Raw genomic sequence first — 72089 nt, 5'->3', positions numbered from 1 at the left:
ATGACCCACTACACTACCTTAAACCCTGAAACACCACCCCCAGCACGACTCCCTACACTACCGGAACACCACTGCACTGCCCCAAACCCTGAAACATCATCCCAAGCAAGACCCCGTACACTGCCCGAACACTACTGCCCTAAACCCTGAAACATCAGCCCCAGCAAGACACCCTACACTGCCCGAACACCACTGCACTGCCCCTAACCCTGAATCACCAGCCCCAGCAAGACCCCCTACACTGCCCGAACACCACTGCACTGCCCTAAACCCTGAAACACCAGCCCCTGCACGACCCCCTACCCTTCCCGAACACCACTGCACTGCCCTAAACCCTGAAACACGAGCCCCTGCACGACCCCCTACAATGCCCGGACACCACTGCACTGCCCTAAACCCTGAAATACCAGCCCCAGCACGACCCCCTGCACTGCCAGAACACCACTGCACTGCCCTAAACCCTGAAACACGAGCCCCAGCACGACTCCCTACACTGCCCGAACACCACTGCACTGCCCTAAACCCTGAAACACCATGCCCAGCACGATCCCCTACACTGCTGCAACACCGCTGCACTGCCCTAAATCTTGAAACACCACCCCCAGCACGACCCCCTACACTGCCCGAACACCACTGCACTGCCCTAAACCCTGAAACATCATCCCAAGAAAGCCCCCGTACACTGCCCGAACACCACTGCCCTAAACCCTGAAACACCAGCCCAGCACGATCCCTACACTGCCCGAACACCATTGCACTGCCATAAACCCTGAGACACCACCCCCTGCACGACCCCCTACACTGCCCGAACACCACTGCACTGCCCTAAACCCTGAAACACCAGCCCCTACACAACCCCCTACACTGCCTGAACACCACTGCACTGCCCATAACCCTGAAACACCAGCCCCTGCACGACCCCTACACTGCCCGAACACCACTGCACTGCCCTAAAACCTGAAACACCAGCCCCTGCACGACCCCCTACACTGCCCGGACACCAGTGCACTGCCCTAAACCCTGAAACACCAGCCCCAGCACGACCTCTACACTGCCTGAACACCACTGCACTGCCCTAAACCCTGAAACACCACCCCCCAGCACGACCCTCTACACTACCCGAACACCACTGCACTTCCCTAAACCCTGAAACACCAGCCGCAACACGACCCCTACACTGCCCGAACACCACCGCGCTGCCCTAATCCCTGAAACACCAGCTCCAGCACGGCCCCCTACACTGCCCGAACACCACCGCACTGCCCTAAACCCTGAAACACCAGCCCCTGCAAGATCCCCTACACTGCGTGAAAACCACTGCACTGCCCTATACCCTGAAACACCAGCCCCTGTACGACCCCCTACACTACCCTAATCCCTGAAACACCACCCCCAGCATGACCCCCTACACTGCCGGAACACCACTGCACTGCCCTAAACCCAGACACATCATCCCAAGCAAGATCCCGTACACTGCCCGAACACTACTGCCCTAAACCCTGAAACACCAGCCCCAGCAAGACCCCCTACACTGCTCGAACACCACTGCACTGCCCTAAACCCTGAAACACCAGCCCCAGCAAGACCCCTTACACTGCCCGAACACTACTGCACTGCCCTAAATCCTGACACATCATCCCAAGCAAGACCCCGTACACTGCCCGAACACTACTGCCCTAAACCCTGAAACACCAGCCCCAGCAAGACCCCCTACACTGCTCGAACACCACTGCACTGCCCTAAACCCTTAAACACCAGCCCCAGCAAGACCCCTTACACTGCCCGAACACCACTGCACTCCCCTAAACCCTGAAACACCAGCCGCAGCACGACCCCCTACACTGCCCGAACACCACTGCCCTAAACCCGGAAACACCAGCCCCTGGAAGACCCCCTAGACTGCCCTAAACCCTGAAACACCACCCCCAGCATGACCCCCTACACTGCCGCAACACCACTGCACTGCCCTAAACCCTGAAACACCACAAGAACGGGAGCGCTAGGTGGCGCACTGCAAGATGGCCGCACTGATGTGAGGCTCCCGATGCTCGACCCCTCGCATCCGGAATTTATCCGTTTTCCGCTGTCCTAGCAGCGCCCCGGAGGTCCCTACCTGCTGCGGGACCGGGGCACTACAATTGGTGGCACTCTTGGCCGTTCACCTGCTCCAGGGCCCGAGTTCTGCCGACTGTCGCTTACCGGCCGCAGGGGACGCGGCTGGCTGGGTCTGTGGCCAGCGCTGGGGGCTACGCGAGGCCGCGGCGCCCAAGGGAAACACGGGCCGTGTGGCTGGCGGCGGCCGGCCGTACAGTGCGGGACCCGCGGAAGAGGGTCCCGGACCTGCCCGGAGCCGGAGAATCCTGATACCGGCTTGGAGGGGTGCCTGCTGTGCCCGCGGGACGCCCGGGACCTGCAGAGACCCAGAGACGCTGCCGCTCGGAGGAGAGAGGCGCGCACCTGCGTGATCGGCCCCGTGGGGCCGGGCCTGGACACAGACTCCTTCCTCGTGGCGGCCGAGAACTGGCACGGACAGCGCCCAGGCGGCGACCTTGTGGAGGGTCCACAACAGGTACTGGCATAGGCGGTTGGCGGCGGGGGCTCATCGCCACACGAGGGTCCTTGACCTCCCCTCCCCCGTCACTGCCTGTGGGAGTCGGCCTCTGCGGGGCAGAGAGGGACCCTATTTCCTCCCCCCTCCTTGGGGGGTTCGGTTGACATTCGTGGTGGGGAGCGCCGGCGGAGTGTGCCCGGGAGCCCGCTGTGGGGGCTTGATCGGATACGGGCCCCGTGCTTGAGAAAACGGTGGGACTGGACCACGCTGGATTGCCCCTTTGAAGCGGGGCTGCGGCACCCCCGGTGGGCTCCTGGCCCTCCGCAGCGGGGGGAGGGCATCACTCCTGCCTCTCACTCCCCCTCGACTCCGGCCCCGCACCGGCTGGCTGCTTGGACAGTGGGACGGCGAGCCACACAGCGCCTGGGCACCGGCGCGCGCGTCCCGTGGGCAGTCATGGGCAAGGACAGGGGTGCCAAGTCGACAGCCGCGCCCCACCAGACCAAGATTGATCGTTTCACGACCTCCGATCCCCCGGGCGTTGGGGGGGAGACGGCGCCGACTCCCGGCGCGGACCTTGCCGCCATTCTGCAGGCCATCACCGCCTCCCGCACGTCCTTGGAGGGGATGGTCGGGGAGGTGAAGGTGGACGTGGCGCTCCTACGACAAGATCTCCGCAATGCCACGGCCCTCATCACTGAGACGGAGTCCCGAATTTCGACTGCGGAGGACGACATCCGGCAGCTCCAAGACCAGGTCCGGGAGCTCACGACCCATTCCAAGGAGTTGCACCGGCGGGCGGAGGATGCCGAAAACCGGGCCCGCCGCAACAACCTCCGCCTGGTGGGCTTTCCGGAGGGGGTCGAATCTGGCCGCACCGACGACTTCCTGGAGAAGTGGTTTAAGTCCTGGATGCCGGCGGCCAGCTTGTCCACCTGGTTTGTAGTGGAAAGAGCGCATCGGTCGTTGGCCGCCAAGCCTCCGGTGGGGGCCCCCCCGCGCCCCTTCATCCTGCAGATCCTTAACTTCAGAGACAGAGACGCTATTCTGAAGGAGGCGCGGGTGCAGTCTCCCTTGTCCTTCAACAACCACACCATCATGGTTTTCCCCGACTACACCCGGGAGGGTCAGGAGCAACGCCGCTCATACCTAGAGGTGAAACACAAGATGCGCTCCTTGGGCCTTCGCTACCAACTTCAATTCCCGGCCCGCCTCCGCGTGGTCTTTCAGGATAAGACCCTGTTTTTCGACCCTCCCCGGGCGGCCTGGACTTGGCTCACTGAGGAACGACCCCTGCGCCAGTCTGGGCGGGCGTCCCCGGCTTGGCGGCCTTCGGATCAAGATACAACCAGGCCCCCTCGCCCACGCCGCAGGAGGCGCACACAGTCCCGGCGGCCCCGGGGGGGGTTGGCGGCTGGGCCTCGCTCCACGAGCATGTCGGGCAGAAGGCCAAGGGACTTGTCTGCCTCATCCGGGACATCCTCTCAGGCGGCTGGGGGCCTCCGGCGCCGGTCGCCGCGTCCGCCGGACCCGTCCCTGACCCCCCTCCTCGGGCCTGTGGACCTTTCTGATCTCTCCCACAGCCCGGCCATTTGACTTTGGGTGGTCTTCTGTCTTGGCAGCAGCTCTGGCGGCCCGGTCCTGCGGCTGGGGCCTCCACCACGGACCTGGACTCAGCGGATTTCCGCTCATGTGTAGTAGTCTAGGCCGGAACACTTGCATCCGTACTTCTGGAGGGGTCCACCACGCTCTTGACACCCGAGCGCTTCGCTTGGGGCTTTTGTAGTAGTTGTTGAAGTTAGGGCGACAGATGCTTCAGTTCTCGAAGTGTAGGGTGGGGGGTTGGGGGTTGGGGGGTGGGTTTTGTTGGATGTTCCTCCTAGGGAGGGTGGTTCTTTTAGTTTGGGTCTGGTTCTTCTTGGGTGCGCCGCATAGCAGCTTCCTGCGAGCGTTACTGCAAAGCTCCGCGCTGGCTCACGCACACGATCTGCTGCCGCCCGCTCCCAGCCTGGCACCCCTTAGCTGCTTCCTGCGAGCGTTACTGCAAAGCTCCGCGCTGGCTCACACACACGATCTGCTGCCGCCCGCTCCCAGCCTGGCACCTCTAGTCCCCTTTTGTCTGTCCCCTGCTCTCCCCATGGGACCTGGGCGATCCTCCTTCCCTCCCTGCGCACCAGCGCGGCATGATGTCCTCCTGGCGCCCCTGGGGTGGCTCCGATCCCGCGGCGTCCCAATGCACCCGTTGTTTCCATGGCTGACGTAGCCCCCAGGGCGCAGCTGCGTATCCTGTCCTGGAATGTGAACGGCCTGCTGGATAGGCTTAAGCGCACGGCAGTCCTTAAGTATGCTCAACGCGTTGGGGCCGACGTCCTCCTCCTTCAGGAGACCCATCTCCTCGGGGAAAAATGCCCCTTCTTGGCGCGTTATGGGTACGACCGGGTGTGGCACTCTGGGTTTTCCCGGGGTTCCCGCGGGGTGGCGGTCCTGCTGCGTCGTTCCTTTCCCTTTGTCCTTCAGAGGGTGGCCCGTGCTCCCCATGGAATCGGGATTGCTATTTGCGGTACGCTGGAGGGTCGACCGGTCAGCTTCCTTTCGCTCTATGTGCCTCCCTCGGGACTGTCGCAGGCTTTATCCCACGCCGCCTCGTTGTTGGAATCTCTCCCCGTGGGCGCTGTTGTGCTTGGGGGAGACTTTAACGCTGTCTTGGCCCCACAGCTGGATTCGTCGGGACCGATTTCAGATTCCCGCGCCGTGCGAGCGAGACAGCTGGCGGGATGGGCCGAGGCCCAGGGCCTCTGTGACGCCTGGAGGCTTTGGCACCCTCACGAGCGTCAGTACACCCACACTTCGGCCGCTCACCATTCTCACGCCCGTATTGATGTGATTTTTGTCCCCCCCACCGAGTGCGGAAGCGTCCAGGATGTCCGCATCCTTCCCAGGGGCATTTCGGACCACTCGCCGGTCCTCCTGGGTCTGGGCCCCCCGCCTCACGTGGCTAGGCCGGTGTGGAGGTTCAGCGCCTGGTTCCTCCAGGATAAGACATTGCGTGAGGCGGTGGGCACTGAGCTTACTCAATATTATGGCGCCAACGAGGGCTCGGTTTCATCGGCGGGCACCCTTTGGGAGGCTTGCAAGGCAACCATCAGGGGGGCGGCCAAGGCACATGTGGTGCGGCACCGCCAGACACAGCTGCGGCAGCTCACTGCTTGCGAAGCCCGGGCGTTGCGGCTGGAGCGGTCGCTCTCTGCACATGAAGACCCGGCGGTGGACCGGCAGCTGCGGCTCCTTCGTCAGGAGATTTGTCAGCGGTCCCTCGAGGCGGCCAAGCTTCTTTGGCAGTCCTCGGTGGCGAGGGTGTATGGTTGGGGTGACAAGAACGGCGCGCTGTTGCACCGCCTGGCCACCTACCCCAGGGCGTCGCGCATCATTCCGGCGATTACCGACTCTTCGGGGGTGCTCCAGTCCTCCTCCGTGGCGATGGCGGCGGCATTTGCCCAGTTCTACTATCAGCTCTACCGAGCGCGTGCAACAGACCTTTCTCTGGACGCCCTGCTCGCGTCTGGTAACGCCTGCCTGGCCCGGCTTCGGCCGGACGAAATGGAGAGCCTGGAAGCCCCCATCTCCATCGAAGAAATTGGGGAGGCAATCGGGCGCACATCAGCGGGGAAGACACCGGGACCGGACGGCTTTCCCCAAGAATTCTTTGCGGCCTACAGGGACACCCTGGTCCCGCGGTTGAGAGCTCACTATGTGGAGGCGCTTGAGAGGGGTTCCTTCCCCCCGGAGACTGACCTGGCCACGATTGTGGTTTTGCCCAAATCCACGCCGCCGTCCACTGATAGAGCTGCCTATCGCCCAATTTCGCTCATCAACACCGATGTCAAGCTCTATGCGGCGGTCCTGGCCCAACGGCTCAGGCCCCTGTTGTCGACCTTGGTCCACCCGGATCAATGTGGCTTCATGCCCGCTCGGGGCACGCGTCACTGTCTGCGCCGTCTCCATGTGGCCTTGGCCCACCGCCATCGTCTGACCCCGTACCTCGCTCTACTCCTCGTCGACTTCGAAAAGGCTTTCGATTCGGTGGGGTGGATCTACCTATTCGACGTCCTGACCCGCATGGGCTTTGGCCCTCGGTTCGTGGGGATGGTGCGAGTCCTCTATGCCCAGCCCCGCACCAGAGTATTGGTTAACGGTGCGTTGTCGAGGCCCTTTCGGATCGGCCGGGGGACAAGGCAGGGTTGCCCACTGTCGCCCCTTCTCTTCGCTCTTGCAATGGAACCTCTGGCCGCCCTGATTAGATCTGACCCCCTCCTTCGGGGCTGGGAGTGGCCTGGCCTGGAAGCTGACAAAATCGCCCTTTATGCGGATGATGTCCTACTGTACCTTGGGGACCCAGCGCGCTCCGGGCCACGTGCACTATCCATTCTGAGCCGTTTCGGCCGGGCGTCAGGTCTCTCCCTCAACCCGCGGAAATCGGTCCTGGTTCCGTTGCACCCCTCCAGGGAATGCTTTGACTGGCAGGAGACCATCCCTCTGCGCCGCCTATCATTTCAATACCTGGGCATCTGGGTCTCCCTCCTCCCGGAGCTGAGCTGGGCGCTCAACGTCGCCCCCCTGGTCAAGAGAGCCAAGGTAGACTTGGCGCGATGGCAACAGCTGCCCCTCAACCCGCTAGGGAGGGTTGCCCTCTACAAAATGATGATTCTTCCCCGGTTTTTATACGTGTTGCAAAACACCCCCCTCTCCTTTCCGAGACCGTGGTTCCGCGAACTGGACGGGATGGCGACGAGATTTCTCTGGGGCGATGGGAGGCGGCGGCTGGCTCTGTCGACGTGCCGCATACCCACCTTTGACGGGGGCCTGGGCATGTCTGATCTCTACCTCTACTATATGGCCACCCGCCTTCTGGTCATTCATGACTGGTTCGGGGGGGGGTTGGTCCGATCCGGCCTACAGGGTGGAACTTGACGGCTTGGGTTTCTCCGATATCCAAGATCGCCTGTACGGCGCCCCCATCCCTGCTTCTTGCCCGGACATCACCAGGGCTGTATTCCTGTCCTGGCGAGTGGCGCTCCGCCTCACCCGATGGACGGGACGGTTGACCCGGGTCACTCCCCTGTGGCACGGGACGTGGTTGCGGGAGGTCACGAAGCTGGAAGGCTTCAAATCATGGGATCTCATTGGCATTTCCCAGCTTGGGGATGTCTGGCGGGGAGGGCGGATGTGTTCCTTTTCAGAGCTGCAGGCGCGTTTTTCCCTCCACTCCTCTCAATTCTATAGGTACCTCCAGCTGCGCCACGCCATACGCACCTACACCCCGCTTGACGTCCGGCTGCCGGACCACAGCCCCCCGGAGGCTCAGGTCCTGCTGGGCAACCTGGGGAGGGGGGGCATTTCCAGGATTTACCGCTCCCTCGTCAACTGCACCCCTACGTCCCTTGCGGGCCTTAAGGAGCGCTGGGAGGGGTGGGTGCTCCCCCTGGATGAGGCCGACTGGCGGGACGCCCTTATGGCCCCCGCTTGGTGACGGCCTCCGCTAAGCTGCGACTCATCCAAATTTACTATCTTCATGCGGCTTACCTCACACCGGCTCGCCTTCACCGTGCGGGCCTCTCCGGGGACGCGGCTTGCTCCCGATGTGGTTCCGAACCGGCAGACTTCCTGCATATGGTGTGGTCCTGCCCTGACCTGGAGGGGTTCTGGAGGGGCATTGAGACCGAGCTTACGGAGGTCCTGGGGTGGGAGGTGCCGCACGACCCTCGACACTCCCTGCTGGGCATCACAGATGGCTTGGATGGCACGCGTTCAGAGCAGCTGTTTCTCATGACGGCCTTGATGGTGGCCAAGCGCGACATTGCAGCGGCATGGAAACAACCACTGCCGCCAAGTGTGGCTAAGTGGGGTGCTGGGGTGGACTGGTGCGCGGCGCAGGAGCGGACTCTCTATCGGGCACGAGGTTGCCCCAAGAAATACCGGAAAGTTTGGGGGAAATGGCTAGGCAACATACTTTAGTAGGGCGGTTCGGGGGGTGGAGGAGAGCTTTTGCGGGCGGGGGGAACGGGGTGTGTTTTCTAATGTATTGCTGTGTGGTACTGCTTCAGAATGCCAGACTGTTTCTGTTGTTGTACTGTTTAAAACAATAAAAACTTGTTTATCAAAAAAAAAAACTGAAACACCAACCCCAGCACGGCCCCCTACACTGCCCAAACACCACTGCACTTCCCTAAACCCTGAAACATCATCCCAAGCCAGCCCCCGTACACTGCCCGAACACCACTGCCCTAAACTCTGAAACACCAGCCCCTTCACGACCCCCTACAATGCCCCAACACCACTGCACTGCCCTAAACCCTGAAACACCAGCCCCTGCATGACCCCCTACACTGCCCGAACACCACTGCACTGCACTAAACCCTGAAACACCAGCCCCAGCACAACCCCTACACTGCCCGAACACCAATGCACTACCCTAAAGCCTGAAACACCAGCCCTAGCACGACCCCCTACACTGCTCGAACACCACTGCACTGTCCTAAACCCTGAAACACCACCCCCAGCACATCCGCCTACACTGCCCGAACACCACTGCACTGCCTAAACCCTGAACCACCCCCAGCACAACCCCCTACACTGCCCGAACCCCACTGCACTGCCCTAAACCCTAAAACATCAGCCCCAGCAAGACCCACTACACTGCCCGAACACCACTGCACAGACCTAAACCCTAAAACACAAGCCCCAGCAAGACCCCCTACACTGCCCGAACACCACTGCACTGCCCTAAACCATGATTCATCATCCCGAGCACGACCCCTACACTGCCCTAAACCCTGAAACATCACCCCCAGCAAGAGCATCTACACTGCCCGAAAACCACTGCACTGCCCTAAACCCTGAAACATCATCCCAAGCAAGACCCCGTACACTGCCCGAACACTACTGCCCTAAACCCTGAAACACCACCCCCAGCACGACCCCCTACACTGCCCGAACACCACTGCACTGCCCTAAACCCTGAAACACCAGCCCCAGCAAGACCCCCTACACTGCCGGAACACCACTGCACTTCCCTAAACCCTGAAACACCAGCCCCAGCAAGACCCCCTACACTGCCCGAACACCAATTCACTGCCCTAAACCCTGAAACACCAGCCCCTGCACGACCCCCTACACTGCCCGAACACCACTGCACTGCTCTAAACCCTGAAACACCAGCTCCTGCACGACCCCCTACACTCACCGAACACCACTGCTCTGCCCTAAACCCTGAAACACCAGCCCCATCACGACCCCTACACTGCCCGAACACCACCGGACTGCCCTAAACCCTGAAACACCAGCCCCAGCATGACCCCCTACACTGCCCGAACACCACTGCTCTGCCCTATACCCTGAAACACCAGCCCCTGTATGACCCCCTACACTACCCTAAACCCTGAAACACCACCCCCAGCACGACTCCCTACACTACCGGAACACCACTGCACTGCCCCAAACCCTGAATCATCATCCCAAGCAAGACCCCGTACACTGCCCGAACACTACTGCCCTAAACCCTAAAACACCAGCCCCAGCAAGACACCCTACACTGCCCGAACACCACTGCACTGCCCCTAACCCTGAATCACCAGCCCCAGCAAGACCCCCTTCACTGCCCGAACACCACTGCACTGCCCTAAACCCTGAAACACCAGCCCCTGCACGACCCCCTACCCTGCCCAAACACCACTGCACTGCCCTAAACCCTGAAACACCAGCCCCTGCACGACCCCCTACACTGCCCGAACACCACTGCACAGACCTAAACCCTAAAACACAAGCCCCAGCAAGACCCCCTACACTGCCCGAACACCACTGCACTGCCCTAAACCCTGATTCATCACTCCGAGCACGACCCCTACACTGCCCTAAACCCTGAAACATCACCCCCAGCAAGAGCATCTACACTGCCCGAAAACCACTGCACTGCCCTAAACCCTGAAACATCATCCCAAGCAAGACCCCGTACACTGCCCGAACACTACTGCCCTAAACCCTGAAACACCACCCCCAGCACGACCCCCTACACTGCCCGAACACCACTGCACTGCCCTAAACCCTGAAACACCAGCCCCAGCAAGACCCCCTACACTGCCGGAACACCACTGCACTTCACTAAACCCTCAAACACCAGCCCCAGCACGACCCCCTACACTGCCCGAACACCAATTCACTGCCCTAAACCCTGAAACACCAGCCCCTGCACGACCCCCTACACTGCCCGAACACCACTGCACTGCTCTAAACCCTGAAACACCAGCTCCTGCACGACCCCCTACACTCCCCGAACACCACTGCTCTGCCCTAAACCCTGAAACACCAGCCCCATCACGACCCCTACACTGCCCGAACACCACCGGACTGCCCTAAACCCTGAAACACCAGCCCCAGCATGACCCCCTACACTGCCCGAACACCACTGCTCTGCCCTATACCCTGAAACACCAGCCCCTGTATGACCCCCTACACTACCCTAAACCCTGAAACACCACCCCCAGCACGACTCCCTACACTACCGGAACACCACTGCACTGCCCCAAACCCTGAATCATCATCCCAAGCAAGACCCCGTACACTGCCCGAACACTACTGCCCTAAACCCTGAAACACCAGCCCCAGCAAGACACCCTACACTGCCCGAACACCACTGCACTGCCCCTAACCCTGAATCACCAGCCCCAGCAAGACCCCCTTCACTGCCCGAACACCACTGCACTGCCCTAAACCCTGAAACACCAGCCCCTGCACGACCCCCTACCCTGCCCGAACACCACTGCACTGCCCTAAACCCTGAAACACCAGCCCCTGCACGACCCCCTACACTGCCCGAACACCACTGCACTGCCCTAAACCCTGAAACACCAGCCCCTGCACGACCCCCTACAATGCCCGGACACCACTGCACTACCCTAAACCCTGAAACACCAGCCCCAGCACGACCCCCTGCACTGCCAGAACACCACTGCACTGCCCTAAACCCTGAAACACGAGCCCCAGCACGACTCCCTACACTGCCCGAACACCACTGCACTGCCCTAAACCCTGAAACACCAGCCCCTGCACGGCCCCCTAGACTGCCCTAAACCCTTAAACACCACCCCCAGCACGACCCCCTACACTGCCCGAACACCACTGCACTGCCCTAAACCCTGAAACACCACCCCCAGCACGACCCCCTACACTGCCCGAACACCACTGCACTGCCCTAAACCCTGAAACATCATCCCAAGCATAAACCTTACACTGACCGAACACCACGCACCGCCCTACACCCTGAAACATCATCCCCAGCAAGACCCCCTACCTTGCACGAACACCACTACCCTAAACCCTGAAACACCACCCCCAGCACGACCCCCTACACTGCCCGAACACCACTGCACTGCCCTAAACCCTGAAATACCAGCTCCTGCACGACCCCCTACACTCCCCAAACACCACTGCTCTGCCCTAAACCCTGAAACACCAGCCCCAACACGACCCCTACACTGCCCGAACACCACCGCACTGCCCTAAACCCTGAAACACAAGCCCCAGCATGACCCCCTACACTGCCCGAAAACCACTGCACTGCCCTAAACCCTGAAACATCATCCCAAGCATGACCCCCTACACTGACCGAATACCACGCACCGCCCTACACCCTGAAACATTATCCACAGCAAGACCCCCTACCTTGCACGAACACCACTGCCCTAAACCCTGAAACACCAGCCCCTGCACGACCCCCTACACTGCCCGAACACCACTGCACTGCCCTAAATCCTGAAACACCAGCTCCTGCACGACCCCCTACACTCCCCGAACACCACTGCTCTGCCCTAAACCCTGAAACACCAGCCCCAACATGACCCCTACACTGCCCGAACACCGTCCGCACTGCCCTAAACCCTGAAACACCAGCCCCAGCATGACCCCCTACACTGCCCGAACACCACTGCACTGCCCTATACCCTGAAACACCAGCCCCTGTATGACCCCCTACACTACCCTAAACCCTGAAACACCACCCCCAGCACGACCCCCTACACTACCGGAACACCACTGCACTGCCCCAAACCCTGAAACATCATCCCAAGCAAGACCCCGCACACTGCCCAAACACTACTGCCCTAAACCCTGAAACACCAGCCCCAACAAGACACCCTACACTGCCCGAACACCACTGCACTGCCCCTAACCCTGAATCACCAGCCCCAGCAAGACCCCCTACACTGCCCGAACACCACTGCACTGCCCTAAACCCTGAAAAACCAGCCCCTGCACGACCCCCTACCCTGGCCGAACGCCACTGCACTGCCCTAAACCCTGAAACATCATCCCAAGCATGACCCCCTACACTGACCGAACACCACGCACCGCCCTACACCCTGAAACATTATCCCCAGCAAGACCCCCTACCTTGCACGAACACCACTGCCCTAAACCCTGAAACACCAGCCCCTGCACGACCCCCTACACTGCCCGAACACCACTGCACTGCCCTAAATCCTGAAACACCAGCTCCTGCACGATCCCCTACACTCCCCGAACACCACTGCTCTGCCCTAAACCCTGAAACACCAGCCCCAACACGAACCCTACACTGCCCGAACACCACCGTACTGCCCTAAACCCTGAAACACCAGCCCCAGCATGACCCCCTACACTGCCCGAACACCACTGCACTGCCCTATACCCTGAAACACCAGCCCCTCTATGACCCCCTACACTACCCTAAACCCTGAAACACCACCCCCAGCACGACTTCCTACACTACCGGAACACCACTGCACTGCCCCAAACCCTGAAACATCATCCCAAGCAAGACCCCGTACACTGCCCGAACACTACTGCCCTAAACCCTGAAACACCAGCCCCAGCAAGACACCCTACACTGCCCGAACACCACTGCACTGCCCCTAACCCTGAATCACCAGCCCCAGCAAGACCCCCTACACTGCCCGAACACCACTGCACTGCCCTAAACCCTGAAACACCAGCCCCTGCACGACCCCCTACCCTGCCCGAACACCACTGCACTGCCCTAAACCCTGAAACACCAGCCCCTGCACGACCCCCTACACTGCCCGAACACCACTGCACTGCCCTAAACCCTGAAACACCAGCCCCTGCACAACCCCCTACAATGCCCGGACACCACTGCACTGCCCTAAACCCTGAAACACCAACCCCAGCACGAACCCCTGCACTGCCAGAACACCACTGCACTGCCCTAAACCCTGAAACACGAGCCCCAGCACGACTCCCTACACTGCCCGAACACCACTGCACTGCACTAAACCCTGAAACACCACGCCCAGCACGACCCCCTACACTGCTGCAACACCGCTGCACTGCCCTAAATCTTGAAACACCACCCCCCGCACGACCCCCTACACTGCCCGAACACCACTGCACTGCCCTAAACCCTGAAACATCATCCCAAGAAAGCCCCCGTACACTGCCCGAACACCACTGCCCTAAACCCTGAAACACCAGCCCAGCACGATCCCTACACTGCCCGAACACCACTGCACTGCCCCTAACCCTGAATCACCAGCCCCAGCAAGACCCCCTACACTGCCCGAACACCACTGCACTGCCCTAAACCCTGAAACACCAGCCCCTGCACGACCCCCTACCCTGCCCGAACACCACTGCACTGCCCTAAACCCTGAAACACCAGCCCCAGCACGACCCCTACACTGCCCGAACACCACTGCACTGCCCTAAAACCTGAAACACCAGCCCCTGCACGACCCCCACACTGCCCGGACACCAATGCACTGCCCTAAACCCTGAAACACCAGCCCCAGCACGACCTCTACACTGCCTGAACACCACTGCACTGCCCTAAACCCTGAAACACCACCCCCAGCACGACCCTCTACACTACCCGAACACCACTGCACTGCCCTAAACCCTGAAACACCAGCCGCAACACGACCCCTACACTGCCCGAACACCACCGCGCTGCCCTAATCCCTGAAACACCAGCTCCAGCACGACCCCCTACACTGCCCGAACACCACTGCACTGCCCTAAACCCTGAAACACCAGCCCCTGCAAGATCCCCTACACTGCCTGAACACCACTGCACTGCCCTATACCCTGAAACACCAGCCCCTGTACGACCCCCTACACTACCCTAAACCCTGAAACACCACCCCCAGCATGACAACCTACACTGCCGGAACACCACTGCACTGCCCTAAACCCTGACACATCATCCCAAGCAAGACCCCGTACACTGCCCGAACACTACTGCCCTAAACCCTGAAACACCAGCCCCAGCAAGACCCCCTACACTGCTCGAACACCACTGCACTGCCCTAAACCCTGAAACACCAGCCCCAGCATGACCCCTTACACTGCCCGAACACCACTGCACTTCCCTAAACCCTGAAACACCAGCCCCAGCACGACCCCCTACACTGCCCGAACACCACTGCACTGCCCTAAACCCTGAAACACTAGCCCCTGCATTACCCCCTACACTGCCCAAACACCACTGCACTGCCCTAAACCCTGAAACACCAGCCCCAGCACGACCCCCTACACTGCCCGAACACCACTGCCCTAAACCCAGAAACACCAGCCCCTGGAAGACCCCCTAGACTGCCCTAAACCCTGAAACACCACCCCCAGCACGACCCCCTACACTGCCGGAACACCACTGCACTGCCCTAAACCCTGAAACACCACCCCCAGCACGACCCCCTACACTGCCCAAACACCACTGCACTTCCCTAAACCCTGAAACATCATCCCAAGCCAGCCCCCGTACACTGCCCGAACACCACTGCCCTAAACTCTGAAACACCAGCCCCTGCACGACCCCCTACAATGCCCGAACACCACTGCACTGCACTAAACCCTGAAACACCAGCCCCAGCACGACCCCTACACTGCCCGAACACCAATGCACTACCCTAAACCCTGAAACACCAGCCCTAGCACGACCCCCTACACTGCCCGAACACCACTGCACTGCCCTAAACCCTGAAACACCAGCCCCAACACGACCCCTACACTGCCCGAACACCACCGCACTGCCCTAAACCCTGAAACACCAGCCCCAGCATGACCCCCTACACTGCCCGAACACCACTGCACTGCCCTATACCCTGAAACACCAGCCCCTGTATGACCCACTACACTACCCTAAACCCTGAAACACCACCCCCAGCACGACTCCCTACACTACCGGAACACCACTGCACTGCCCCAAACCCTGAAACATCATCCCAAGCAAGACCCCGTACACTGCCCGAACACTACTGCCCTAAACCCTGAAACACCAGCCCCAGCAAGACACCCTACACTGCCCGAACACCAATGCACTGCCCCTAACCCTGAATCACCAGCCCCAGCAAGACCCCCTACACTGCCCGAACACCACTGCACTGCCCTAAACCCTGAAACACCAGCCCCTGCACGACCCCCTACCCTGCCCGAACACCACTGCACTGCCCTAAACCCTGAAACACCAGCCCCTGCACGACCCCCTACACTGCCTGAACACCACTGCACTGCCCTAAACCCTGAAACACCAGCCCCTGCACGACCCCCTACAATGCCCGGACACCACTGCACTGCCCTAAACCCTGAAATACCAGCCCCAGCACGACCCCCTGGACTGCCAGAAAACCACTGCACTGCCCTAAACCCTGAAAGACGAGCCCCAGCACGACTCCCTACACTGCCCGAACACCACTGCACTGCCCTAAACCCTGAAACACCATGCCCAGCACGACCCCCTACACTGCTGCAACACCGCTGCACTGCCCTAAATCTTGAAACACCACCCCCAGCACGACCCCCTACACTGCCCGAACACCACTGCACTGCCCTAAACCCTGAAACATCATCCCAAGAAAGCCCCCGTACATTGCCCGAACACCACTGCCCTAAACCCTGAAACACCAGCCCAGCACGATCCCTACACTGCCCGAACACCACTGCACTGCCATAAACCCTCAGACACCACCCCCTGCACGACCCCCTACACTGCCCGAACAGCACTGCACTGCCCTAAACCCTGAAACACCAGCCCCTACACAACCCCCTACACTGCCTGAACACCACTGCACTGCCCATAACCCTGAAACACCAGCCCCTGCACGACTCCTACACTGCCCGAACACCGCTGCACTGCCCTAAAACCTGAAACACCAGCCCCTGCACGACCCCCTACACTGCCCGGACACCAGTGCACTGCCCTAAAACCTGAAACACCAGCCCCTGCACGACCCCCTACACTGCCCGGACACCAGTGCACTGCCCTCAACCCTGAAACACCAGCCCCAGCACGACCTCTACACTGCCTGAACACCACTGCACTGCCCTAAACCCTGAAACACCACCCCCAGCACGACCCTCTACACTACCCGAACACCACTGCACTGCCCTAAACCCTGAAACACCAGCCGCAACACGACCCCGTACACTGCCCGAACACCACTGCCCTAAACCCTGAAACACCAGCCCAGCACGATCCCTACACTGCCCGAACACCACTGCACTGCCATAAACCCTGAGACACCACCCCCTGCACGACCCCCTACACTGCCCGAACACCACTGCACTGCCCTAAACCCTGAAACACCAGCCCCTACACAACCCCCTACACTGCCTGAACACCACTGCACTGCCCATAACCCTGAAACACCAGCCCCTGCACGACCCCTACACTGCCCGAACACCACTGCACTGCCCTAAAACCTGAAACACCAGCCCCTGCACGACCCCCTACACTGCCCGGACACCAGTGCACTGCCCTAAACCCTGAAACACCAGCCCCAGCACGACCTCTACACTGCCTGAACACCACTGCACTGCCCTAAACCCTGAAACACCACCCCAGCACGACCCTCTACACTACCCGAACACCACTGCACTGCCCTAAACCCTGAAACACCAGCCGCAACACGACCCCTACACTGCCCGAACACCACCGCGCTGCCCTAATTCCTGAAACACCAGCTCCAGCACGACCCCCTACACTGCCCGAACACCACCGCACTGCCCTAAACCCTGAAACACCAGCCCCTGCAAGATCCCCTACACTGCGTGAAAACCACTGCACTGCCCTATACCCTGAAACACCAGCCCCTGTACGACCCCCTACACTACCCTAATCCCTGAAACACCACCCCCAGCATGACCCCCTACACTGCCGGAACACCACTGCACTGCCCTAAACCCTGACACATCATCCCAAGCAAGACCCCGTACACTGCCCGAACACTACTGCCCTAAACCCTGAAACACCAGCCCCAGCAAGACCCCCTACACTGCTCGAACACCACTGCACTGCCCTAAACCCTGAAACACCAGCCCCAGCAAGACCCCTTACACTGCCCGAACACCAATGCACTGCCCTAAATCCTGAAACACCGGCCCCTGCATGACCCCCTACACTGCCTGAACACCACTGCACTGCCCTAAACCCTGAAACACCAGCCGCAGCACAACCCCCTACACTGGCCGAACACTACTGCCCTAAACCCGGAAACACCAGCCCCTGGAAGACCCCCTAGACTGCCCTAAACCCTGAAACACCACCCCCAGCACGACCCCCTACACTGCCGGAAAACCACTGCACTGCCCTAAACCCTGAAACACCACCCCCAGCACGACCCCCTACACTGCCCAAACACCACTGCACTTCCCTAAACCCTGAAACATCATCCCAAGCCAGCACCCGTACACTGCCCGAACACCACTGCCCTAAACTCTGAAACACCAGCCCCTTCACGACCCCCTACAATGCCCGAACACCACTGCACTGCCCTAAACCCTGAAACACCAGCCCCTGCATGACCCCCTACACTGCCCGAACACCACTGCACTGCACTAAACCCTGAAACACCAGCCTCAGCACGACCCCTACACTGCCCGAACACCAATGCACTACCCTAAAGCCTGAAACACCAGCCCTAGCACGACCCCCTACACTGCCCGAACACCACTGCACTGTCCTAAACCCTGAAACACCACCCCCAGCACATCCGCCTACACTGCCCGAACCCCACTGCACTGCCTAAACCCTGAACCACCCCCAGCACAACCCCCTACACTGCCCGAACCCCACTGCACTGCCCTAAACCCTAAAACATCAGCCCCAGCAAGACCCACTACACTGCCCGAACACCACTGCACAGACCTAAACCCTAAAACACAAGCCCCAGCAAGACCCCCTACACTGCCCGAACACCACTGCACTGCCCTAGACCCTGATTCATCACCCCGAGCACGACCCCTACACTGCCCTAAACCCTGAAACATCACCCCCAGCAAGAGCATCTACACTGCCCGAAAACCACTGCACTACCCTAAACCCTGAAACATTATCCCAAGCAAGACCCCGTACACTGCCCGAACACTACTGCCCTAAACCCTGAAACACCAACCCCAGCACGACCCCCTACACTGCCCGAACACCACTGCACTGCCCTAAACCCTGAAACACCAGCCCCAGCACGACCCCCTACACTGCCCGAACACCACTTCACTGCCCTAAACCCTGAAACACCAGCCCCTGCACGACCCCCTACACTGCCCGAACAACACTGCACTGCCCTAAACCCTGAAACACCAGCCCCTGCACGACTCCCTACACTGCCCGAACACCACTGCCCTAAACCCTGAAACACCAGCTCCTGCACGACCCCCTACACTCCCCGAACACCACTGCTCTGCCCTAAACCCTGAAACACCAGCCCCAACACGACCCCTACACTGCCCAAACACCACCGCACTGCCCTAAACCCTGAAACACCAGCCCCAGCATGACCCCCTACACTGCCCGAACACCACTGCACTGCCCTATACCCTGAAACACCAGCCCCTGTATGACCCACTACACTACCCTAAACCCTGAAACACCACCCCCAGCACGACTCCCTACACTACCGGAACACCACTGCACTGCCCCAAACCCTGAAACATCATCCCAAGCAAGACCCCGTACACTGCCCGAACACTACTGCCCTAAACCCTGAAACATCAGCCCCAGCAAGACACCCTACACTGCCCGAACACCACTGCACTGCCCCTAACCCTGAATCACCAGCCCCAGCAAGACCCCCTACACTGCCCGAACACCACTGCACTGCCCTAAACCCTGAAACACCAGCCCCTGCACGACCCCCTACCCTTCCCGAACACCACTGGACTGCCCTAAACCCTGAAACACCAGCCCCTGCACGACCCCCTACAATGCCCGGACACCACTGCACTGCCCTAAACCCTGAAATACCAGCCCCAGCACGACCCCTGCACTGCCAGAACACCACTGCACTGCCCTAAACCCTGAAACACGAGCCCCAGCACGACTCCCTACACTGCCTGAACACCACTGCACTGCCCTAAACCCTGAAACACCATGCCCAGCACGACCCCCTACACTGCTGCAACACCGCTGCACTGCCCTAAATCTTGAAACACCACCCCCAGCACGACCCCTACACTGCCCGAACACCACTGCACTGCCCTAAACCCTGAAACATCATCCCAAGAAAGACCCCGTACACTGCCCGAACACCACTGCCCTAAACCCTGAAACACCAGCCCAGCACGATCCCTACACTGCCCGAACACCACTGCACTGCCTAAACCCTGAACCACCCCCAGCACAACCCCCTACACTGCCCGAACCCCACTGCACTGCCCTAAACCCTAAAACATCAGCCCCAGCAAGACCCACTACACTGCCCGAACACCACTGCACAGACCTAAACCCTAAAACACAAGCCCCAGCAAGACCCCCTACACTGCCCGAACACCACTGCACTGCCCTAAACCCTGATTCATCACCCCGAGCACGACCCCTACACTGCCCTAAACCCTGAAACATCACCCCCAGCAAGAGCATCTACACTGCCCGAAAACCACTGCACTACCCTAAACCCTGAAACATCATCCCAAGCAAGACCCCGTACACTGCCCGAACACTACTGCCCTAAACCCTGAAACACCACCCCCAGCACGACCCCCTACACTGCCCAAACAACACTGTACTGCCCTAAACCCTGAAACACCAGCCCCAGCAAGACCCCCTACACTGCCCGAACACCACTGCACTTCCCTAAACCCTGAAACACCAGCCCCAGCACGACCCCCTACACTGCCCGAACACCACTTCACTGCCCTAAACCCTGAAACACCAGCCCCTGCACGACCCCCTACACTGCCCGAACACCACTGCACTGCCCTAAACCCTGAAACACCAGCTCCTGCACGACCCCCTACACTCCCCGAACACCACTGCTCTGCCCTAAACCCTGAAACACCAGCCCCAACACGACCCCTACACTGCCCGAACACCACTGCACTGCCCTAAACCCTGAAACACCATGCCCAGCACGACCCCCTACACTGCTGCAACACCGCTGCACTGCCGTAAATCTTGAAACACCACCCCCAGCACGACCCCCTACACTGCCCGAACACCACTGCACTGCCCTAAACCCTGAAACATCATCCCAAGAAAGACCCCGTACACTGCCCGAACACCACTGCCCTAAACCCTGAAACACCAGCCCAGCACGATCCTTACACTGCCCGAACACCACTGCACTGCCCTAAACCCTGAGACACCACCCCCTGCACGACCCCCTACACTGCCCGAACACCACTGCACTGCCCTAAACCCTGAAACACCAGCCCCTACACAACCCCCTACACTGCCCGAACACCACTGCACTGCCCATAACCCTGAAACACCAGCCCCTGCACGACCCCTACACTGCCCGAACACCACTGCACTGCCCTAAAACCTGAAACACCAGCCCCTGCACGACCCCCTACACTGCCCGGACACCAGTGCACTGCCCTAAACCCTGAAACACCAGCCCCAGCACGACCTCTACACTGCCTGAACACCACTGCACTGCCCTAAACCCTGAAACACCACCCCCAGCACGACCCTCTACACTACCCGAACACCACTGCACTGCCCTAAACCCTGAAACACCAGCCGCAACACGACCCCTACACTGCCAGAACACCACCGCGCTGCCCTAATCCCTGAAACACCAGCTCCAGCACTACTCCCTACACTGCCCGAACACCACCGCACTGCCCTAAACCCTGAAACACCAGCCCCTGCAAGATCCCCTACACTGCGTGAAAACCACTGCACTGCCCTATACCCTGAAACACCAGCCCCTGTACGACCCCCTACACTACCCTAAACCCTGAAACACCACCCCCAGCATGACCCCCTACACTGCCGGAACACCACTGCACTACCCTAAACCCTGACACATCATCCCAAGCAAGACCCCGTACACTGCCCGAACACTACTGCCCTAAACCCTGAAACACCAGCCCCAGCAAGACCCCCTACACTGCTCGAACACCACTGCACTGCCCTAAACCCTGAAACACCAGCGCCAGCAAGACCCCTTACACTGCCCGAACACCACTGCACTTCCCTAAACCCTGAAACACCAGCCCCAGCACGACCCCTACACTGCCCGAACACCACTGCACTGCCCTAAACCCTGAAACACCAGCCCCTGCACGACCCCTACGCTGCCCGAACACCACTGCACTGCCCTAAACCCTGAAACACCAGCCCCTGCACGACCCCCTACAATGCCCGGACACCACTGCACTGCCCTAAACCCTGAAACACCAGCCCCAGCACGACCCCCTGCACTGCCAGAACACCACTGCACTGCCCTAAACCCTGAAACACGAGCCCTAGCACGACTCCCTACACTGCCCGAACACCACTGCACTGCCCTAAACCCTGAAACACCATGCCCAGCACGACCCCCTACACTGCTGCAACACCGCTGCATTGCCCTAAATCTTGAAACACCACCCCCCGCACGACCCCCTACACTGCCCGAACACTACTGCACTGCCCTAAACCCTGAAACATCATCCCAAGAAATCCCCCGTACAATGCCCAAACACCACTGCCCTAAACCCTGAAACACCAGCCCAGCACGATCCCTACACTGCCCGAACACCACTGCACTGCCCCTAACCCTGAATCACCAGCCCCAGCAAGACCCCCTACACTGCCCGAACACCACTGCACTGCCCTAAACCCTGAAACACCAGCCCCTGCACGACCCCCTACCCTGCCCGAACACCACTGCACTGCCCTAAACCCTGACACATCATCCCAAGCAAGACCCCGTACACTGCCCGTACACTACTGCCCTAAACCCTGAAACACCAGCCCCAGCAAGACCCCCTACACTGCTCGAACACCACTGCACTGCCCTAAACCCTGAAACACCAGCCCCAGCACGACCCCCTACACTGCCCGAACACCACTGCCCTAAACCCGGAAACACAAGCCCCTGGAAGACCCCCTAGACTGCCCTAAACCCTGAAACACCACCCCCAGCACGACCCCCTACACTGCCAGAAGACCACTGCACTGCCCTAAACCCTGAAACACCACCCCCAGCACGACCCCCTACACTGCCCAAACACCACTGCACTTCCCTAAACCCTGAAACATCATCCCAAGCCAGCCCCCGTACACTGCCCGAACACCACTGCCCTAAACTCTGAAACACCAGCCCCTGCACGACCCCATACAATGCCCGAACACCACTGCACTGCCCTAAACCCTGAAACACCAGCCCCTGCATGACCCCCTACACTGCCCGAACACCACTGCACTGCACTAAACCCTGAAACACCAGCCCCAACACGACCCCTACACTGCCCGAACACCACCGCACTGCCCTAAACCCTGAAACACCAGCCCCAGCATGACCCCCTACACTGCCCGAACACCACTGCACTGCCCTATACCCTGAGACACCAGCCCCTGTATGACCCACTACACTACCCTAAACCCTGAAACACCACCCCCAGCACGACTCCCTACACTACCGGAACACCACTGCACTGCCCCAAACCCTGAAACATCATCCCAAGCAAGACCCCGTACACTGCCCGAACACTACTGCCCTAAACCCTGAAACACCAGCCCCAGCAAGACACCCTACACTGCCCGAACACCACTGCACTGCCCCTAACCCTGAATCACCAGCCCCAGCAAGACCCCCTACACTGCCCGAACACCATTGCACTGCCCTAAACCCTGAAACACCAGCCCCTGCACGACCCCCTACCCTGCCCGAACACCACTGCACTGCCCTAAACCCTGAAACACCAGCCCCTGCACGACCCCCTACACTGCCCGTACACCACTGCACTGCCCTAAACCCTGAAACACCAGCCCCTGCACGACCCCCTACAATGCCCGGACACCACTGCACTGCCCTAAACCCTGAAATACCAGCCCAGCACGACCCCCTGCACAGCCAGAACACCACTGCACTGCCCTAAACCCTGAAAGACGAGCCCCAGCACGACTCCCTACACTGCCCGAACACCACTGCACTGCCCTAAACCCTGAAACACCATGCCCAGCACGACCCCCTACACTGCTGCAACACCGCTGCACTGCCCTAAATCTTGAAACACCACCCCCAGCACGACCCCCTACACTGCCCGAAAACCACTGCACTGCCCTAAACCCTGAAACATCATCCCAAGAAAGCCTCCGTACACTGCCCGAACACCACTGCCCTAAACCCTGAAACACCAGCCCAGCACGATCCCTACACTGCCCGAACACCACTGCACTGCCATAACCCCTCAGACACCACCCCCTGCACGACCCCCTTCACTGCCCGGACACCAGTGCACTGCCTTAAAACCTGAAACACCAGCCCCTGCACGACCCCCTACACTGCCCGGACACCAGTGCACCGCCCTAAACCCTGAAACACCAGCCCCAGCACGACCTCTACACTGCCTGAACACCACTGCACTGCCCTAAACCCTGAAACACCACCCCCAGCACGACCCTCTACACTACCCGAACACCACTGCACTGCCCTAAACCCTGAAACACCAGCCGCAACACGACCCCTACACTGCCCGAACACCACCGCGCTGCCCTAATCCCTGAAACACCAGCTCCAGCACGACCCACTACACTGCCCGAACACCACCGCACTGCCCTAAACCCTGAAACACCAGCCCCTGCAAGATCCCCTACACTGCGTGAAAACCACTGCACTGCCCTATACCCTGAAACACCAGCCCCTGTACGACCCCTTACACTACCCTAATCCCTGAAACACCACCCCCAGCATGACCCCCTACACTGCCGGAACACCACTGCACTGCCCTAAACCCTGACACATCATCCCAAGCAAGACCCCGTACACTGCCCGAACACTACTGCCCTAAACCCTGAAACACCAGCCCCAGCAAGACCCCCTACACTGCTCGAACACCACTGCACTGCCCTAAACCCTGAAACACCAGCCCCAGCAATACCCCTTACACTGCCCGAACACCACTGCACTGCCCTAAATCCTGAAACACCAGCCCCTGCATGACCCCCTACACTGCCTGAACACCACTGCACTGCCCTAAACCCTGAAACACCAGCCGTAGCACGACCCCCTACACTGCCCGAACACTACTGCCCTAAACCCGGAAACACCAGCCCCTGGAAGACCCCCTAGACTGCCCTAAACCCTGAAACACCACCCCCAGCACGACCCCCTACACTGCCGGAACACCACTGCACTGCCCCTAACCCTGAATCACCAGCCCCAGCAAGACCCCCTACACTGCCCGAACACCACTGCACTGCCCTAAACCCTGAAACACCAGCCCCTGCACGACCCCCTACCCTGCCCGAACACCACTGCACTGCCCTAAACCCTGACACATCATCCCAAGCAAGACCCCGTACACTGCCCGTACACTACTGCCCTAAACCCTGAAACACCAGCCCCAGCAAGACCCCCTACACTGCTCGAACACCACTGCACTGCCCTAAACCCTGAAACACCAGCCCCAGCATGACCCCCTACACTGCCCGAACACCACTGCCCTAAACCCGGAAACACAAGCCCCTGGAAGACCCCCTAGACTGCCCTAAACCCTGAAACACCACCCACAGCACGACCCCCTACACTGCCAGAACACCACTGCATTGCCCTAAACCCTGAAACACCACCCCCAGCACGACCCCCTACACTGCCCAAACACCACTGCACTTCCCTAAACCCTGAAACATCATCCCAAGCCAGCCCCCGTACACTGCCCGAACACCACTGCCCTAAACTCTGAAACACCAGCCCCTGCACGACCCCCTACAATGCCCGAACACCACTGCACTGCCCTAAACCCTGAAACACCAGCCCCTGCATGACCCCCTACACTGCCCGAACACCACTGCACTGCACTAAACCCTGAAACACCAGCCCCAGCACGACCCCTACACTGCCCGAACACCAATGCACTACCCTAAACCCAGAAACACCAGCCCTAGCACGACCCCCTACACTGCCCGAACACCACTGTACTGCCCTAAACCCTGAAACACCAGCCCCAACACGACCCCTACACTGCCCGAACACCACCGCACTGCCCTAAACCCTGAAACACCAGCCCCAGCATGACCCCCTACACTGCCCGAACACCACTGCACTGCCCTATACCCTGAGACACCAGCCCCTGTATGACCCACTACACTACCCTAAACCCTGAAACACCACCCCCAGCACGACTCCCTACACTACCGGAACACCACTGCACTGCCCCAAACCCTGAAACATCATCCCAAGCAAGACCCCGTACACTGCCCCAACACTACTGCCCTAAACCCTGAAACACCAGCCCCAGCAAGACACCCTACACTGCCCGAACACCACTGCACTGCCCCTAACCCTGAATCACCAGCCCCAGCAAGACCCCCTACACTGCCCGAACACCACTGCACTGCCCTAAACCCTGAAACACCAGCCCCTGCACGACCCCCTACCCTGCCCGAACACCACTGCACTGCCCTAAACCCTGAAACACCAGCCCCTGCACGACCCCCTACACTGCCAGTACACCACTGCACTGCCCTAAACCCTGAAACACCAGCCCCTGCACGACCCCCTACAATGCCCGGACACCACTGCACTGCCCTAAACCCTGAAATACCAGCCCCAGCACGACCCCCTGCACTGCCAGAACACCACTGCACTGCCCTAAACCCTGAAAGACGAGCCCCAGCACGACTCCCTACACTGCCCGAACACCACTGCACTGCCCTAAACCCTGAAACACCATGCCCAGCACGACCCCCTACACTGCTGCAACACCGCTGCACTGCCCTAAATCTTGAAACACCACCCCCAGCACGACCCCCTACACTGCCCGAACACCACTGCACTGCCCTAAACCCTGAAACATCATCCCAAGAAAGCCCCCGTACATTGCCCGAACACCACTGCCCTAAACCCTGAAACACCAGCCCAGCACGATCCCTACACTGCCCGAACACCACTGCACTGCCATAAACCCTCAGACACCACCCCCTGCACGACCCCCTACACTGCCCGAACAGCACTGCACTGCCCTAAACCCTGAAACACCAGCCCCTACACAACCCCCTACACTGCCTGAACACCACTGCACTGCCCATAACCCTGAAACACCAGCCCCTGCACGACTCCTACACTGCCCGAACACCGCTGCACTGCCCTAAAACCTGAAACACCAGCCCCTGCACGACCCCCTACACTGCCCGGACACCAGTGCACTGCCCTAAAACCTGAAACACCAGCCCCTGCACGACCCCCTACACTGCCCGGACACCAGTGCACTGCCCTCAACCCTGAAACACCAGCCCCAGCACGACCTCTACACTGCCTGAACACCACTGCACTGCCCTAAACCCTGAAACACCACCCCCAGCACGACCCTCTACACTACCCGAACACCACTGCACTGCCCTAAACCCTGAAACACCAGCCGCAACACGACCCCTACACTGCCCGAACACCACCGCGCTGCCCTAATCCCTGAAACACCAGCTCCAGCACGACCCCCTACACTGCCCGAACACCACCGCACTACCCTAAACCCTGAAACACCAGCCCCTGCAAGATCCCCTACACTGCATGAAAACCACTGCACTGCCCTATACCCTGAAACACCAGCCCCTGTACGACCCCCTACACTACCCTAATCCTTGAAACACCACCCCCAGCATGACCCCCTACACTGCCGGAACACCACTGCACTGCCCTAAACCCTGACACATCATCCCAAGCAAGACCCCGTACACTGCCCGAACACTACTGCCCTAATCCCTGAAACACCAGCCCCAGCAATACCCCTTACACTGCCCGAACACCACTGCACTGCCCTAAATCCTGAAACACCAGCCCCTGCATGACCCCCTACACTGCCTGAACACCACTGCACTGCCCTAAACCCTGAAACACCAGCCGCAGCACGACCCCCTACACTGCCCGAACACTACTGCCCTAAACCTGGAAACACCAGCCCCTGGAAGACCCCCTAGACTGCCCTAAACCCTGAAACACCACCCCCAGCACGACCCCCTACACTGCCGGAACACCACTGCACTGCCCTAAACCCTGAAACACCACCCCCAGCACGACCCCCTACACTGCCCAAACACCACTGCACTTCCCTAAACCCTGAAACATCATCCCAAGCCAGCACCCGTACACTGCCCGAACACCACTGCCCTAAACTCTGAAACACCACCCCTTCACGACCCCCTACAATGCCCGAACACCACTGCACTGCCCTAAACCCTGAAACACCAGCCCCTGCATGACCCCCTACACTGCCCGAACACCACTGCACTGCACTAAACCCTGAAACACCAGCCCCAGCACGACCCCTACACTGCCCGAACACCAATGCACTACCCTAAACCCTGAAACACCAGCCCTAGCACGACCCCCTACACTGCCCGAACACCACTGCACTGTCCTAAACCCTGAAACACCACCCCCAGCACATCCGCCTACACTGCCCGAACACCACTGCACTGCCTAAACCCTGAACCACCCCCAGCACAACCCCCTACACTGCCCGAACCCCACTGCACTGCCCTAAACCCTAAAACATCAGCCCCAGCAAGACCCACTACACTGCCCGAACACCACTGCACAGACCTAAACCCTAAAACACAAGCCCCAGCAAGACCCCCTACACTGCCCGAACACCACTGCACTGCCCTAAACCCTGAAACATCACCCCCAGCAAGAGCATCTACACTGCCCGAAAACCACTGCACTGCCCTAAACCCTGAAACATCATCCCAAGCAAGACCCCGTACACTGCCCGAACACTACTGCCCTAAACCCTGAAACACCACCCCCAGCACGACCCCCTACACTGCCCGAACAACACTGTACTGCCCTAAACCCTGAAAAACCAGCCCCAGCAAGACCCCCTACACTGCCCGAACACCACTGCACTTACCTAAACCCTGAAACACCAGCCCCAGCACGACCCCCTACACTGCCTGAACACCACTTCACTGCCCTAAACCCTCAAACACCAGCCCCTGCACGACCCCCTACACTGCCCGAACACCACTGCACTGCCCTAAACCCTGAAACACCAGCTCCTGCACGACCCCCTACACTCCCCGAACACCACTGCTCTGCCCTAAACCCTGAAACACCAGCCCCAACACGACCCCTACACTGCCCGAACACCACTGCACTGCCCTAAACCCTGAAACACCAGCCGCAGCACGACCCCCTACACTGCCCGAACACTACTGCCCTAAACCCGGAAACACCAGCCCCTGGAAGACCCCCTAGACTGCCCTAAACCCTGAAACACCACCCCCAGCACGACCCCCTACACTGCCGGAACACCACTGCACTGCCCTAAACCCTGAAACACCACCCCCAGCACGACCCCCTACACTGCCCAAACACCACTGCAATTTCCTAAACCCTGAAACATCATCCCAAGCCAGCCCCCGTACACTGCCCGAACACCACTGCCCTAAACTCTGAAACACCAGCCCTTCACGACCCCCTACAATGCCCGAACACCACTGCACTGCCCTAAACCCTGAAACACCAGCCCCTGCATGACCCCCTACACTGCCCGAACACCACTGCACTGCACTAAACCCTGAAACACCAGCCCCAGCACGACCCCTACACTGCCCAAACACCAATGCACTACCCTAAAGCCTGAAACACCAGCCCTAGCACGACCCCCTACACTGCCCGAACACCACTGCACTGTCCTAAACCCTGAAACACCACCCCCAGCACATCCGCCTACACTGCCCAAACACCACTGCACTGCCTAAACCCTGAACCACCCCCAGCACAACCCCCTACACTGCCCGAACCCCACTGCACTGCCCTAAACCCTAAAACATCAGCCCCAGCAAGACCCACTACACTGCCCGAACACCACTGCACAGACCTAAACCCTAAAACACAAGCCCCAGCAAGACCCCCTACACTGCCCGAACACCACTGCACTGCCCTAAACCCTGATTCATCACCCCGAGCACGACCCCTACACTGCTCTAAACCCTGAAACATCACCCCCAGCAAGAGCATCTACACTGCCCGAAAACCACTGCACTGCCCTAAACCCTGAAACATCATCCCAAGCAAGACCCCGTACACTGCCCGAACACTACTGCCCTAAACCCTGAAACACCACCCCCAGCACGACCCCCTACACTGCCCGAACAACACTGTACTGCCCTAAACCCTGAAAAACCAGCCCCAGCAAGACCCCCTACACTGCCCGAACACCACTGCACTTACCTAAACCCTGAAACACCAGCCCCAGCACGACCCCCTACACTGCCCGAACACCACTTCACTGCCCTAAACCCTCAAACACCAGCCCCTGCACGACCCCCTACACTGCCCGAACACCACTGCACTGCCCTAAACCCTGAAACACCAGCTCCTGCACGACCCCCTACACTCCCCGAACACCACTGCTCTGCCCTAAACCCTGAAACACCAGCCCCAACACGACCCCTACACTGCCCGAACACCACTGCACTGCCCTAAACCCTGAAACACCAGCCGCAGCACGACCCCCTACACTGCCCGAACACTACTGCCCTAAACCCGGAAACACCAGCCCCTGGAAGACCCCCTAGACTGCCCTAAACCCTGAAACACCACCCCCAGCACGACCCCCTACACTGCCGGAACACCACTGCACTGCCCTAAACCCTGAAACACCACCCCCAGCACGACCCCCTACACTGCCCAAACACCACTGCAATTCCCTAAACCCTGAAACATCATCCCAAGCCAGCCCCCGTACACTGCCCGAACACCACTGCCCTAAACTCTGAAACACCACCCCTTCACGACCCCCTACAATGCCCGAACACCACTGCACTGCCCTAAACCCTGAAACACCAGCCCCTGCATGACCCCCTACACTGCCCGAACACCACTGCACTGCACTAAACCCTGAAACACCAGCCCCAGCACGACCCCTACACTGCCCGAACACCAATGCACTACCCTAAAGCCTGAAACACCAGCCCTAGCACGACCCCCTACACTGCCCGAACACCACTGCACTGTCCTAAACCCTGAAACACCACCCCCAGCACATCCGCCTACACTGCCCGAACACCACTGCACTGCCTAAACCCTGAACCACCCCCAGCACAACCCCCTATACTGCCCGAACCCCACTGCACTGCCCTAAACCCTAAAACATCAGCCCCAGCAAGACCCACTACACTGCCCGAACACCACTGCACAGACCTAAACCCTAAAACACAAGCCCCAGCAAGACCCCCTACACTGCCCGAACACCACTGCACTGCGCTAAACCCTGATTCATCACCCCGAGCACGACCCCTACACTGCCCTAAACCCTGAAACATCACCCCCAGCAAGACCATCTACACTGCCCGAAAACCACTGCACTGCCCTAAACCCTGAAACATCATCCCAAGCAAGACCCCGTACACTGCCCGAACACTACTGCCCTAAACCCTGAAACACCACCCCCAGCACGACCCCCTACACTGCCCGAACAACACTGTACTGCCCTAAACCCTGAAACACCAGCCCCAGCAAGACCCCCTACACTGCCCGAACACCACTGCACTTACCTAAACCCTGAAACACCAGCCCCAGCACGACCCCCTACACTGCCCGAACACCACTTCACTGCCCTAAACCCTCAAACACCAGCCCCTGCACGACCCCCTACACTGCCCGAACACCACTGCACTGCCCTAAACCCTGAAACACCAGCTCCTGCACGACCCCCTACACTCCCCGAACACCACTGCTCTGCCCTAAACCCTGAAACACCAGCCCCAACACGACCCCTACACTGCCCGAACACCACCGCACTGCCCTAAACCCTGAAACACCAGCCCCAGCATGACCCCCTACACTGCCCAAACACCACTGCACTGCCCTATACCCTGAAACACCAGCCCCTGTATGACCCACTACACTACCCTAAACCCTGAAACACCACCCCCAGCACGACTCCCTACACTACCGGAACACCACTGCACTGCCCCAAACCCTGAAACATCATCCCAAGCAAGACCCCGTACACTGCCCGAACACTACTGCCCTAAACCCTGAAACATCAGCCCCAGCAAGACACCCTACACTGCCCGAACACCACTGCACTGCCCCTAACCCTGAATCACCAGCCCCAGCAAGACCCCCTACACTGCCCGAACACCACTGCACTGCCCTAAAACCTGAAACACCAGCCCCTGCACGACCCCCTACCCTTCCCGAACACCACTGCACTGCCCTAAACCCTGAAACACCAGCCCCTGCATGACCCCCTACAATGCCCGGACACCACTGCACTGCCCTAAACCCTGAAATACCAGCCCCAGCACGACCCCCTGCACTGCCAGAACACCACTGCACTGCCCTAAACCCTGAAACACGAGCCCCAGCACGACTCCCTACACTGCCCGAACACCACTGCCCTAAACCCTGAAACACCAGCCCCTGCAAGTTCCCCTACACTGCGTGAAAACCACTGCACTGCCCTATACCCTGAAACACCAGCCCCTGTACGACCCCGTACACTACCCTAAACCCTGAAACACCACCCCCAGCATGACCCCCTACACTGCCGGAACACCACTGCACTACCCTAAACCCTGACACATCATCCCAAGCAAGACCCCGTACACTGCCCGAACACTACTGCCCTAAACCCTGAAACACCAGCCCCAGCAAGACCCCCTACACTGCTCGAACACCACTGCACTGCCCTAAACCCTGAAACACCAGCCCCAGCAAGACCCCTTACACTGCCCGAACACCACTGCACTTCCCTAAACCCTGAAACACCAGCCCCAGCACGACCCCTACACTGCCCGAACACCACTGCACTGCCCTATACCCTGAAACACCAGCCCCTGCATGACCCCCTACACTGCCCGAACACCACTGCACTGCCCTAAACCCTGAAACACCAGCCGCAGCACGACCCCCTATACTGCCCGAACACCACTGCCCTAACCCGGAAACACCAGCCCCTGGAAGACCCCCTAGACTGCCCTAAACCTGAAACACCACCCCCAGCACGACCCCCTACACTGCCGGAACACCACTGCACTGCCCTAAACCCTAAAACATCAGCCCCAGCAAGACCCACTACACTGCCCGAACACCACTGCACAGACCTAAACCCTAAAACACAAGCCCCAGCAAGACCCCCTACACTGCCCGAACACCACTGCACTGCCCTAAACCCTGATTCATCATCCTGAGCACGACCCCTACACTGCCCTAAACCCTGAAACATCACCCCCAGCAAGAGCATCTACACTGCCCGAAAACCACTGCACTGCCCTAAACCCTGAAACATCATCCCAAGCAAGACCCCGTACACTGCCCGAACACTACTGCCCTAAACCCTGAAACACCACCCCCAGCATGACCCCCTACACTGCCCGAACACCACTGCACTGCCCTAAACCCTGAAACACCAGCCCAAGCAAGACCCCCTACACTGCCGGAACACCACTGCACTTCCCTAAACCCTGAAACACCAGCCCCAGCACGACCCCCTACACTGCCCGAACACCAATTCACTGCCCTAAACCCTGAAACACCAGCCCCTGCACGACCCCCTACAGTGCCCGAACACCACTGCACTGCTCTAAACCCTGAAACACCAGCTCCTGCACGACCCCCTACCCTGCCCGAACACCACTGCACTGCCCTAAACCCTGAAACACCAGCCCCTGCACGACCCCCTACACTGCCAGTACACCACTGCACTGCCCTAAACCCTGAAACACCAGCCCCTGCACGACCCCCTACAATGCCCGGACACCACTGCACTGCCCTAAACCCTGAAATACCAGCCCCAGCACGACCCCCTGCACTGCCAGAACACCACTGCACTGCCCTAAACCCTGAAAGACGAGCCCCAGCACGACTCCCTACACTGCCCGAACACCACTGCACTGCCCTAAACCCTGAAACACCATGCCCAGCACGACCCCCTACACTGCTGCAACACCGCTGCACTGCCCTAAATCTTGAAACACCACCCCCAGCACGACCCCCTACACTGCCCGAACACCACTGCACTGCCCTAAACCCTGAAACATCATCCCAAGAAAGCCCCCGTACATTGCCCGAACACCACTGCCCTAAACCCTGAAACACCAGCCCAGCACGATCCCTACACTGCCCGAACACCACTGCACTGCCATAAACCCTCAGACACCACCCCCTGCACGACCCCCTACACTGCCCGAACAGCACTGCACTGCCCTAAACCCTGAAACACCAGCCCCTACACAACCCCCTACACTGCCTGAACACCACTGCACTGCCCATAACCCTGAAACACCAGCCCCTGCACGACTCCTACACTGCCCGAACACCGCTGCACTGCCCTAAAACCTGAAACACCAGCCCCTGCACGACCCCCTACACTGCCCGGACACCAGTGCACTGCCCTAAAACCTGAAACACCAGCCCCTGCACGACCCCCTACACTGCCCGGACACCAGTGCACTGCCCTCAACCCTGAAACACCAGCCCCAGCACGACCTCTACACTGCCTGAACACCACTGCACTGCCCTAAACCCTGAAACACCACCCCCAGCACGACCCTCTACACTACCCGAACACCACTGCACTGCCCTAAACCCTGAAACACCAGCCGCAACACGACCCCTACACTGCCCGAACACCACCGCGCTGCCCTAATCCCTGAAACACCAGCTCCAGCACGACCCCCTACACTGCCCGAACACCACCGCACTACCCTAAACCCTGAAACACCAGCTCCTGCACGACCCCCTACACTCCCCGAACACCACTGCTCTGCCCTAAACCCTGAAACACCAGCCCCAACACGACCCCTACACTGCCCGAACACCACCGCACTGCCCTAAACCCTGAAACACCAGCCCCAGCATGACCCCCTACACTGCCCGAACACCACTGCACTGCCCTAAACCCTGAAACATCATCCCAAGCATGACCCCCTACACTGACCGAACACCACGCACCACCCTACACCCTGAAACATCATCCCCAGCAAGACCCCCTACCTTGCACGAACACCACTACCCTAAACCCTGAAACACCACCCCCAGCACGACCCCCTACACTGCCCGAACAACACTGCACTGCCCTAAACCCTGAAACACCAGCTCCTGCACGACCCCCTACACTCCCCGAACACCACTGCTCTGCCCTAAACCCTGAAACACCAGCCCCAACACGACCCCTACACTGCCCGAACACCACCGCACTGCCCTAAACCCTGAAACACCAGCCCCAGCATGACCCCCTACACTGCCCGAACACCACTGCACTGCCCTAAACCCTGAAACATCATCCCAAGCATGACCCCCTACACTGACCGAACACCACGCACCACCCTACACCCTGAAACATTATCCCCAGCAAGACCCCCTACCTTGCACGAACACCACTGCCCTAAACCCTGAAACACCAGCCCCTGCACGACCCCCTACACTGCCCGAACACCACTGCACTGCCCTATACCCTGAAACACCAGCCCCTGTATGACCCCCTACACTACCCTAAACCCTGAAACACCACCCCCAGCACGACCCCCTACACTGCCCGAACACCACTGCACTGCCTAAACCCTGAACCACCCCCAGCACAACCCCCTACACTGCCCGAACCCCACTGCACTGCCCTAAACCCTAAAACATCAGCCCCAGCAAGACCCACTATACTGCCCGAACACCACTGCACAGACCTAAACCCTAAAACACAAGCCCCAGCAAGACCCCCTACACTGCCCGAACACCACTGCACTGCCCTAAACCCTGATTCATCACCCCGAGCACGACCCCTACACTGCCCTAAACCCTGAAACATCACCCCCAGCAAGAGCATCTACACTGCCCGAAAACCACTGCACTGCCCTAAACCCTGAAACATCATCCCAAGCAAGAACCCGTACACTGCCCGAACACTACTGCCCTAAACCCTGAAACACCACCCCCAGCATGACCCCCTACACTGCCCGAACACCACTGCACTGCCCTAAACCCTGAAACACCAGCCCCAGCAAGACCCCCTACACTGCCGGAACACCACTGCACTTCCCTAAACCCTGAAACACCAGCCCCTGCACGACCCCCTACACTGCCTGAACACCACTGCACTGCCCTAAACACTGAAACATCATCCTCAGCATGACCCCCTACACTGACCGAACACCACGCACCGCCCTATTCCCTGAAACATCATCCCCAGCAAGACCCCCTACCTTGCACGAACACCACTGCCCTAAACCCTGAAACACCACCCCCAGCACGACCCCCTACACTGCCCGAACACCACAGCCCTAAACCCTGAAACACCACCCCAGCACAACCCCCTACACTGCCTGAACACAACTACACTGCCCTAAACCCTGAAACACCACCCCCAGCAAGACCCCCTACACTGCCCGAACACCACTGCACTGCCCTAAACCCTGAAACACCATCCCCTGCATGACCCTTTACATTGCCCGAACACCACTGCACTGCCCTAAACCCTGAAACATCATCCCCAGCAAGACCCCCTACACTGCCCGAACACCACTGCCCTAAACCCTGAAAAACCATCCCCAGCACGACCCCCTACACTGCCTGAACACCAATGCACTGCCCTAAACCCTGAAACACCAGCCCCAGCAAGACCCCCTACACTGCCTAACACCACTGCACTGCCCTAAACCCTGAAACACCACCCCCTGCATGACCCTCTACACTGCCCGAACACCACTGCACTGCCCTTGACCCTGAAACACCACCCCCTGCACAACCCCCTACACTGCCCGAACACCACTGCACTGCCCTCAACCCTGAAACACCAGCCCCAGCAAGACCCCCTACACTGCCCGAACACCACTGCACTGCCCTAAACCCTGAAACACCAGCCCCTGCACGAGCCCCTACACTGCCCGAACACCATTGCACTGCCCTAAACCCTGAAACACCAGCCCCTGCACGACCCCCTACACTGCCCGAACACCACTGAACTGCCCTAAACCCTGAAACACCAGCCCCTGCACGACCCCCTACAATGCCCGGACACCACTGCACTGCCCTAAACCCTGAAACACCAGCCCCAGCACGACACCCTGCACTGCCAGAACACCACTGCACTGCCCTAAACCCTGAAACACGAGCCCCAGCACAACTCCCTACACTGCCCGAACACTACTGCACTGCCCTAAACCCTGAAACACCAGCCCCTGCACGGCCCCCTAGACTGCCCTAAACCCTGAAACACCACCCCCAGCATGAACCCCTACACTGCCCGAGCACTACTGCACTGCCCTAAACCCTAAAACACCACCCCGAGCACGACCCCCTACACTGCCCGAACACCACTGCACTGCCCTAAACCCTGAAACACCAGCCCCAGCACGACTCCCTACACTGCCCGAATACCACTGCACTGCCCTAAACCACCAGCCCCTGCACGGCCCCCTAGACTGCCCTAAACCCTGAAACACCACCCCCAGCACGACCACCTACACTGCCCGAACACCACTGCACTGCCCTAAACCCTGAAACACCAGCCCCCACATGACCCCCTACACTGCCCGAACACCACGCACCGCCCTACACCCTGAAACATCATCCCCAGCAAGACCCCCTACCTTGCACGAACACCACTACCCTAAACCCTGAAACACCACCCCCAGCACGACCCCCTACACTGCCCGAACAACACTGCACTGCCCTAAACCCTGAAACACCAGCTCCTGCACGACCCCCTACACTCCCCGAACACCACTGCTCTGCCCTAAACCCTGAAACACCAGCCCCAACACGACCCCTACACTGCCCGAACACCACCGCACTGCCCTAAACCCTGAAACACCAGCCCCAGCATGACCCCCTACACTGCCCGAACACCACTGCACTGCCCTAAACCCTGAAACATCATCCCAAGCATGACCCCCTACACTGACCGAACACCACGCACCACCCTACACCCTGAAACATTATCCACAGCAAGACCCCCTACCTTGCACGAACACCACTGCCCTAAACCCTGAAACACCAGCCCCTGCACGACCCCCTACACTGCCCGAACACCACTGCACTGCCCTATACCCTGAAACACCAGCCCCTGTATGACCCCCTACACTACCCTAAACCCTGAAACACCACCCCCAGCACGACCCCCTACACTGCCCGAACACCACTGCACTGCCTAAACCCTGAACCACCCCCAGCACAACCCCCTACACTGCCCGAACCCCACTGCACTGCCCTAAACCCTAAAACATCAGCCCCAGCAAGACCCACTACACTGCCCGAACACCACTGCACAGACCTAAACCCTAAAACACAAGCCCCAGCAAGACCCCCTACACTGCCCGAACACCACTGCACTGCCCTAAACCCTGATTCATCACCCCGAGCACGACCCCTACACTGCCCTAAACCCTGAAACATCACCCCCAGCAAGAGCATCTACACTGCCCGAAAACCACTGCACTGCCCTAAACCCTGAAACATCATCCCAAGCAAGAACCCGTACACTGCCCGAACACTACTGCCCTAAACCCTGAAACACCACCCCCAGCATGACCCCCTACACTGCCCGAACACCACTGCACTGCCCTAAACCCTGAAACACCAGCCCCAGCAAGACCCCCTACACTGCCGGAACACCACTGCACTTCCCTAAACCCTGAAACACCAGCCCCTGCACGACCCCCTACACTGCCCGAACACCACTGCACTGCTCTAAACCCTGAAACACCAGCCCAGCACGATCCCTACACTGCCCGAACACCACTGCACTGCCCCTAACCCTGAATCACCAGCCCCAGCAAGACCCCCTACACTGCCCGAACACCACTGCACTGCCCTAAACCCTGAAACACCAGCCCCTGCACGACCCCCTACCCTGCCCGAACACCACTGCACTGCCCTAAACCCTGAAACACCAGCCCCTGCACGACCCCTACACTGCCCGAACACCACTGCACTGCCCTAAAACCTGAAACACCAGCCCCTGCACGACCCCCTACACTGCCCGGACACCAATGCACTGCCCTAAACCCTGAAACACCAGCCCCAGCACGACCTCTACACTGCCTGAACACCACTGCATTGCCCTAAACCCTGAAACACCACCCCCAGCACGACCCTCTACACTACCCGAACACCACTGCACTGCCCTAAACCCTGAAACACCAGCCGCAACACGACCCCTACACTGCCCGAACACCACGGCGCTGCCCTAATCCCTGAAACACCAGCTCCAGCACGACCCCCTACACTGCCCGAACACCACCGCACTGCCCTAAACCCTGAAACACCAGCCCCTGCAAGATCCCCTACACTGCCTGAACACCACTACACTGCCCTATACCCTGAAACACCAGCCCCTGTACGACCCCCTACACTACCCTAAACCCTGAAACACCACCCCAGCATGACCCCCTACACTGCCGGAACACCACTGCACTGCCCTAAACCCTGACACATCATCCCAAGCAAGACCCCGTACACTGCCCGAACACTACTGCCCTAAACCCTGAAACTCCAGCCCCAGCAAGACCCCCTACACTGCTTGAACACCACTGCACTGCCCTAAACCCTGAAACACCAGCCCCAGCATGACCCCTTACACTGCCCGAACACCACTGCACTTCCCTAAACCCTGAAACACCAGCCCCAGCACGACCCCCTACACTGCCCGAACACCACTGCACTGCCCTAAACCCTGAAACACCAGCCCCTGCATGACCCCCTACACTGCCCAAACACCACTGCACTGCCCTAAACCCTGAAACACCAGCCCCAGCACGACCCCCTACACTGCCCGAACACCACTGCCCTAAACCCGGAAACACCAGCCCCTGGAAGACCCCCTAGACTGCCCTAAACCCAGAAACACCACCCCCAGCACGACCCCCTACACTGCCGGAACACCACTGCACTGCCCTAAACGCTGAAACACCACCCCCAGCACGACCCCCTACACTGCCCAAACACCACTGCACTTCCCTAAACCCTGAAACATCATCCCAAGCCAGCCCCCGTACACTGCCCGAACACCACTGCCCTAAACTCTGAAACACCAGCCCCTGCACGACCCCCTACAATGCCCGAACACCACTGCACTGCCCTAAACCCTGAAACACCAGCCCCTGCATGACCCCCTACACTGCCAGAACACCACTGCGCTGCACTAAACCCTGAAACACCAGCCCCAGCACGACCCCTACACTGCCCGAACACCAATGCACTACCCTAAACCCTGAAACACCAGCCCTAGCATGACCCCCTACACTGCCCGAACACCACTGCACTGCCCTAATCCCTGAAACACCTGCCCCAGCACAACCCCCTACACTGCACTAACACCACTACACTGCCCTAAACCCTGAAACACCACCCCCAGCACATCCGCCTACACTGCCCGAACACTACTGCACTGCCCTAAACCCTGAAACACCAACCCCTGCACGACCCCCTACACTGCCCGAACACCACTGCACTGCCTAAACCCTGAACCACCCCAGCACAACCCCTACACTGCCCGAACCCCACTGCACTGCCCTAAACCGTAAAACATCAGCCCCAGCAAGACCCACTACACTGCCCGAACACCACTGCACAGACCTAAACCCTAAAACACAAGCCCCAGCATGACCCCCTACACTGCCCGAACACCACTGCACTGCCCTAAACCCTGATTCATCACCCCGAGCATGACCCCTACACTGCCCTAAACCCTGAAACATCACCCCCAGCAAGAGCATCTACACTGCCCGAAAACCACTGCACTGCCCTAAACCCTGAAACATCATCCCAAGCAAGACCCCGTACACTGCCCGAACACTACTGCCCTAAACCCTGAAACACCACCCCCAGCACGACCCCCTACACTGCCCGCACACCACTGCACTGCCCTAAACCCTGAAACACCAGCCCCAGCAAGACCCCCTAAACTGCCCGAACACCACTGCACTTCCCTAAACCCTGAAACACCAGCCCCAGCACGACCCCCTACACTGCCTGAACACCACTTCACTGCCCTAAACCCTGAAACACCAGCCCCTGCACGACCCCCTACACTGCCCGAACACAACTGCACTGCCCTAAGCCCTGAAACACCAGCTCCTGCACGACCCCCTACACTCCCCGAACACCACTGCTCTGCCCTAAACCCTGAAACACCAGCCCCAACACGACCCCTACACTGCCCGAACACCACCGCACTGCCCTAAACCCTGAAACACCAGCCCCAGCATGACCCCCTACACTGCCCGAACACCACTGCACTGCCGTATACCCTGAAACACCAGCCCCTGTATGACCCCCTACACTATCCTAAACCCTGAAACACCACCCCCAGCACGACTCCCTACACTACCGGAACACCACTGCACTGCCCCAAACCCTGAAACACCAGCCCCTGCACGACCCCCTACACTGCCCGAACACCACTGCACTGCCCTAAACCCTCAAACACCATCCCCTGCACGACCCCCTACCCTGCCCGAACACCACTGCACTGCCCTAAACCCTGAAACACCAGCCCCTGCACGACCCCCTACACTGCCCGAACACCACTGCACTGCCCTAAACCCTGAAACACCAGCCCCTGCACGACCCCCTACAATGCCCGGACACCACTGCACTGCCCTAAACCCTGAAACACCAGCCCCAGCAAGACCCCCTGCACTGCCAGAACACCACTGCACTGCCCTAAACCCTGAAACACGAGCCCCAGCACGACTCCCTACACTGCCCGAACACCACTGCACTGCCCTAAACCCTGAAACACCAGCCCCTGCACGGCCCCCTAGACTGCCCTAAACCCTGAAACACCACCCCAGCACGACCCCCTACACTGCCCGAACACCACTGCACTGCCCTAAACCCTGAAACACCACCCCCAGCATGACCCCCTACACTGCCCGAACACCACTGCACTGCCCTAAACCCTGAAACACCAGCCCCAGCATGACCCCCTACACTGCCCGAACACCACTGCACTGCCCTAAACCCTGAAACATCATCCCAAGCATGACCCCCTACACTGACCGAACACCACGCACCGCCCTACACCCTGAAACATTATCCCCAGCAAGACCCCCTACCTTGCACGAACACCACTGCCCTAAACCCTGAAACACCAGCCCCTGCACGACCCCCTACACTGCCCGATCACCACTGCACTGCCCTAAATCCTGAAACACCAGCTCCTGCACGACCCCCTACACTCCCCGAACACCACTGCTCTGCCCTAAACCCTGAAACACCAGCCCCAACATGACCCCTACACTGCCCGAACACCACCGCACTGCCCTAAACCCTGAAACACCAGCCCCAGCACGACCCCCTACACTGCCCGAACACCACTGCACTGCCTTATACCCTGAAACACCAGCCCCTGTATGACCCCCTACACTACCCTAAACCCTGAAACACCACCCCCAGCACGACCCCCTACACTACCGGAACACCACTGAACTGCCCCAAACCCTAAAACATCATCCCTAGCAAGACCCCGTACACTGCTCGAACACTACTGCCCTAAACCCTGAAACACCAGCCCCAGCAAGACACCCTACACTGCCCGAACACCACTGCACTGCCCCTAACCCTGAATCACCAGCCCCAGCAAGACCCCCTACACTGCCCGAACACCCCTGCACTGCCCTAAACCCTGAAACACCAGCCCCTGCACGACCCCCTACACTGCCCGAACACCACTGCACTGCCCTAAACCCTGAAACACCAGCCCCTGCATGACCCCTACACTGCCCGAACACCACCGCACTGCCCTAAACCCTGAAACACCAGCCCCAGCACGACCCCCTACACTGCCCGAACACCACTGCACTGCCTTATACCCTGAAACACCAGCCCCTGTATGACCCCCTACACTACCCTAAACCCTGAAACACCACCCCCAGCACGACCCCCTACACTACCGGAACACCACTGAACTGCCCCAAACCCTAAAACATCATCCCTAGCAAGACCCCGTACACTGCTCGAACACTACTGCCCTAAACCCTGAAACACCAGCCCCAGCAAGACACCCTACACTGCCCGAACACCACTGCACTGCCCCTAACCCTGAATCACCAGCCCCAGCAAGACCCCCTACACTGCCCGAACACCCCTGCACTGCCCTAAACCCTGAAACACCAGCCCCTGCACGACCCCCTACACTGCCCGAACACCACTGCACTGCCCTAAACCCTGAAACACCAGCCCCTGCATGACCCCTACACTGCCCGAACACCACTGCACTGCCCTAAACCCTGAAACACCAGCCCCTGCACGACCCCCTACAATGCCCGGACCCCACTGCACTGCCCTAAACCCTGAAACACTAGCCCCAGCACGACCCCCTGCACTGCCAGAACACCACTGCACTGCCCTAAACCCTGAAACACGAGCCCCAGCACGACTCCCTACACTGCCCGAACACCACTGCACTGCCCTAAACCCTGAAACACCAGCCCCTGCACGGCCCTCTAGACTGCCCTAAACCCTGAAACACCACCCCCAGCACGACCCCCTACACTGCCCGAACACCACTGCACTGCCCTAAACCCTGAAACACCACCCCGAGCACGACCCCCTACACTGCCTGAACACCACTGCACTGCCCTAAACACTGAAACATCATCCTCAGCATGACCCCCTACACTGACCGAACACCACGCACCGCCCTATTCCCTGAAACATCATCCCCAGCAAGACCCCTTACCTTGCACGAACACCACTGCCCTAAACCCTGAAACACCACCCCCAGCACGACCCCCTACACTGCCCGAACACCACAGCCCTAAACCCTGAAACACCACCCCAGCACAACCCCCTACACTGCCTGAACACAACTACACTGCCCTAAACCCTGAAACACCAGCCCCAGCAAGACCCCCTACACTGCCCAAACACCACTGCACAAACCTATACCCTGAAACACCACCCCCAGCAAGACCCCCTACACTGCCCGAACACCACTGCACTGCCCTAAACCCTGAAACACCATCCCCTGCATGACCCTTTACACTGCCCGAACACCACTGCACTGCCCTAAACCCTGAAACATCATCCCCAGCAAGACCCCCTACACTGCCCGAACACCACTGCCCTAAACCCTGAAAAACCATCCCAGCACGACCCCCTACACTGCCTGAACACCAATGCACTGCCCTAAACCCTGAAACACCAGCCCCAGCAAGACCCCCTACACTGCCTAACACCACTGCACTGCCCTAAACCCTGAAACACCACCCCCTGCATGACCCTCTACACTGCCCGAACACCACTGCACTGCCCTTGACCCTGAAACACCACCCCCTGCACAACCCCCTACACTGCCCGAACACCACTGCACTGCCCTAAACCCTGAAACACCAGCCCCAGCAAGACCCCCTACACTGCCCGAACACCACTGCACTGCCCTAAACCCTGAAACACCAGCCCCTGCACGAGCCCCTACACTGCCCGAACACCACTGCACTGCCCTAAACCCTGAAACACCAGCCCCTGCACGACCCCCTACACTGCCCGAACACCACTGCACTGCCCTAAACCCTGAAACACCAGCCCCTGCACGACCCCCTACAATGCCCGGACACCACTGCACTGCCCTAAACCCTGAAACACCAGCCCCAGCACGACACCCTGCACTGCCAGAACACCACTGCACTGCCCTAAACCCTGAAACACGAGCCCCAGCACAACTCCCTACACTGCCCGAACACTACTGCACTGCCCTAAACCCTGAAACACCAGCCCCTGCACGGCCCCCTAGACTGCCCTAAACCCTGAAACACCACCCCCAGCACGAACCCCTACACTGCCCGAGCACTACTGCACTGCCCTAAACCCTAAAACACCACCCCGAGCACGACCCCCTACACTGCCCGAACACCACTGCACTGCCCTAAACCCTGAAACACCAGCCCCAGCACGACTCCCTACACTGCCCGAATACCACTGCACTGCCCTAAACCACCAGCCCCTGCACGGCCCCCTAGACTGCCCTAAACCCTGAAACACCACCCCCAGCACGACCACCTACACTGCCCGAACACCACTGCACTGCCCTAAACCCTGAAACACCAGCCCCCACATGACCCCCTACACTGCCCGAACACCACGCACCGCCCTACACCCTGAAACATCATCCCCAGCAAGACCCCCTACCTTGCACGAACACCACTACCCTAAACCCTGAAACACCACCCCCAGCACGACCCCCTACACTGCCCGAACAACACTGCACTGCCCTAAACCCTGAAACACCAGCTCCTGCACGACCCCCTACACTCCCCGAACACCACTGCTCTGCCCTAAACCCTGAAACACCAGCCCCAACACGACCCCTACACTGCCCGAACACCACCGCACTGCCCTAAACCCTGAAACACCAGCCCCAGCATGACCCCTACACTGCCCGAACACCACTGCACTGCCCTAAACCCTGAAACATCATCCCAAGCATGACCCCCTACACTGACCGAACACCACGCACCACCCTACACCCTGAAACATTATCCCCAGCAAGACCCCCTACCTTGCACGAACACCACTGCCCTAAACCCTGAAACACCAGCCCCTGCACGACCCCCTACACTGCCCGAACACCACTGCACTGCCCTATACCCTGAAACACCAGCCCCTGTATGACCCCCTACACTACCCTAAACCCTGAAACACCACCCCCAGCACGACCCCCTACACTGCCCGAACACCACTGCACTGCCTAAACCCTGAACCACCCCCAGCACAACCCCCTACACTGCCCGAACCCCACTGCACTGCCCTAAACCCTAAAACATCAGCCCCAGCAAGACCCACTACACTGCCCGAACACCACTGCACAGACCTAAACCCTAAAACACAAGCCCCAGCAAGACCCCCTACACTGCCCGAACACCACTGCACTGCCCTAAACCCTGATTCATCACCCCGAGCACGACCCCTACACTGCCCTAAACCCTGAAACATCACCCCCAGCAAGAGCATCTACACTGCCCGAAAACCACTGCACTGCCCTAAACCCTGAAACATCATCCCAAGCAAGAACCCGTACACTGCCCGAACACTACTGCCCTAAACCCTGAAACACCACCCCCAGCATGACCCCCTACACTGCCCGAACACCACTGCACTGCCCTAAACCCTGAAACACCAGCCCCAGCAAGACCCCCTACACTGCCGGAACACCACTGCACTTCCCTAAACCCTGAAACACCAGCCCCTGCACGACCCCCTACACTGCCTGAACACCACTGCACTGCCCTAAACACTGAAACATCATCCTCAGCATGACCCCCTACACTGACCGAACACCACGCACCGCCCTATTCCCTGAAACATCATCCCCAGCAAGACCCCCTACCTTGCACGAACACCACTGCCCTAAACCCTGAATCACCACCCCCAGCACGACCCCCTACACTGCCCGAACACCACAGCCCTAAACCCTGAAACACCACCCCAGCACAACCCCCTACACTGCCTGAACACAACTACACTGCCCTAAACCCTGAAACACCAGCCCCAGCAAGACCCCCTACACTGCCCAAACACCACTGCACAAACCTATACCCTGAAACACCACCCCCAGCAAGACCCCCTACACTGCCCGAACACCACTGCACTGCCCTAAACCCTGAAACACCATCCCCTGCATGACCCTTTACACTGCCCGAACACCACTGCACTGCCCTAAACCCTGAAACATCATCCCCAGCAAGGCCCCCTACACTGCCCGAACACCACTGCCCTAAACCCTGAAAAACCATCCCCAGCACGACCCCCTACACTGCCTGAACACCAATGCACTGCCCTAAACCCTGAAACACCAGCCCCAGCAAGACCCCCTACGCTGCCTAACACCACTGCACTGCCCTAAACCCTGAAACACCACCCCCTGCATGACCCTCTACACTGCCCGAACACCACTGCACTGCCCTTGACCCTGAAACACCACCCCCTGCACAACCCCCTACACTGCCCGAACACCACTGCACTGCCCTAAACCCTGAAACACCAGCCCCAGCAAGACCCCCTACACTGCCCGAACACCACTGCACTGCCCTAAACCCTGAAACACCAGCCCCTGCACGAGCCCCTACACTGCCCGAACACCACTGCACTGCCCTAAACCCTGAAACACCAGCCCCTGCACGACCCCCTACACTGCCCGAACACCACTGCACTGCCCTAAACCCTGAAACACCAGCCCCTGCACGACCCCCTACAATGCCCGGACACCACTGCACTGCCCTAAACCCTGAAACACCAGCCCCAGCACGACACCCTGCACTGCCAGAACACCACTGCACTGCCCTAAACCCTGAAACACGAGCCCCAGCACAACTCCCTACACTGCCCGAACACTACTGCACTGCCCTAAACCCTGAAACACCAGCCCCTGCACGGCCCCCTAGACTGCCCTAAACCCTGAAACACCACCCCCAGCACGAACCCCTACACTGCCCGAGCACTACTGCACTGCCCTAAACCCTAAAACACCACCCCGAGCACGACCCCCTACACTGCCCGAACACCACTGCACTGCCCTAAACCCTGAAACACCAGCCCCAGCACGACTCCCTACACTGCCCGAATACCACTGCACTGCCCTAAACCACCAGCCCCTGCACGGCCCCCTAGACTGCCCTAAACCCTGAAACACCACCCCCAGCACGACCACCTACACTGCCCGAACACCACTGCACTGCCCTAAACCCTGAAACACCAGCCCCCACATGACCCCCTACACTGCCCGAACACCACGCACCGCCCTACACCCTGAAACATCATCCCCAGCAAGACCCCCTACCTTGCACGAACACCACTACCCTAAACCCTGAAACACCACCCCCAGCACGACCCCCTACACTGCCCGAACAACACTGCACTGCCCTAAACCCTGAAACACCAGCTCCTGCACGACCCCCTACACTCCCCGAACACCACTGCTCTGCCCTAAACCCTGAAACACCAGCCCCAACACGACCCCTACACTGCCCGAACACCACCGCACTGCCCTAAACCCTGAAACACCAGCCCCAGCATGACCCCCTACACTGCCCGAACACCACTGCACTGCCCTAAACCCTGAAACATCATCCCAAGCATGACCCCCTACACTGACCGAACACCACGCACCACCCTACACCCTGAAACATTATCCCCAGCAAGACCCCCTACCTTGCACGAACACCACTGCCCTAAACCCTGAAACACCAGCCCCTGCACGACCCACTACACTGCTCGAACACCACTGCACAGACCTAAACCCTAAAACACAAGCCCCAGCAAGACCCCCTACACTGCCCGAACACCACTGCACTGCCCTAAACCCTGATTCATCACCCCGAGCACGACCCCTACACTGCCCTAAACCCTGAAACATCACCCCCAGCAAGAGCATCTACACTGCCCGAAAACCACTGCACTGCCCTAAACCCTGAAACATCATCCCAAGCAAGAACCCGTACACTGCCCGAACACTACTGCCCTAAACCCTGAAACACCACCACCAGCATGACCCCCTACACTGCCCGAACACCACTGCACTGCCCTAAACCCTGAAACACCAGCCCCAGCAAGACCCCCTACACTGCCGGAACACCACTGCACTTCCCTAAACCCTGAAACACCAGCCCCTGCACGACCCCCTACACTGCCTGAACACCACTGCACTGCCCTAAACACTGAAACATCATCCTCAGCATGACCCCCTACACTGACCGAACACCACGCACCGCCCTATTCCCTGAAACATCATCCCCAGCAAGACCCCCTACCTTGCACGAACACCACTGCCCTAAACCCTGAATCACCACCCCCAGCACGACCCCCTACACTGCCCGAACACCACAGCCCTAAACCCTGAAACACCACCCCAGCACAACCCCCTACACTGCCTGAACACAACTACACTGCCCTAAACCCTGAAACACCAGCCCCAGCAAGACCCCCTACACTGCCCAAACACCACTGCACAAACCTATACCCTGAAACACCACCCCCAGCAAGACCCCCTACACTGCCCGAACACCACTGCACTGCCCTAAACCCTGAAACACCATCCCCTGCATGACCCTTTACACTGCCCGAACACCACTGCACTGCCCTAAACCCTGAAACATCATCCCCAGCAAGGCCCCCTACACTGCCCGAACACCACTGCCCTAAACCCTGAAAAACCATCCCCAGCACGACCCCCTACACTGCCTGAACACCAATGCACTGCCCTAAACCCTGAAACACCAGCCCCAGCAAGACCCCCTACGCTGCCTAACACCACTGCACTGCCCTAAACCCTGAAACACCACCCCCTGCATGACCCTCTACACTGCCCGAACACCACTGCACTGCCCTTGACCCTGAAACACCACCCCCTGCACAACCCCCTACACTGCCCGAACACCACTGCACTGCCCTAAACCCTGAAACACCAGCCCCAGCAAGACCCCCTACACTGCCCGAACACCACTGCACTGCCCTAAACCCTGAAACACCAGCCCCTGCACGAGCCCCTACACTGCCCGAACACCACTGCACTGCCCTAAACCCTGAAACACCAGCCCCTGCACGACCCCCTACACTGCCCGAACACCACTGCACTGCCCTAAACCCTGAAACACCAGCCCCTGCACGACCCCCTACAATGCCCGGACACCACTGCACTGCCCTAAACCCTGAAACACCAGCCCCAGCACGACACCCTGCACTGCCAGAACACCACTGCACTGCCCTAAACCCTGAAACACGAGCCCCAGCACAACTCCCTACACTGCCCGAACACTACTGCACTGCCCTAAACCCTGAAACACCAGCCCCTGCACGGCCCCCTAGACTGCCCTAAACCCTGAAACACCACCCCCAGCACGAACCCCTACACTGCCCGAGCACTACTGCACTGCCCTAAACCCTAAAACACCACCCCGAGCACGACCCCCTACACTGCCCGAACACCACTGCACTGCCCTAAACCCTGAAACACCAGCCCCAGCACGACTCCCTACACTGCCCGAATACCACTGCACTGCCCTAAACCACCAGCCCCTGCACGGCCCCCTAGACTGCCCTAAACCCTGAAACACCACCCCCAGCACGACCACCTACACTGCCCGAACACCACTGCACTGCCCTAAACCCTGAAACACCAGCCCCCACATGACCCCCTACACTGCCCGAACACCACGCACCGCCCTACACCCTGAAACATCATCCCCAGCAAGACCCCCTACCTTGCACGAACACCACTACCCTAAACCCTGAAACACCACCCCCAGCACGACCCCCTACACTGCCCGAACAACACTGCACTGCCCTAAACCCTGAAACACCAGCTCCTGCACGACCCCCTACACTCCCCGAACACCACTGCTCTGCCCTAAACCCTGAAACACCAGCCCCAACACGACCCCTACACTGCCCGAACACCACCGCACTGCCCTAAACCCTGAAACACCAGCCCCAGCATGACCCCCTACACTGCCCGAACACCACTGCACTGCCCTAAACCCTGAAACATCATCCCAAGCATGACCCCCTACACTGACCGAACACCACGCACCACCCTACACCCTGAAACATTATCCCCAGCAAGACCCCCTACCTTGCACGAACACCACTGCCCTAAACCCTGAAACACCAGCCCCTGCACGACCCCCTACACTGCCCGAACACCACTGCACTGCCCTATACCCTGAAACACCAGCCCCTGTATGACCCCCTACACTACCCTAAACCCTGAAGCACTACCCCCAGCACGACCCCCTACACTGCCCGAACACCACTGCACTGCCTAAACCCTGAACCACCCCCAGCACAACCCCCTACACTGCCCGAACCCCACTGCACTGCCCTAAACCCTAAAACATCAGCCCCAGCAAGACCCACTACACTGCCCGAACACCACTGCACAGACCTAAACCCTAAAACACAAGCCCCAGCAAGACCCCCTACACTGCCCGAACACCACTGCACTGCCCTAAACCCTGATTCATCACCCCGAGCACGACCCCTACACTGCCCTAAACCCTGAAACATCACCCCCAGCAAGAACATCTACACTGCCCGAAAACCACTGCACTGCCCTAAACCCTGAAACATCATCCCAAGCAAGAACCCGTACACTGCCCGAACACTACTGCCCTAAACCCTGAAACACCACCCCCAGCATGACCCCCTACACTGCCCGAACACCACTGCACTGCCCTAAACCCTGAAACACCAGCCCCAGCAAGACCCCCTACACTGCCGGAACACCACTGCACTTCCCTAAACCCTGAAACACCAGCCCCTGCACGACCCCCTACACTGCCCGAACACCACTGCACTGCTCTAAACCCTGAAACACCAGCTCCTGCACGACCCCCTACACTCCCCGAACACCACTGCTCTGCCCTAAACCCTGAAACACCAGCCCCATCACGACCCCTACACTGCCCGAACACCACCGCACTGCCCTAAACCCTGAAACACCAGCCCCAGCATGACCCCCTACACTGCCCGAACACCACTGCTCTGCCCTATACCCTGAAACACCAGCCCCTGTATGACCCCCTACACTACCCTAAACCCTGAAACACCACCCCCAGCACGACTCCCTACACTACCGGAACACCACTGCACTGCCCCAAACCCTGAAACATCATCCCAAGCAAGACCCCGTACACTGCCCGAACACTACTGCCCTAAACCCTGAAACACCAGCCCCAGCAAGACACCCTACACTGCCCGAACACCACTGCACTGCCCCTAACCCTGAATCACCAGCCCCAGCAAGACCCCTTACACTGCCCGAACACCACTGCACTGCCCTAAACCCTGAAACACCAGCCCCTGCACGACCCCCTACCCTGCCCGAACACCACTGCACTGCCCTAAACCCTGAAACACCAGCCCCTGCACGACCCCCTACACTGCCCGAACACCACTGCACTGCCCTAAACCCTGAAACACCAGCCCCTGCAAGACCCCCTACAATGCCCGGACACCACTGCACTGTCCTAAACCCTGAAACACCAGCCCCAGCACGACCCCCTGCACTGCCAGAACACCACTGCACTGCCCTAAACCCTGAAACACGAGCCCCAGCACGACTCCCTACACTGCCCGAACACCACTGCACTGCCCTAAACCCTGAAACACCAGCCCCTGCACGGCCCCCTAGACTGCCCTAAACCCTGAAACACCACCCCCAGCACGACCCCCTACACTGCCCGAACACCACTGCACTGCCCTAAACCCTGAAACACCACCCCCAGCACAACCCCCTACACTGCCCGAACACCACTGCACTGCCCTAAACCCTGAAACATCATCCCAAGCATGAAACCCTACACAGACCGAACACCACGCACCGCCCTACACCCTGAAACATCATCCCCAGCAAGACCCCCTACCTTACACGAACACCACTACCCTAAACCCTGAAACACCACCCCCAGCACGACCCCCTACACTGCCCGAACACAACTGCACTGCCCTAAACCCTGAAACACCAGCTCCTGCACGACCCCCTACACTCCCCGAACACCACTGCTCTGCCCTAAACCCTGAAACACCAGCCCCAACACGACCCCTACACTGCCCGAACACCACCGCACTGCCCTAAACCCTGAAACACAAGCCCCAGCATGACCCCCTACACTGCCCGAACACCACTGCACTGCCCTAAACCCTGAAACATCATCCCAAGCATGACCCCCTACACTGACCGAATACCACGCACCGCCCTACACCCTGAAACATTATCCCCAGCAAGACCCCTTACCTTGCACGAACACCACTGCCCTAAACCCTGAAACACCAGCCCCTGCACGACCCCCTACACTGCCCGAACACCACTGCACTGCCCTAAATCCTGAAACACCAGCTCCTGCACGACCCCCTACACTCCCCGAACACCACTGCTCTGCCCTAAACCCTGAAACACCAGCCCCAACATGACCCCTACACTGCCCGAACACCACCGCACTGCCCTAAACCCTGAAACACCAGCCCCAGCATGACCCCTACACTGCCCGAACACCACTGCACTGCCCTATACCCTGAAACACCAGCCCCTGTATGACCCCCTACACTACCCTAAACCCTGATACACCACCCCCAGCTCGACTCCCTACACTACCGGAACACCACTGCACTGCCTCAAACCCTGAAACATCATCCCAAGCAAGACCCCATACACTGCCCGAACACTACTGCCCTAAACCCTGAAACACCAGCCCCTGCACGACCCCCTACACTGCCCGAACACCACTGCACTGCCCTAAACCCTCAAACACCATCCCCTGCACGACCCCCTACCCTGCCCGAACACCACTGCACTGCCCTAAACCCTGAAACACCAGCCCCTGCGCGACCCCCTACACTGCCCGAACACCACTGCACTGCCCTAAACCCTGAAACACCAGACCCTGCACGACCCCCTACAATGCCCAGACACCACTGCACTGCCCTAAACCCTGAAACACCAGCCCCAGCACGACCCCCTGCACTGCCAGAACACCACTGCACTGCCCTAAACCCTGAAACACGAGCCCCAGAACGACTCCCTACACTGCCCGAACACCACAGCACTGCCCTAAACCCTGAAACACCAGCCCCAGCACGACCCCCTACACTGCCCGAACACCACTGCACTGCCCTAAACCCTGAAACACCACCCCCAGCACGACCCCCTACACTGCCCGAACACCGCTGCACTGCCCTAAACCCTGAAACACCAGCCCCAGCATGACCCCCTACACTGCCCGAACACCACTGCACTGCCCTAAACCCTGAAACATCATCCCAAGCATGACCCCCTACACTGACCGAACACCACGCACCGCCCTACACCCTGAAACACCACCCCCAGCACGACCCCCTACACTGCCCAAACACCACTGCACTTCCCTAAACCCTGAAACATCATCCCAAGCCAGCCCCCGTACACTGCCCGAACACCACTGCCCTAAACTCTGAAACACCAGCCCCTGCACGACCCCCTACAATGCCCGAACACCACTGCACTGCCCTAAACCCTGAAACACCAGCCCCTGCATGACCCCCTACACTGCCAGAACACCACTGCACTGCACTAAACCCTGAAACACCAGCCCCAGCACGACCCCTACACTGCCCGAACACCAATGCACTACCCTAAACCCTGAAACACCAGCCCTAGCACGACCCCCTACACTGCCCGAACACCACTGCACTGCCCTAATCCCTGAAACACCTGCCCCAGCACAACCCCCTACACTGCACTAACACCACTATACTGCCCTAAACCCTGAAACACCACCCCCAGCACATCCGCCTACACTGCCCGAACACTACTGCACTGCCCTAAACCCTGAAACACCAGCCCCTGCACGACCCCCTACACTGCCCGAACACCACTGCACTGCCTAAACCCTGAACCACCCCAGCACAACCCCCTACACTGCCCGAACCCCACTGCACTGCCCTAAACCGTAAAACATCAGCCCCAGCAAGACCCACTACACTGCCCGAACACCACTGCACAGACCTAAACCCTAAAACACAAGCCCCAGCATGACCCCCTACATTGCCCGAACACCACTGCACTGCCCTAAACCCTGATTCATCACCCCGAGCATGACCCCTACACTGCCCTAAACCCTGAAACATCACCCCCAGCAAGAGCATCTACACTGCCCGAAAACCACTGCACTGCCCTAAACCCTGAAACATCATCCTAAGCAAGACCCCGTACACTGCCCGAACACTACTGCCCTAAACCCTGAAACACCACCCCCAGCACGACCCCCTACACTGCCCGTACACCACTGCACTGCCCTAAACCCTGAAACACCAGCCCCAGCAAGACCCCCTAAACTGCCCGAACACCACTGCACTTCCCTAAACCCTGAAACACCAGCCCCAGCACGACCCCCTACACTGCCCGAACACCACTTCACTGCCCTAAACCCTGAAACACCAGCCCCTGCACGACCCCCTACACTGCCCGAACACAACTGCACTACCCTAAGCCCTGAAACACCAGCTCCTGCACGACCCCCTACACTCCCCGAACACCACTGCTCTGCCCTAAACCCTGAAACACCACCCCCAACACGACCCCTTACACTGCCCGAACACCACCGCACTGCCCTAAACCCTGAAACACCAGCCCCAGCATGACCCCCTACACTGCCCGAACACCACTGCACTGCCGTATACCCTGAAACACCAGCCCCTGTATGACCCCCTACACTATCCTAAACCCTGAAACACCATCCCCAGCACAACTCCCTACACTACCGGAACACCACTGCACTGCCCCAAACCCTGAAACACCAGCCCCTGCACGACCCCCTACACTGCCCGAACACCACTGCACTGCCCTAAACCCTCAAACACCATCCCCTGCACGACCCCCTACCCTGCCCGAACACCACTGCACTGCCCTAAACCCTGAAACACCAGCCCCTGCACGACCCCCTACACTGCCCGAACACCACTGCACTGCACTAAACCCTGAAACACCAGCCCCTGCACGACCCCCTACAATGCCCAGACACCACTGCACTGCCCTAAACCCTGAAACACCAGCCCCAGCACGACCCCCTGCACTGCCAGAACACCACTGCACTGCCCTAAACCCTGAAACACGAGCCCCAGCACGACTCCCTACACTGCCCGAACACCACTGCACTGCCCTAAACCCTGAAACACCAGCCCCTGCACGGCCCCCTAGACTGCCCTAAACCCTGAAACACCACCCCAGCACGACCCCCTACACTGCCCGAACACCACTGCACTGCCCTAAACCCTGAAACACCACCCCCAGCACGACCCCCTACACTGCCCGAACACCACTGCACTGCCCTAAACCCTGAAACACCAGCCCAAGCATGACCCCCTACACTGCCCGAACACCACTGCACTGCCCTAAACCCTGAAACATCATCCCAAGCATGACCCCCTACACTGACCGAACACCACGCACCGCCCTACACCCTGAAACATTATCCCCAGCAAGACCCCCTACCTTGCACGAACACCACTGCCCTAAACCCTGAAACACCAGCCCCTGCACGACCCCCTACACTGCCCGAACACCACTGCACTGCCCTAACTCCTGAAACACCAGCTCCTGCACGACCCCCTACACTCCCCGAACACCACTGCTCTGCCCTAAACCCTGAAACACCAGACCCAGCATGACCCCCTACACTGCCCGAACACCACCGCACTGCCCTAAACCCTGAAACACCAGACCCAGCATGACCCCCTACACTGCCCGAACACCACTGCACTGCCTTATACCCTGAAACACCAGCCCCTGTATGACCCCCTACACTACCCTAAACCCTGAAACACCACCCCCAGCACGACCCCCTACACTACCGGAACACCACTGCACTGCCCCAAACCCTAAAACATCATCCCTAGCAAGACCCCGTACACTGCTCGAACACTACTGCCCTAAACCCTGAAACACCAGCCCCAGCAAGACACCCTACACTGCCCGAACACCACTGCACTGCCCCTAACCCTGAATCACCAGCCCCAGCAAGACCCCCTACACTGCCCGAACACCCCTGCACTGCCCTAAACCCTGAAACACCAGCCCCTGCACGACCCCCTACACTGCCCGAACACCACTGCACTGCCCTAAACCCTGAAACACCAGCCCCTGCATGACCCCTACACTGCCCGAACACCACTGCACTGCCCTAAACCCTGAAACACCAGCCCCTGCACGACCCCCTACAATGCCCGGACCCCACTGCACTGCCCTAAACCCTGAAACACCAGCCCCAGCACGACCCCCTGCACTGCCAGAACACCACTGCACTGCCCTAAACCCTGAAACACGAGCCCCAGCACGACTCCCTACACTGCCCGAACACCACTGCACTGCCCTAAACCCTGAAACACCAGCCCCTGCACGGCCCTCTAGACTGCCCTAAACCCTGAAACACCACCCCCAGCACGACCCCCTACACTGCCCGAACACCACTGCACTGCCCTAAACCCTGAAACACCACCCCGAGCACGACCCCCTACACTGCCTGAACACCACTGCACTGCCCTAAACACTGAAACATCATCCTCAGCATGACCCCCTACACTGACCGAACACCACGCACCGCCCTATTCCCTGAAACATCATCCCCAGCAAGACCCCCTACCTTGCACGAACACCACTGCCCTAAACCCTGAAACACCACCCCCAGCACGACCCCCTACACTGCCCGAACACCACAGCCCTAAACCCTGAAACACCACCCCAGCACAACCCCCTACACTGCCCGAACACAACTACACTGCCCTAAACCCTGAAACACCAGCCCCAGCAAGACCCCCTACACTGCCCAAACACCACTGCACAAACCTATACCCTGAAACACCAGCCCGAGCAAGACCCCCTACACTGCCCGAACACCACTGCACTGAACCCTGAAACACCACCCCCAGCAAGACCCCCTACACTGCCCGAACACCACTGCACTGCCCTAAACCCTGAAACACCATCCCCTGCATGACCCTTTACACTGCCCGAACACCACTGCACTGCCCTAAACCCTGAAACATCATCCCCAGCAAGACCCCCTACACTGCCCGAACACCACTGCCCTAAACCCTGAAAAACCATCCCCAGCACGACCCCCTACACTGCCTGAACACCAATGCACTGCCCTAAACCCTGAAACACCAGCCCCAGCAAGACCCCCTACACTGCCTAACACCACTGCACTGCCCTAAACCCTGAAACACCACCCCCTGCATGACCCTCTACACTGCCCGAACACCACTGCACTGCCCTTGACCCTGAAACACCACCCCCTGCACAACCCCCTACACTGCCCGAACACCACTGCACTGCCCTAAACCCTGAAACACCAGCCCCAGCAAGACCCCCTACACTGCCCGAACACCACTGCACTGCCCTAAACCCTGAAACACCAGCCCCTGCACAAGCCCCTACACTGCCCGAACACCACTGCACTGCCCTAAACCCTGAAACACCAGCCCCTGCACGACCCCCTACACTGCCCGAACACCACTGCACTGCCCTAAACCCTGAAACACCAGCCCCTGCACGACCCCCTACAATGCCCGGACACCACTGCACTGCCCTAAACCCTGAAACACCAGCCCCAGCACGACACCCTGCACTGCCAGAACACCACTGCACTGCCCTAAACCCTGAAACACGAGCCCTAGCACAACTCCCTACACTGCCCGAACACCACTGCACTGCCCTAAACCCTGAAACACCAGCCCCTGCACGGCCCCCTAGACTGCCCTAAACCCTGAAACACCACCCCCAGCACGAACCCCTACACTGCCCGAGCACTACTGCACTGCCCTAAACCCTAAAACACCACCCCGAGCACGACCCCCTACACTGCCCGAACACCACTGCACTGCCCTAAACCCTGAAACACCAGCCCCAGCACGACTCCCTACACTGCCCGAATACCACTGCACTGCCCTAAACCACCAGCCCCTGCACGGCCCCCTAGACTGCCCTAAACCCTGAAACACCACCCCCAGCACGACCACCTACACTGCCCGAACACCACTGCACTGCCCTAAACCCTGAAACACCAGCCCCCACATGACCCCCTACACTGCCCAAACACCACGCACCGCCCTACACCCTGAAACATCATCCCCAGCAAGACCCCCTACCTTGCACGAACACCACTACCCTAAACCCTGAAACACCACCCCCAGCACGACCCACTACACTGCCCGAACACCACTGCACTGCCCTAAACCCTGAAACACCAGCTCCTGCACGACCCCCTACACTCCCCGAACACCACTGCTCTGCCCTAAACCCTGAAACACCAGCCCCAACACGACCCCTACACTGCCCGAACACCACCGCACTGCCCTAAACCCTGAAACACCAGCCCCAGCATGACCCCCTACACTGCCCGAACACCACTGCACTGCCCTAAACCCTGAAACATCATCCCAAGCATGACCCCTACACTGACCGAACACCACGCACCACCCTACACCCTGAAACATTATCCCCAGCAAGACCCCCTACCTTGCACGAACACCACTGCCCTAAACCCTGAAACACCAGCCCCTGCACGACCCCCTACACTGCCCGAACACCACTGCACTGCCCTATACCCTGAAACACCAGCCCCTGTATGACCCCCTACACTACCCTAAACCCTGAAACACCACCCCCAGCACGACCCCCTACACTACCGGAACACCACTGCACTGCCCCAAACCCTGAAACATCATCCCAAGCCAGACCCCGTACACTGCCCTAACACTACTGCCCTAAACCCTGAAACACCAGCCCCAGCAAGACACCCTACACTGCCCGAACACCACTGCACTGCCCCTAACCCTGAATCACCAGCCCCAGCAAGACTCCCTTACTGCCCGAACACCACTGCACTGCCCTAAACCCTGAAACACCAGCCCCTGCACGACCCCCTACACTGCCCGAACACTACTGCACTGCCCTAAACCCTGAAACACCAGCCCCTGCATGACCCCCTACACTGCCCGAACACCACTGCACTGCCCTAAACCCTGAAACACCAGCCCCTGCATGACCCCCTACAATGCCCAGACACCACTGCACTGCCCTAAACCCTGAAACACCAGCCCCAGCACGACCCCCTGCACTGCCAGAACACCACTGCACTGCCCTAAACCCTGAAACACGAGCCCCAGCACGACTCCCTACACTGCCCGAACACCACTGCACTGCCCTAAACCCTGAAACACCAGCCCCTGCACGGCCCCCTAGACTGCCCTCAACCCTGAAACACCACCCCAGCACGACCCCCTACACTGCCCGAACACCACTGCACTGCCCTAAACCCTGAAACACCACCCCGAGCACGACCCCCTACACTGCCCGAACACCACTGCACTGCCCTAAACCCTGAAACACCAGCCCCAGCACGACTCCCTACACTGCCCGAATACCACTGCACTGCCCTAAACCACCAGCCCCTGCACGGCCCCCTAGACTGCCCTAAACCCTGAAACACCACCCCCAGCACGACCACCTACACTGCCCGAACACCACTGCACTGCCCTAAACCCTGAAACACCAGCCCCCACATGACCCCCTACACTGCCCAAACACCACGCACCGCCCTACACCCTGAAACATCATCCCCAGCAAGACCCCCTACCTTGCACGAACACCACTACCCTAAACCCTGAAACACCACCCCCAGCACGACCCACTACACTGCCCGAACACCACTGCACTGCCCTAAACCCTGAAACACCAGCTCCTGCACGACCCCCTACACTCCCCGAACACCACTGCTCTGCCCTAAACCCTGAAACACCAGCCCCAACACGACCCCTACACTGCCCGAACACCACCGCACTGCCCTAAACCCTGAAACACCAGCCCCAGCATGACCCCCTACACTGCCCGAACACCACTGCACTGCCCTAAACCCTGAAACATCATCCCAAGCATGACCCCTACACTGACCGAACACCACGCACCACCCTACACCCTGAAACATTATCCCCAGCAAGACCCCCTACCTTGCACGAACACCACTGCCCTAAACCCTGAAACACCAGCCCCTGCACGACCCCCTACACTGCCCGAACACCACTGCACTGCCCTATACCCTGAAACACCAGCCCCTGTATGACCCCCTACACTACCCTAAACCCTGAAACACCACCCCCAGCACGACCCCCTACACTACCGGAACACCACTGCACTGCCCCAAACCCTGAAACATCATCCCAAGCCAGACCCCGTACACTGCCCTAACACTACTGCCCTAAACCCTGAAACACCAGCCCCAGCAAGACACCCTACACTGCCCGAACACCACTGCACTGCCCCTAACCCTGAATCACCAGCCCCAGCAAGACTCCCTTACTGCCCGAACACCACTGCACTGCCCTAAACCCTGAAACACCAGCCCCTGCACGACCCCCTACACTGCCTGAACACTACTGCACTGCCCTAAACCCTGAAACACCAGCCCCTGCATGACCCCCTACACTGCCCGAACACCACTGCACTGCCCTAAACCCTGAAACACCAGCCCCTGCATGACCCCCTACAATGCCCAGACACCACTGCACTGCCCTAAACCCTGAAACACCAGCCCCAGCACAACCCCCTGCACTGCCAGAACACCACTGCACTGCCCTAAACCCTGAAACACGAGCCCCAGCACGACTCCCTACACTGCCCGAACACCACTGCACTGCCCTAAACCCTGAAACACCAGCCCCTGCACGGCCCCCTAGACTGCCCTCAACCCTGAAACACCACCCCAGCACGACCCCCTACACTGCCCGAACACCACTGCACTGCCCTAAACCCTGAAACACCACCCCGAGCACGACCCCCTACACTGCCCGAACACCACGCACCACCCTATTCCCTGAAACATCATCCCCAGCAAGACCCCCTACCTTGCACGAACACCACTGCCCTAAACCCTGAAACACCACCCCCAGCACGAACCCCTACACTGCCCGAACACAACTGCACTGCCCTAAACCCTGAAACACCAGCCCCAGCAAGACCCCCGACACTGCCCAAACACCACTGTACTGCCCTAAACCATGAAACATCATCCCCAGCAACACCCCCTACACTGCCCGAAAACCATAGCCCTAAACCCTGAAACACCACCCCAGCACAACCCCCTACACTGCCCGAACACAACTACACTGCCCTAAACCCTGAAACACCAGCCCCAGCAAGACCCCTACACTGCCCGAACACCACTGAACTCCCCTAAACCCTGAAACACCAGCCCCAACAAGACCCCCTACACTGCCCAAACACCACTGCACAAACCTATACCCTGAAACACCAGCCCCAGCAAGACCCCTACACTGCCCGAACACCACTGCACTAAACCCTGAAACACCACCCCCAGCAAAACCCCCTACACTGCCCGAACACCACTGCACTGCCCTAAACCCTGAAACACTATACCCTGCATGACCCTTTACACTGCCCGAACACCACTGCACTGCCCTAAACCCTGAAACATCATCCCCAGCAAGACCCCCTACACTGCCCGAAAACCACAGCCCTAAACCCTGAAACACCACCCCAGCACAACCCCCTACACTGCCCGAACACAACTACACTGCCCTAAACCCTGAAACACCAGCCCCAGCAAGACCCCTACACTGCCCGAACACGACTGAACTCCCCTAAACCCTGAAACACCAGCCCCAACAAGACCCCCTACACTGCCCAAACACCACTGCACTAAACCCTGAAACACCACCCCCAGCAAAACCCCCTACACTGCCCGAACACTTCTGCACTGCCCTAAACCCTGAAACACTATCCCCTGCATGACCCTTTACACTGCCCGAGCACCACTGCACTGCCCTAAACCATGAAACATCATCCCCAGCAAGACCCCCTACACTGCCCGAAAACCACAGCCCTAAACCCTGAAACACCACCCCAGCACAACCCCCTACACTGCCCGAACACAACTACACAGCCCTAAACCCTGAAACACCAGCCCCAGCAAGACCCCTACACTGCCCGAACACCACTGCACTGCCCTAAACCCTGAAACACCACCCCGAGCACAACCCCCTACACTGCCCGAACACCACGCACCACCCTATTCCCTGAAACATCATCCCCAGCAAGACCCCCTACCTTGCACGAACACCACTGCCCTAAACCCTGAAACACCACCCCCAGCACGAACCCCTACACTGCCCGAACACAACTGCACTGCCCTAAACCCTGAAACACCGGCCCCAGCAAGACCCCCGACACTGCCCGAACACCACTGGACTGCCCTAAACCCTGAAACACCAGCCCCAGCACAAGCCCCTACACTGCCCAAACACCACTGCACTGCCCTAAACCCTGAAACACCACCCCTGCACGACCCTCTACACTGCCCGAACACCACTGCACTGCCCTAATCCCTGAAACACCACCCCTGCACGACCCCCTACACTGCCCGAACACCACTGTACTGCCCTAAACCATGAAACATCATCCCCAGCAAGACCCCCTACACTGCCCGAAAACCACAGCCCTAAACCCTGAAACACCACCCCAGCACAACCCCCTACACTGCCCGAACACAACTACACTGCCCTAAACCCTGAAACACCAGCCCCAGCAAGACCCCTACACTGCCCGAACACCACTGAACTCCCCTAAACCCTGAAACACCAGCCCCAACAAGACCCCCTACACTGCCCAAACAGCACTGCACAGACCTATACCCTGAAACACCACCCCCAGCAAAACCCCCTACACTGCCCGAACACCACTGCACTGCCCTAAACCCTGAAACACTATCCCCTGCATGACCCTTTACACTGCCCGAACACCACTGCACTGCCCTAAACCCTGAAACATCATCCCCAGCAAAACCCCCTACACTGCCCGAACACCACTGCCCTAAACCCTGAAAAACCATCCCCAGCACGACCCCCTACACTGCCTGAACACCAATGCACTGCCTTAAACCCTGAAACACCAGCCCCAGCAAGACCCCCTACACTGCCTAACACCACTGCACTAAATCCTAAAACACCACACCCAGCAAGACCGCCTAGACTGCCCGAACACCACTGCACTGCCCTAAACCCTGAAACACCACCCCCTCACGACCCTCTACACTGCCCGAACACCACTGCACTGCCCTTGACCTTAAAACACCACCCCCTGCACAACCCCCTACACTGCCCGAACACCACTGCACTGCCCTAAGCCCTGAAACACCAGCCCCAGCAAGACCCCCTACACTGCCTGAACACCACTGCACTAACACTACTGCACTAAACCCTGAAACACCACCCCCAGCAAGACCCCTACACTGCCCGAACGCCACTGCACTGCCCTAAACCCTGAAAAACCAGCCCCAGCACGACCCCCTACACTGTCCAAACACCACTGCACTGTCCAAAACCCTGAAACACCAGCCCCAGCTGGACGCGCTACACTGCTCGAACACTACTGCACTGCCCTAAACCCTGAAACACCAGCCCCAGCACGACCCCCTACACTGCCCGAACACCACTGCAGTGCCCTAAACCCTGAAACACCAGCCACAGCCCGACTCCTATACTGCCCGAACACCACCGCACTCCACTAAACCCTGAAACACCGGCCCCAGCATGACCTCTACACTGCCTGAACACCACCGCACTGCCCTAAACCCTGAAATACCAGCCCCTGTACGACCCCCTACACTGCCCTAAACCCTGAAACACCACCCCCAGCACGACCCCCTACACTTCCGAAAGAGCACTGCACTGTCCTAAACCCTAAAACTCCACCCCCAGCACGACCCCCTACACTGCCCGAACACCACTGCACTGCCCTAAACCCTGAAACATCATCCCAAGCAAGACCCCGTACACTGCCTGAACACCACTGCCCTAAACCCTGAAACACCACCCCCAGCACGACCCCCTACACTGCCCGAACACAACTGCACTGCCCTAAACCCTAAAACACCAGCCCCAGCAAGACCCCTGACACTGCCCGAACAACACTGCACTGCCCTAAACCCTGAAACACCAGCTGCAGAAAGACCCCCTACACTGCCCGAACATCACTGCACTGCCCTAAACCCTGAAACACCAGCCCCAGCAAGACCCCAAACACTGCCCGAACACCACTGCACTACCCTAAAGCCTGAAACACCAGCCCCTGCATGACACCCTACACTGCCCGAACACCACTGCACTGCCCTAAACCCTGAATCACCAGCCCCAGCGTGACCCCCTACACTGCCCGAACACCACTGCACTGCCCTAAACCCGGAAACACCAGCCCCTGGAAGACCCCCTACACTGCCCGAACACCACTGCACTGCCCTACACTCTGAAACACCAGCCCCTGCACGACCCCCTACACTGCCTGAACACCACTGCACTGCCCTAGACCCTGAAACACCAGCCCCTGCATGACCCCCTACACTGCCCGAACACCACTGCACTTCCCTAAACCCTGAAACACCAGCCCCAGCACGACCCCTACACTGCCCGAACACCAATGCACTGCCCTTAATCCTGAAACACCAGCCCCAGCATGACCCCCTACACTGCCCGAACACCACTGCACTGCCCTAAACCCTGAAACACCAGCCCCAGCACAACCCCCTACACTGCCCTAACACCACTATACTGCCCTAAACCCTGAAACACCACCCCAGCACATCCACCTACACTGCCCGAACACTACTGCACTGCCCTAAACCCTGAAACACCAGCCCCAGCACGACCCCCTACACTGCCCGAACACCACTGCACTGCCTAAACCCTGAAACACCACCCCCAGCACAACCCCCTACACTGCCCGAACCCCACTGCACTGCCCTAAACCCTAAAAAATCAGCCCCAGCAAGACCCCCTACACTGCCCGAACACCACTGCACAGACCTAAACCCTAAAACACAAGCCCCAGCAAGACCCCCTACACTGCCCGAACAGCACTGCACTGCCCTAAACCCTGAATCATCAGCCCCTGCATGACCCCTACACTGCCCGAATACCACTGCACTGCGCTAAACCCTGAAACACCAGCCCCAGCAAGACCCCCTACACTGCCTGAACATCACTGCACTAACACCACTGCACTAAACCCTGAAACACCACCCCCAGCAAGACCCCTACACTGCCCGAACACCACTGCACTGCCCTAAACCCTGAAACACCAGCCCCAGCACGACCCCCTACACTGCCCGAACACCACTGCAGTGCCCTAAACCCTGAAACACCAGCCACAGCCCGACTCCTATACTGCCCGAACACCACCGCACTCCACTAAACCCTGAAACACCGGCCCCAGCATGACCTCTACACTGCCTGAACACCACCGCACTGCCCTAAACCCTGAAATACCAGCCCCTGTACGACCCCCTACACTGCCCTAAACCCTGAAACACCACCCCCAGCACGACCCCCTACACTGCCGAAAGAGCACTGCACTGTCCTAAACCCTGAAACTCCACCCCCAGCACGACCCCCTACACTGCCCGAACACCACTGCACTGCCCTAAACCCTGAAACATCATCCCAAGCAAGACCCCGTACACTGCCTGAACACCACTGCCCTAAACCCTGAAACACCACCCCCAGCACGACCCCCTACACTGCCCGAACACAACTGCACTGCCCTAAACCCTAAAACACCAGCCCCAGCAAGACCCCTGACACTGCCCGAACAACACTGCACTGCCCTAAACCCTGAAACACCAGCTGCAGCAAGACCCCCTACACTGCCCGAACATCACTGCACTGCCCTAAACCCTGAAACACCAGCCCCAGCAAGACCCCAAACACTGCCCGAACACCACTGCACTACCCTAAACCCTGAAACACCAGCCCCTGCATGACACCCTACACTGCCCGAACACCACTGCACTGCCCTAAACCCTGAATCACCAGCCCCAGCGTGACCCCCTACACTGCCCAAACACCACTGCACTGCCCTAAACCCGGAAACACCAGCACCTGGAAGACCCCCTACACTGCCCGAACACCACTGCACTGCCCTACACTCTGAAACACCAGCCCCTGCACGACCCCCTACACTGCCTGAACACCACTGCACTGCCCTAGACCCTGAAACACCAGCCCCTGCATGACCCCCTACACTGCCCGAACACCACTGCACTTCCCTAAACCCTGAAACACCAGCCCCAGCACGACCCCTACACTGCCCGAACACCAATGCACTGCCCTTAATCCTGAAACACCAGCCCCAGCATGACCCCCTACACTGCCCGAACACCACTGCACTGCCCTAAACCCTGAAACACCAGCCCCAGCACAACCCCATACACTGCCCTAACACCACTATACTGCCCTAAACCCTGAAACACCACCCCCAGCACATCCACCTACACTGCCCGAACACTACTGCACTGCCCTAAACCCTGAAACACCAGCCCCAGCACGACCCCCTACACTGCCCGAACACCACTGCACTGCCTAAACCCTGAAACACCACCCCCAGCACAACCCCCTACACTGCCCGAAACCCACTGCACTGCCCTAAACCCTAAAAAATCAGCCCCAGCAAGACCCCCTACACTGCCCGAACACCACTGCACAGACCTAAACCCTAAAACACAAGCCCCAGCAAGACCCCCTACACTGCCCGAACAGCACTGCACTGCCCTAAACCCTGAATCATCAGCCCCTGCATGACCCCTACACTGCCCGAATACCACTGCACTGCGCTAAACCCTGAAACACCAGCCCTAGCAAGACCCCCTACACTGCCTGAACATCACTGCACTAACACCACTGCACTAAACCCTGAAACACCACCCCCAGCAAGACCCCTACACTGCCCGAACACCACTGCACTCCCCTAAACCTTGAAACACCACCCCCTGCATGACCCCCTACACTGCCCAAACACCACTGCACTGCCCTAAACCCTGAAACACCACCCCCAGCACGACCCCCTTCACTGCCCAAACACCACTGCACTGCCCAAAACCCTGAAACACCAGCCCCAGCTGGACCCGATACACTGCCCGAACACCACTGCACTGCCCTAAATCCTGAAACACCAGCCCCAGCACGACCCCCTATACTGCCCGAACACCACTGCAGTGCCCTAAACTCTGAAACACCAGCCACAGCACGACCCCTATACTGCCCGAACACCACTGCACTGCCCTAAACCCTGAAACACCAGCCCCTGCATGACCCCCTACACTGCCCGAACACCACTGCACTGCCCTAAACCCTGAAACACCAGCCCCTGCACGACCCCCTACAATGCCCGGACACCACTGCACTGCCCTAAACCCTGAAACACCAGCCCCAGCACGACCCCCTGCACTGCCAGAACACCACTGCACTGCCCTAAACCCTGAAACACGAGCCCCAGCACGACTCCCTACACTGCCCGAACACCACTGCACTGCCCTAAACCCTGAAACACCAGCCCCTGCACGGCCCCCTAGACTGCCCTCAACCCTGAAACACCACCCCCAGCACGACCCCCTACACTGCCTAAACACCACTGCACTGCCCTAAACCCTGAAACACCACCCGAGCACGACCCCCTACACTGCCTGAACACCACTGCACTGCCCTAAACACTGAAACATCATCCTAAGCATGACCCCCTACACTGACCGAACACCACGCACCGCCCTATTCCCTGAAACGTCATCCCCAGCAAGACCCCCTACCTTGCGCGAACACCACTGCCCTAAACCCTGAAACACCACCCCCAGCCCGACCCCCTACACTGCCCGAACACAACGGCACTGCCCTAAACCCTGAAACACCAGCCCCAGCAAGACCCCCGACACTGCCCGAACACCACTGGACTGCCCTAAACCCTGAAACACCAGCCCCCGCACAAGCCCCTACACTGCCCAAACACCACTGCACTGCCCTAAACCCTGAAACACCACCCCTGCACGACCCTCTACACTGCCCGAACACCACTGCACTGCCCTAATCCCTGAAACACCACCCCCTGCACGACCCCCTACACTGCCCGAACACCACTGTACTGCCCTAAACCATGAAACATCATCCCCAGCAAGACCCCCTACACTGCCCGAACACCACAGCCCTAAACCCTGAAACACCACCCCAGCACTACCCCCTACACTGCCCGAACACAACTACACTGCCCTAAACCCTGAAACACCAGCCCCAGCAAGAACCCTACACTGCCCGAACACCACTGAACTCCCCTAAACCCTGAAACACCAGCCCCAGCAAGACCCCCTACAATGCCCAAACACCACTGCACAAACCTATACCCTGAAACACCAGCCACAGCAAGACCCCCTACACTGCCCGAACACCACTGCACTAAACCCTGAAACACCACCCCCAGCAAGACCCCCTACACTGCCCGAACACCACTGCACTGCCCTAAACCCTGAAACACCATCCCCTGCATGACCCTTTACACTGCCCGAACACCACTGCACTGCCCTAAACCCTGAAACATCATCCCCAGCAAGACCCCTTACACTGCTCGAACACCACTGCCCTAAACCCTGAAAAACCATCCCCAGCACGACCCCCTACACTGCCTGAACACCAATGCACTGCCCTAAACCCTGAAACACCAGCCCCAGCAAGACCCCCTACACTGCCTAACACCACTGCACTAAATCCTGAAACACCACACCCAGCAAGACCCCCTAGACTGCCCGAACACCACTGCACTGCCCTAAACCCTGAAACACCACCCCCTGCACGACCCTCTACACTGCCCGAACACCACTGCACTGCCCTTGACCCTGAAACGCCACCCCCTGCACAACCCCCTACACTGCCCGAACACCACTGCACTGCCCTAAACCCTGAAACACCAGCCCCAGCAAGACCCCCTACACTGCCTGAACACCGCTGCACTAACACCACTGCACTAAACCCTGAAACACCACCCCCAGCAAGACCCCTACACTTCCCGAACATCACTGCACTCCCCTAAACCTTGAAACACCACCCCCTGCACGACCCCCTACACTGCCCAAACACCACTGCACTGCCCTAAACCCTGAAACACCACCCCCAGCACGACCCCCTTCACTGCCCAAACACCACTGCACTGTCCAAAACCCTGAAACACCAGCCCCAGCTGGACGCGCTACACTGCTCGAACACCACTGCACTGCCCTAAACCCTGAAACACCAGCCCCAGCACGACCCCCTACACTGCCCGAACACCACTGCAGTGCCCTAAACCCTGAAACACCAGCCACAGCCCGACCCCTATACTGCCCGAACACCACCGCACTCCACTAAACCCTGAAACACCGGCCCCAGCATGACCTCTACACTGCCTGAACACCACCGCACTGCCCTAAACCCTGAAATACCAGCCCCTGTACGACCCCCTACACTGCCCTAAACCCTGAAACACCACCCCCAGCACGACCCCCTACACTGCCGAAAGAGCACTGCACTGTCCTAAACCCTGAAACTCCACCCCCAGCACGACCCCCTACACTGCCCGAACACCACTGCACTGCCCTAAACCCTGAAACATCATCCCAAGAAAGACCCCGTACACTGCCTGAACACCACTGCCCTAAACCCTGAAACACCACCCCCAGCACGACCCCCTACACTGCCCGAACACAACTGCACTGCCCTAAACCCTGAAACACCAGCCCCAGCAAGACCCCTGACACTGCCCGAACAACACTGCACTGCCCTAAACCCTGAAACACCAGCCGCAGCAAGACCCCCTACACTGCCCGAACATCACTGCACTGCCCTAAACCCTGAAACACCAGCCGCAGCAAGACCCCCTACACTGCCCGAACACCACTGCACTACCCTAAACCCTGAAACACCAGCCCCTGCATGACACCCTACACTGCCCGAACACCACTGCACTGCAATAAACCCTGAATCACCAGCCCCAGCGTGACCCCCTACACTGCCCGAACACTACTGCACTGCCCTAAACCCAGAAACACCAGCCCCTGGAAGACCCCCTACACTGCCCGAACACCACTGCACTGCCCTAAACTCTGAAACACCAGCCCCTGCACGACCCCCTACACTGCCCGAACACCACTGCACTGCCCTAGACCCTGAAACACCAGCCCCTGCATGACCCCCTACACTGCCCGAACACCACTGCACTGCCCTAAACCCTGAAACACCAGCCCCAGCACGACCCCTACACTGCCCGAACACCAATGCACTGCCCTTAATCCTGAAACACCAGCCCCAGCACGACCCCCTACACTGCCCGAACACCACTGCACTGCCCTAAACCCTGAAACACCAGCCCCAGCACAACCCCCTACACTGCCCTAACACCACTATACTGCCCTAAACCCTGAAACACCACCCCCAGCACATCCGCCTACACTGCCCGAACACTACTGCACTGCCCTAAACCCTGAAACACCAGCCCCAGCACGACCCCCTACACTGCCCGAACACCACTGCACTGCCTAAACCCTGAAACACCACCACCAGCACAACCCCCTACACTGCCCGAACCCCACTGCACTGCCCTGAACCCTAAAACATCAGCCCCAGCAAGACCCCCTACACTGCCCGAACACCACTGCACTGCCCTAAAACCTGAAACACCAGCCCCTGCATGACCCCCTACACTGCCCGGACACCACTGCACTGCCCTAAACCCTGAAACACCAGCCCCAGCACTACCTCTACACTGCCTGAACACCACTGCACTGCCCTAAACCCTGAAACACCACCCCCAGCACGACCCTCTATACTACCCGAACACCACTGCACTGCCCTAAACCCTGAAACACCAGCCGCAACACGACCCCTACACTGCCCGAACACCACCGCGCTGCCCTAATCCCTGAAACACCAGCTCCAGCACGACCCCCTACACTGCCCGAACACCACCGCACTGCCCTAAACCCTGAAACACCAGACCCTGCAAGATCCCCTACACTGCCTGAACACCACTGCACTGCCCTATACCCTGAAACACCAGCCCCTGTACGACCCCCTACACTACCCTAAACCCTGAAACACCACCCCCAGCATGACCCCTACACTGCCGGAACACCACTGCACTGCCCTAAACCCTGAAACATCATCCCAAGCAAGACCCCGTACACTGCCCGAACACTACTGCCCTAAACCCTGAAACACCAGCCCCAGCAAGACCCCCTACACTGCTCGAACACCACTGCACTTCCCTAAACCCTGAAACACCAGCCCCAGCACGACCCCCTACACTGCCCGAACACCACTGCACTTCCCTAAACCCTGAAACACCAGCCCCAGCACGACCCCCTACACTGCCCGAACACCACTGCACTGCCCTAAACCCTGAAACACCAGCCCCTGCATGTCCCCCTACACTGCCCGAACACCACTGCACTGCCCTAAACCCTGAAACACCAGCCCCAGCACGACCCCCTACACTGCCCGAACACCACTGCCCGAAACCCTGAAACACCAGCCCGTGGAAGACCCTCTAGACTGCCCTAAACCCTGAAACACCACCCCCAGCACGACCCCCTACACTGCCGGAACACCACTGCACTGCCCTAAACCCTGAAACACCACCCCCAGCACGACCCCCTACACTGCCCAAACACCACTGCACTTGCCTAAACCCTGGAACATCATCCCAAGCCAGCCCCCGTACACTGCCCGATCACCACTGCCCTAAACTCTGAAACACCAGCCCCTGCACGACCCCTACAATGCCCGAACACCAC

Source organism: Triturus cristatus, unplaced genomic scaffold (assembly GCF_964204655.1).
Source record: "Triturus cristatus unplaced genomic scaffold, aTriCri1.1 SCAFFOLD_186, whole genome shotgun sequence".
NCBI lineage: Eukaryota > Metazoa > Chordata > Amphibia > Caudata > Salamandridae > Triturus > Triturus cristatus.
Note: the sequence above shows the minus strand (reverse complement) of the source record.